General features: G+C 42.4%; 1 long non-coding RNA gene across 1 annotated transcript; it reads left to right on the top strand.

The window, feature by feature from the left end:
- Positions 1–22,409: 22,409 nt before the first annotated feature.
- LOC119843782 lies at positions 22,410–51,465 on the top strand. The gene is made up of 2 exons (XR_005289049.2): positions 22,410–22,709; positions 50,189–51,465. It is a non-coding gene; the product is annotated as an uncharacterized LOC119843782 (long non-coding RNA).
- Positions 51,466–72,089: the final 20,624 nt, after the last annotated feature.

Genomic DNA, 72,089 nt, shown 5'->3' with positions numbered 1-72,089 from the left:
AGCAGATTGAGGGACGTGATCATTTCCCTCTATTCGACATTGGTGAGGCCTCAACCGGAGGACTGTGTCCAGTTTTGGGCCCCACACTACAAGAAGGATGTGGAAAAATTGGAAAGCATCCAGCGGAGGGCAACAAAAATGATTAGGGACTGGAACACATGACTTATGAAGAGAGGCTGAGAGAACTGGGATTGTTTAGTCTGCAGAAGAGAAGAATGAGGGGGGATTTGATAGCTGCTTTCAACTACCTGAAGGGGAGTTCCAAAGAGGATGGATCTAGACTGTTCTCAGTGGTATCAGATGACAGAACAAGGAGTAACGGTCTCAAGTTGCAGTGGGGGTGGTTTAGGTTGGATATTAGGAAAAACATTTTCACTAGGAAGGTGGTGAAACACTGGAATGCGTTACTTAGGGAGGTGGTGGAATCTCCTTCCTTTGAGGTTTTTAAGTTCAGGCTTGACAAAACCCTGTCTGAGATGATTTAGTTGGGGATTGGTCCTGCTTTGAGCAGCAGGTTGGACTAGATGACCTCCTGAGGTCCCTTCCAACCCTGATATTCTATGAAGTCTAGAAGCAATTCAGAGATGCTCACATACTGCCATCCAGTGGCCATCTCTGGCGTTGCTGTTCTGTTTTCCCACACATATACCTTTTGAATGGTTCTGGCATCAACGCTACAAGCAAACTGTTAATTATTTCTTCTAATATAAACATTGTTTCAGCAGAAGTGTTTATTTTATAATAATTCATAATTAAAATAGAATGACATCCTCTCCTGCTAGGCTAGTGTGTATGTATTGCCTATATACACTGGACCTAGTTCTCCTTTTAATTATAGTAGAGGAAATCTGGAGTAACTTCACTGAAGTTATGGTGTGTCACTGGAGTGAGCAAGTCAGAAGGATCACATCAATAACAGATAGAAAACAAGAGAGTTAGTATGTGGATAATACACACTGGTACCCAGAATGTGTTTGTATTGGAAATAGTCCTGGAATACCACTATAACTTCTATCAGAGGGGTAGCTGTGTTAGCCTGTATCCACAAAAGTAATGAGAAGTCCGGTGGCACCTTAAAGACTAACAGATTTATTTGGGCATAAGCTTTCATGGGTAAAAGAAGTGGGTTTTTTACCCATGAAAGCTTATGCCCAAATAAATCTGTTAGTCTTTAAGGTGCCATTGGACTCCCCAATATAAATTCTGTCTCCTAACACCCCAACCCCAAGTCCTCACTCCTTCAGCCAAGCATTCAAAACTCATGAATCAGACCTCCAAAATCATGAGATTTTTTTTTAATGTGGGGTTCTTTATTTTCCTCTTCTGTGTTTTTTTGTTTTGAGTTTTTTTTTTTAGCCTTTAGGGTACTTTCTAGACAAATTTTCAACCTTTTCTCCATAACCATAATATTAATAAAAATATCTACCTCTTTTACAGTGCTTTTCATCAGTAGGCCTCAAAGTGAATTACAAAGTAGATCAGTATCATTATCCCCATTGTACAGATGGGGAAACTGAGGCACAGGTGGTGATTTGTCCAAAATCAGACAGCAGGCCAGTGGCAGAGGCAAGCACAGAACACAGGTCCCCTGAGTCCCAATCCAGTACTCTATCCATTAGACCTCAGCACACCCCCATGACAGTAACACATTTTTTAAAAAAATAAAACCTAAGATTTTCAATTACTTAACTACAGAAGCTGGGACTTTAAGACCACCACATATCACAAGACACAATAAAATTGTGAGAGTTGACAACATTCCCGTTATGAACTTTGGTGGGTTAGAAATCTGGGTCTGAATTTTATCAGTGGTCCTTGTCTGAATAATTAGTTAAGCCAAAGCCATGAATCCAAAACATAGAAACTTTTAGGCTGCTTTTGAAATCTTGGTCTGAATTTTGCTGCATGGGACCCCATCTGTAATACTATTATTTTTATTTTATTTTGTGGTTGCCCCTTTTGCCAATTTGTAGGTCAATTTCCCATCCTGAATAGTAATTTCCATCAGAGTCAGATATTTTCATAATGTCATATGTGTATTAACAAAATCTACACAGGACCTGTTTCCTTGAACAGAAGTCATAACAAATGGTATGCAGGAATTTGGAAACTAAATTTTGCAAAAACCTCAGGAATACACCATTGCTCAGTCCCCAGAAGCAGTTGTCTTGGCTCTTGGTCTCTCTCTCTCTTTCAACCTTCAGGAGGAGTCCATCCAGTATCCTTCTTTTTGTAGTCTTGGTAGGAAGGTCTCTGTGGGTTAGTATGTCGTTCAGAGGTGTGTTGGAAATATTCCTTGAGTCGGAGACGTTGAAAATAGGATGCTAGGTCACCACAGAACTGAATCATGTTCGTGGGAGTGGAGGGGCAGAAGGAGAGGCCCTGAGATAGCCCAGCAGAAGAATCTGTCCTAAGAGTATAGCTGGATAGATTAACAATATTGCTAGGTGGGTTAAGGGAACCACTGTTGTGGCCCCAACTAAAACCTCTCCAACACATCATCAAGGATCTACAACCTATCCTGAAGGACGACCCATCACTCTCACAGATCTTGGGAGACAGGCCAGTCCTTGCTTACAGACAGCCTCCCAATCTGAAGCAAATACTCACCAGCAACCACACACCACACAACAGAACCACTAACCCAGGAACCTATCCTTGCAACAAAGCCCGTTGCCAACTCTGTCCACATATCTATTCAGGGGATACCATCATAGGGCCTAATCACATCAGCCACACTATCAGAGGCTCGTTCACCTGCGCATCTACCAATGTGATATATGCCATCATGTGCCAGCAATGCCCCTCTGCCATGTACATTGGCCAAACTGGACAGTCTCTACGTAAAAGAATGAATGGGCACAAATCAGACGTCAAGAATTATAACATTCAAAAACCAGTTGGAGAACACTTCAATCTCTCTGGTCACTCGATCACAGACCTAAGAGTGGCTATACTTCAACAAAAAAGCTTCAAAAACAGACTCCAACGAGAGACTGCTGAATTGGAATTAATTTGCAAACTGGATACAATTAATTTAGGCTTGAATAGAGACTGGGCGTGGATGGGTCATTACACAAAGTAAAACTGTTTCCCCATGTTTATTCCACCCCCCACTGTTCCTCAGACGTTCTTGTCAACTGCTGGAAATGGCCCACCTTGATTATCACCACAAAAGGTTCTCTCCCCCCCACCCCCGCTCTCCTGCTGGTAATAGCTCACCTTAAGTGATCACTCTCATTACAGTGTGTATGGTAATACCCATTGTTTCATGTTTTCTATGTATATAAATCTCCCCACTGTATTTTCCACTGAATGCATCCGATGAAGTGAGCTGTAGCTCACGAAAGCGTATGCTGAAATAAATTTGTTAGTCTCTAAGGTGCCACAAGTACTCCTTTTCTTTTTGTGAATACAGAATAACATGGCTACTATTCTGAAAACTCATAATGACTTTCTGAGGGATGTTACTACATGGTACTTTTAACTCTTTCTATGGAGTGTTTCATCCTAAGTGCTTATATATATATCAACAACTCTCATTGTGCAAGACACTACCACCTTTCATTATTATTATTTGTATTACATTAGCACCTGGAGATCCCAGACAAGATCTGGCCCAACATGCTAGCAGCTGTATAAACACTACGGGCCAAATTTGTAAAAGAGCAAATTTATGCAAATTTGAATGCCTTGAGTTTGTTTGGCAGAAGATATTGGCAAATATGCTTAGCACTATTGCCAACCTCGAAAGAGCAAAAATCACAAGTTAGATCCCCAAAATCATGAGGTTGCCCTCCAAAATCTGAGTCCTTTAAAAATATTATATTGTGGGGTTTTTTGGTCTGTCTTTTGATTTTTGAACTCCCCCTGCCCACCCCCAGTGTGTGTGTGTTTGACAATTAGTATTGTTCGCTCTCTCTAGTCTATAGGGTAAGGGGATTCTGTCCCCTGCTGCAGCGAAGCTCACCCACCTCGGCTCATCCCTTGCCCAGCAATTAATTCTACCCTCCGACCTCCAAATCAGTTCAGCTCTCCACCCCTAGCATTTCAACCCCCCTCAGCCTCACCTCTGCTCTTCCTAGGTTTCTCTCCCCACTGTGTGGGGGCTGGGGCGAGGTTCCCCTTTCCCCATTCCAGGCAGAGGAGAGGGAGAGGTCTGGGAAACCGTCTTTGTTGCTCACAGGAAGAGAGGGCAGAGCCCCCTGGGCTCAGTGGTTCCCTCCTCCCAACCCCCTTCCTGCGAGGAAAGAGAGAGAGAGAAAGAGCACACCTGCACGTGAGCGGTCCGTGTAGCCGCTCTGATAGTTGCTCAGCCCCAGGTGGTGGGCAGGTGGGGCAGACGGCCAATCAGAGGGCTCAGATTCACTAGAGGACTGGCACGCCTGTTGGGGTCTAGACTGAGGCCGGCCAGCCCCGGCTAAAGCCCTGTCACTCACTGGGGAGGTGTGGCAAGAGTTGGCAGGGCCAGGGTAGGCCCCTTGCCAATGCAGGGGCTTTAGGGGAGCAGCTCGGAAGTGCAATAGGTGCCTGCCTGGCCGCTGTATGAGAGGCACACTCCGCCTGACTGGGCTGGGGGTCAGCCTGGCCCCACACCGCCCATGCTGGCTGGGCCAGGGGAGCTGAGGCTGGGAGACCAGGGAGGGAGCTGGCTGCAGGGGCAGCTTGGAGAAGCAGCCTCAGAGCTGCTCTGTGCTGTAGAAGGGGAGGCCGCCATTTTGACTCTCCCAGTCAGAGGGCCTCAGATCAAGAACTGGGACGCCCAGCTGCACGGTGAAAAGAGCAAGCCCCCAGGTTCTGCTGCTCCCCCTTGGACTGAAATGCAGCTGAACTTGGCGGGCATCCCCTGTGCCAGGAACTGGGGGATGACCAGGGCCTGAGGCCACCAGATCCTCCAACTAGCTGTAAGGAGAGCTCTTGGCCTCCCGCCAAGGGATACCTGCCCTTTCCACTGGGCTCCAGGTAAGGCTTGGGGGGAGGGCAGAGGGGGCCCATTCTCATTATATTGATTTAGCATGTGGAGCTTAGTACTTGTTGTTGGATTAGGTGGGGTCTCATTTACTTAATATCCTTGATATCTCAATCTGTTCCCTTCCTATTCTGTTTAATTTACCCCTTATGCCCTTTGGGGATAAAATGTTTATCTGTGTGTTGGTCCTTGATTTACTACATCTGTGAACTGTAATCTCCTAGAGGCCAGAGGGTTTGTTATAATAACTACCTCATTCCACCATTCAACTATTTCTAGCTCTCCATTTATTTCCCAGTAAACCCAGGGTGGAGAGTTGAGTGAGAAGTAAGTCACCTTACTTGGTGGGATGGAGGTCAATTAGTGAACTGATCCACTTTTGTTCCTGAGGTGGGCAACTCTGTCCTGACTGCCCTCTCCCCTGGATACTGAGGGAGGGGTAGGAGAATGGGTCCCTGTGGCTGGTACGCAGAAGAGGACTCCCTCACAACACCAGTTCTTCAGACTCCAGACCAGAGCGGGGCCGTCAGACAAGTGCAGGGACACAGTAGCAACAGGACTCTGACTCAGTGAAGCAGTAGGTTGATCTCTCTCAAGTCCTTCTTCTTGTGCTGGTGTTGCTGCTGGTGGTCAGAGAAAGGGGGGGTAATGTGCACTATGTATCCTGTGCACAGGGGTGAACTTTACCCTAAATGATGACAAGCCAGTGAAGGATTTCAAGAAGAAGGGGAAGAAACTGCCTTTCTAATAGAGTAGCTGGTTCTATATTCACCATACTTTCAGATGTCAGTGGTGCCTGCATGCTGTTCACTTGTATTTCTTTTTCGGTTATGAACTTGCAGCCAAGCATCCTATCTGTTAATATGCAGATTCCTTTTGGCTCATTCAGCTATTGCTGAATAACATAGGGCATTTCTTGGGAAAAGGCCTTATTGTTATGTTTCATGGAGGCTAAGGAGCATCTCTTAAATAAGGAACAAAGGGAGAAATGACCATTCATCTGACACTGGACAATAATGCAGGTGGTCAAATAATGTGGTCCTGGGCTAATTCACTGTCTCATGAGACTATAACTTCATCTGTCTCCATAGCAAACAATAGAGCCATTGGACATAACTTTGTTACAACTCCTTTATTGAAAGAAGGGAGGAGAGAAATGTTAATCAGCTCCTGATTAAAGTGTAAGGCTCAATCTCATTAATTTTGGGGAGGAAGTCAAACCACTGACCAATGGGGATGATCTAACTGAACTCCTGCACAAAGAATGTAATCTATTGTAAATTGCTAGGCTTGGTTTATGGACATGTGTGTATATATATAGATTTAATGGACACCCTCTCCAACTCCTTCCTGTGATGTGAGCACTTTGAAAGAGAGGGCTTGGGAACAGAGCTGGCATCCAGTGTTCAGGGTCTAAGGAGATGCACAATCTATATAATGTCCTCTTGACTTACCCCTGACAACCCAGCCACCGCATTCACTGCCCTTCTCTCTCTCTGCACTGAATAAAAGGATTAACACAAGTATTAGACATATCAGATAATCTTACTCCCCCTTCTGGTACTGTGCTTCTCTTAGACCTCCTCCCACAGTTAACCACTATTTGAAGGGCTGGTAAAGTTCCTCTCCTCTAGGACTTAGATCAGAGGAAGTAGGGAGCTATTCCAGATGTGAGGACAGGGACAAAGATTAGTGTGAGAGGAGGCAAAGGGAATGTGTATGGAGAAAGATTGGGCAGAATGTAAAGTGGGGCATAGAAAGAAAGATGATGTTCCTGGTGGCTGAGCATGTAAGCAATACATTTCGGAGACCCTGATTCTCATTGACACAAAGGCTCCTTTATATTGCTTTGGCAGAATAAAGGGGCCTTAAAGTGCATGAAACTATATATGCGTGAAACTTTAAAATCCCTTTATATTGTTAGAGCAGTTTAAAGGTGCCTTAGTGTAAATGAGAGCCAGGTCCTTTGTGTGTGTGTGTGCGTTTATGTAGAGAGAAATACATATAAATTATGTGTTTCGGAGAAGCAGCCATGTTAGTCTGTATCCGCAAAAAGAACAGGAGTATTAAGTGGGCTGTAGCCCATGAAAGCTTATGCTCAAATAAATTTGTTAGTCTCTAAGGCACCACAAATACTTCTGTTCTCTATATAAATTATGCCTACTCAATATGCCATCAATACTGCACCTTTTATGGCTAGTTAGAAACAAGCCACGAGAAGACTATCCTGTGGGGGCTTGGAAGTACAATGATGCCTCTTCCATGGAGTTCCCAGCGCTGTTACATTAGGGGGTAGGAGAGTATAGCAAGAACGGGTATCTCCCCAAATAACTATCTGAGGCAAAGGAGTGATGTGACCAGGCAGAGACCCAGGTCCTTATTTTTAATAATAGCCTCCACTGTTCTGAGCCCACAGGTGCAAACTTAGCATCGAAACATCTTGCAGTATGTCTCTAGCCACAGACCAAGGAGCAAGAAGTCTACATGAGAGCACGTGCCTGCAAAGTTGGAGCCTGGGTGCAGGCTCATCTAAAATGCAGAGCCACCAACATGTGAGAGGCAAACAGGATTATATTTCTGTTACAAATTTTATAGGATGGCTCAAAATCTGCCTCCCTCCCCAGGTTATCATTTTCTATTAAATTCTATATATCTTTTAGAGTAATTTCTTCAGAACCCTATTGGAGTTTTCTCTGTTAAATTTTATAAGACTTTTTCCATAAAGGATGCAATGTGTATATGTTTTAGGAGTGATATATAAACCACAGCCAACCATCAGATAAAGATGAGAAGAGATTTGTTTCTCTTGCATTTAGGCATCTTTCATTCCTGGTCATTTGTTCTGAAACATTGGTGCAAATCTGTCCAGATCGCCAAGAATTTTTGAAGATGAAAGCAGGGGTGCAGCAATGCATTTAACATCTAGTTGGGGGCAGGGGCGTACACAAGGGGCATGGGGAAAGCAGGGGCCCCTCAATCAGCAGGGGCACAGAACTCCACTGGGGCCAGGCAGAGAAAGTGAGCTCCTCTGGCCCTGGGCTGGGGCGAGAGATGACAGCTCCTCTGGCCCTGGGGCATTGGGAGGAGATCCAGCTCCTCTGGCTTCTCCAGCCCCCCACCAGCCCAGGGGTCACAGCTGGAAGAGGCAGCTCCTCCAGCCACAGGGGTGGGAGGCCACTCCTCCGGCCGCAGAGAGCACAGAAAGTGACCCGCCAAAAGTAGCCAAAAAATTGTTCCAGTGCATGCCCCTAGATGGGGGAGTTGGGTTGGAAAGAGAACTCGGGTCTGTGAACATTCAAAGTTATGTTTGGTGTTTGGCTAGAAGGATATTGCCGACCACTCTACCCTTGTGTTTGACTTGTGGAATGGTCTTCTCAGCAGGCTCAGGGATTGGGCCATCCTAATCGTAGGTGGACGGAATATTCCTGCTGAAAGACAAAAGGTGATGATGATGATGATGATCAGCGGTCAGCAGTAGCAAAAAGACCTGTGACTGGGGAATAAATCAAGAACAGATCAGAAAGCTTCAGAATAATGTGCTGATCATTCTCCATGCTCAAGTGCCCTTCACTCCCCCTAGCAGACTTGTATACACAACCTTTTATTAGGTAATAATTGGTGGATACATAATATTTATTCCATGGTGGTTCATCCCTGTTTGGGAGGACCTTGATTTTTCTGAACTCATGCAGTTCATCTTCAGAGAAAACACTCTTGAGATCCTTTAACCCACAGGATTTATATACTTTATACTGTTCACCTCACCACCTGGAATAACAAGTACCCAGATCTCTGCATAAACAAACTTTTATAACAAAAGCCATCACTCACAGATGTGGTGTATTGAAAATAGACATTGGGTTCAGGAAAAAGAGAATTTTATAGCATTTCTAGGCACACTAAAAGTATATTTTAATAACTTTTCATAATAAAAACATTCTGGTTTTGCATTTGAAGGAATCTCTCTTGAATTACATTTCAGGTCAGTTTACTGATATATATTTTAATAAAGATTCAATCAGTGTCCCCTTTTACTATTGCATCGGCAGGTCAGGAGGTATCTCTTCCTTAGCTGTATGAACATGAAGCTCCTTCAGAGTCTATTATGTAGATGCATAACAGCAGAACAAGCAGGCAGGTCATGACTTTTCCCAGCACATTTACTAGTAGACAGATGTGTCCATAAAAAGGAGATTTGCAGCAAATAAAGGTTTTCTTGGAGGGAAAAGGAAATTAAATGAGCTAGGACTTGCAGTTCTTCTTTCTGTTTGAGCAAATCATGCTTCTTGATGAGTGATAGGATTGCACTGTTGCCAGTTTTTGTGTCAGGGCCCCCGAATTCAAGTAATTGAATGTCCTGAGGACATAACAGTAGGTCAGAGCATCTCAGGTTGCTAAGGTCAGAGTCTATGCCACAACCACCTGAAGTCTCTTTGACTGTGTCTGCACTAGACTTTCTTTCTTAAAATCCCCTGGTGATGCTACTAGTGCATCTTCAATAGTGGCAGCCTGGGGGGAGTGCTAGTATAGACCAGCTGCAGCTTCTTAACCTAAACCACCAGTTCAGTGAAAAGAAAAGGAGTACTTGTGGCACCTTAGAGACTAACAAATTTATTAGAGCATAAGCTTTCATAGCATAAGCTACAGCTCACTTCATCGGATGCATTTGGTGGAAAAAACAGAGGGGAGATTGATATACACACACAGAGAACATGAAACAATGGGTTTATCATACACACTGTAAGGAGAGTGATCACTTAAGATAAGCCATCACCAGCAGCGGGGGGCGGGGGGAAGGAGGAAAACCTTTCATGGTGACAAGCAAGGTAGGCTATTTCCAGCAGTTAACAAGAATATCTGAGGAACAGTGGAGGGTGGGGTAGGGTGGGGGGGAGAAATAACATGGGGAAATAGTTTTACTTTGTGTAATGACTCATCCATTCCCAGTCTCTATTCAAGCCTAAATTAATTGTATCCAGTTTGCAAATTAATTCCAATTCAGCAGTCTCTCGTTGGAGTCTGTTTTTGAAGCTTTTTTGTTGAAGGATAGCCACTCTTAGGTCTGTAATCGAGTGACCAGAGAGATTGAAGTGTTCTCCAACTGGTTTTTGAATGTTATAATTCTTGACGTCTGATTTGTGTCCATTCATTCTTTTACGTAGAGACTGTCCAGTTTGGCCAATGTACATGGCAGAGGGGCATTGTTGGCATATGATGGCATATATCACATTGGTAGATGTGCAGGTGGACGAGCCTCTGATAGTGTGGCTGATGTGATTAGGCCCTATGATGGGATCCCCAGAATACTCCTTTTCTTTTTGTGAATACAGACTAACACAGCTGCTACTTTGAAACCTGTCATCTTGGCTGATATGGATTGAATTGATCTGTTCTTGGATAGTTTTATTCATTATGTCTTGCACACGTTTTGTGGTTAATATTGCTAAAATGTCTGTAATAACAGTTTTTTAAAAAGTTAAAAATCCCTGCTCAGCAAAATTGCACTAATTACAATTAGCTCAACAACAAAGCATCATGGTACTCTTGCTCCCAGCCAAGCCTTAAGTTCTCTCTTTTGCCTTCTTAAACTGCAAGGAATACAATGATTCTTTCCCTCTGTTGCTTTGAAACAGAAAACATTTTTGAGAGACAACGTAGCAATGAAAATGAAGAGTTATTCATGTCAGCTATGGCCTAATATGAAATATACTTTCTCCATGTGGAAATACGAGATTAAAATGACTTGAGTTGAGCATCAGGCTTTGTTTGGACTCTATATCTGTGAATGAGAAAGGGAGAGAAAAATTATACCATTACTGCTGGATGGATATGGTGGTCTTATGAATTGCTTTACACATTTCCTTTCCCATTTCCGTTCATTCAGCTCCAATAGCTTGAAGTGTGATGCAGATTATGGAGCTGAGTCAGAGCAAGCCCTCAGTTTGGAGCCAGATCTAGCCACATCCAGTTGAAGACACTATGAGTGAAATCTTGGACCTGTTGAAGTGAACTGCAAAATTTCCATTGACTTAATTTTGGCCAGGATTTCAGCTTGGGAATTTTTTTGTTTACTTTTATGAGCATTGTATTGAACCCTGGGTGATTTGTACTTGTTGGCTTAGTAGAAAATCATGAGGATATGTGCTCAGCCTAATCTAACATGTTTATTCATCATCACCAGTAAAATGTATAGCAATTCAGCTGCCATCTAGCGGGGGGGGGGGGGGGGAGGGAAACACTTGCATTCATTTCTTTCCCAAATAAATCCTATGTATTTATAAAATGCCTGGCTGAATTATTTGACTTGTTGGCTAGGTAAGAATTGAATTATAAGACAAGTTTCTGTTGCTTAGTATGGAGTTGATATAATTGACACTGCACTAATCATTACAATCAGTACTCAAAGTCTGGCATGTTAGCTCAGTGGAATGACTTTTTATCCAGGATTCAGTTTGGTAAGAAGCATTTAATAACTTATTCACATCCCACCAGCCTCCTGAGATGTCATTGCTCAGACTTCTGTCTGAAAATACAGCCTTCATTAAATAACATAGATGAAAGATAAATGAATAGGGAGTAATTTAGTGAGATTAAATTGGCAGGATTTTGGACACTTATCATAGCTTCTGCAATGCTTCATATCTGACCAAAGGAGAATTGCTAAATTCAGAAATGCCAGGGTCATTAATCAACTGTATGATATTGAAGTGATGTGAAATACTGTTCGTAGCTTGTAAAATTTAGAATTTTGTTTTGCTTGGATCTGTCACCCTATTTTATATGTGGTTGAGCTCCACCGTAAAATGTAGGGAATTAAAGTAACTGGAATCATTTCTCTATGAATATTATTTCTGAAATAACACAGTAGTTTAAAACAACATATAAGAAAGGTTACATCTAGTTTGGAGTGCTTTTTATGTAAATTACACATTTCATTTGTGTGTCTCCGCAACTGAAGTCTACAACTGACATAAGAATCCTAGGGCCCAACACAGTGTCTGCTGGAATCAATGGAAAGGCTCCTGTTGACTTCACTGGACACAGGATTGAGCCTTAAGGAACGATCAAGGGCTTGATCCTAGTCCTATTGAAGTCCCTTTGATTTCAGTGATATGCCTCAAGAGCATTTACTCTTGAAAGAGGATAGACCAATCCCATACTCTTCACGCTGACAAAACTTCCAGTGAAGGGAGGCAAGACAAGGATAGGGACTTAAATATTTTTTGAATACAATACTTAAAGCTAAAACACAGGTCCATGCAGCTCATACGTATGCACTTTTATAATGCAAGAGTGCAACAATGTACAGGTGGCCATCTGTGTATACCTGGCAATTTGAGCATGTAGCTTCTTAGTTTGTGAATGCATTCATGGTAGCTGTGCTTGCAAATTAAGCAAATTATAGTTGCATTATTCTATGTACATTGTACACAGATGTGTTAAAATCAGCCTTGTATAATTGGAGATGTGCACACTCTTTCAAATTCGTTTCAGTATGGGTTTGTACACAGAACTGGTCTATATTGCCTCACAGTCCCTGATGTTCAGAAGGGTTCTGCTTTGGACACTATGTGCAATATCATTGTATTGTGGGTTTGGTGAGTTTAGTCTGTATTGGTTCAGCGGTGGATTAGGGCGCCTCAATCTTTCGCTGCAGTCAAAAAAGCAAACAAGATGTAAGGGTGCTTGAGGAATCAAATGGAGAATATGGTAATGCCATGACATAACTCTGTGGTGCAGCTTCTTCTAGAATATTGTGTGCAGTGCTGGTCATCTCATAAAAAATATGCGGAAGTAGAGGGGCTTCGGAGGAAGGTGGTGAGAACGATAAAGAGCCTGGAAAAACTCTCATGTGAAGAGAGAGTGAAAAGATTGGGATTGTTCACTATAGAAAAAGGAGTTGAATAAGAAGCGACATGATAAAAGTACATAAAATAATGAATGGGATTGAAAAGGCAGATCAGGCATTTCTCTTCTCCCTGTTTCATAAGCAAAAAAGGGGACATCCAGTGAAATTAAAAGGTGGCAAATTCAAAGAGTCAAAATGAAATTCTTTTTTTCACCCAGTGTATAATTAGACTTGGGAGCTCATTGCCTGTGAAAGTTATTGAGGCCAAAAAGTTAGTAAGATTCAAACAGGGACTGAACATTTATATGAATATAAAGAATATGCAGAGTTATCATAATTAAGGACAACAGTAATTTCGGAAAGGATATTGAACCTCATGCTTCAGGGTTTAAGTCAGTGTCTAACTATTGGATATCAGCAAGAGACCTAAATGTGGGGGGCAGATTAATCCACATCTGCCTACTGTGGGATTCTTAAACCTTCCTCTGAAGCATCTGGTACTAGCCACTGTCAGAGACGGGATACTGGATAGATGGACGGTGAGTCTGATCCAATTTGGCATTTCCTATGTTATGTTCCTCTCTGATCAACAAGAGAACACTGATCTGAGGGAAAATCAGGGAATTTTTTTCCATGTAAAACTGGAATGTAATTATTATGAGTCAAAATATAAAATAATGAGACAGTTCCCACTAATTGGGGGACTTACAGAAAGTAATAATAATAATGCGCTAGGGTACTATCTCTTCCTGCACCCCATCCCCCACATACACACAAACACAAAGTAGGAGAAAATGTTTTCTAAATTGTGACTTTTCCAACTGTATCAAAATGAAACTAAATGGAATCTCCCTGTGAGAAACCAAGTGAAAATGTTTTTTTGATAAGCTGAGTTTCCTCCACCCCCCGATCTCATGGATGGACTTAGCCAATAAAGGAGGAACAGAAGTCCTTTGTGACTTCCATCATGTGCTCTCTGCCAGTTGGAACTAGCTGTAGTACTTTGATTGAAATAGCGGCAAAGAGGTCTTGTAGCACCTTATAGACTAACATGTATTGGAGCATAAGCTTTCATGGGTGAACACCCACTTCGTCAGATGCATGTAGTGGAAATATTCAGAGGCAAGTATAAATATGCAAGCAAGAATCAGGCTAGGGATAATGAGGTTAGTTCAGTCAGGGAGGATGAGGCCCTCTTCTAGCAGCTGAGGTGTGAACACCAAGGGAGGAGAAACTGCTTTTGTAGTTGGCTAGCCATTCACAGTCTTTGTTTAATCCTGAGCTGATGGTGTCAAATTTGTAAATGAACTGAAGCTCAGCAGTTTCTCTTTGAAGTCTGGTCCTGAAGTTTTTTTGCTGCAGGATGGCTACCTTTAAATCTGCTATTTTGTGTCCAGCGAGGTTGAAGTGTTCTCCTACAGGTTTTTGTATATTGCCATTCCTAATATCTGATTTGTGTCCATTTATCCTTTTACGTAGGGACTGTCCAATTTGGCCAATGTACATAGCAAAGGGGCATTGCTAGCACATGATGGCATATATTACATTGGTGGATGTGCAGGTGAATGAACCGGTGATGGTGTGGCTGATCTGGTTAGGTCCTGTGATGGTGTCGCTGGTGTAGATATGTGGGCAGAGCTGGCATCGAGGTTTGTTGCATGGATTGGTTCCTGAGTTTATACCTGCCTCTGGAAATTTCCACTACATGCATCCGACGAAGTGGGTATTCACCCACAAAAGCTTATGCTCCAATACATCTGTTAGTCTATAAGGTGCCACAGGACTCTTTGCCACTTTTACAGATCCAGATTAACCCCTCTAATGCTTGACACCATGCAAGGCGCTGCATTTATCCAGGTGGAGTGGAAATCCTCATGAAGAAACTTGCACAAGTACAGACAGATATCATCTTCCTTTCCAAATGCAAGCGGATGGACATCATACCAAATGGACTGAAGGTGAAAAATCCATTGCTATCTACGTACTACACAGACCACAGTGAGAGATTATGCCATACACTATCAAAGAAACTGAGGAACCACCTGATCAGCATCCTATATAGCAAACAGGAAAACGTCAAAAAAGAGCTCTCCAACCTGGAGACACTTATAAATAACCAACCTTCCATACAAACGGACTTTACTAAAATAAGACAGGAGATCTACATTACACACTTCTCCTCTCTACAAAGGAAAAAGTACTGTAAGTTGTCTAAAATCCTACCTGCCACATGGGGCCACAACAGTGGTACCCCTAAGTCACCCAATAATATTGTCAATCTATCCAGCTATACACTCAGCCCAGCAGAAGAGTTTGTCCTATCTCGGGGACTCTTTCTGCCCTGCCACCCCCCACAAACGTGCTACAGTTCTGCGGTGATCTGGAAGCCTACTTTCACCATCTCCGACTCAAAGAATACTTTCAAGATAACACTGAACAGCACACTGATACACAGATACCCTCCCACCAACAGCACAAGAAGAACTCCACATGGACTCCTCCTGAGGGTCGAAATGACAGTCTGGACCTATACATAGAATGCTTCCACCGATGTGCACAGGCAGAAATTGTGGAAAAACAACATTGCTTACCTCATAACCTAAGTCATGCAGAACGCAATGCCATCCACAGCCTCAGAAACAACCCTGACATTATAATCAAAGAGGCTGATAAAGGAGGGTATTGTTGTCATCATGAACAAGTCTGACTACCAAAAGGAGGCTGCCAGACAACTCTCCAATACCAAATTCTACAGGCCACTTTCCTCAGATCCCACTGAGCAATACACTAAGAAACTGTACAAGCTACTCAGGATACTCCCTATACTAACACAGGAACAAATCAACATACCGTTAGAGCCCCGATCAGGGTTATTCTATCTACTACCCAAGTTCCACAAACTTGAAAACCCTGGATGCCCCATCATCTTGGGCATTGGCACTCTCACTGAAGGACTGTCCAGATATGTGGACTCTCTACTCGGGCCCTACACTACTAGCACTCCCAGCTATCTCCGTGACACCACTGATTTCCTGAGAAAACTACAAGGCATTGGTGATCTTCCAGAAAACACCAGCCTAACCACCATAGATGTAGAGGCTGTCTACACAAACATCCCACACACAGATGGAATACAAGCTGTCAGGAACAGTATCCCTGATGATGCCACAGCAAATGCGGTTGCTGAGCTCTGTAACTTTTTATCCTCACGCCCAATTATTTCAAATTTGATAACAATATATACCTCCAGAAAAGTTGCTCCGCTGTGGGCACCCGCAGGGCCCCACAATTTGCCAACATTTTTATGGCTGACCTGGAACAATGCTTCCTCAGCTCTCATCCACTCATGCCCCTTCTCTACCTACGTTACATTGATGACATCTTCATCATCTGGAGCCGTGGGAAGGAAACCCTTGAAGAATTCCACCACGATTTCAACAGTTTCCATCAACCTCAGCCTGGACCAATCTACATGAGAGGTCCACTTCCTAGACACCACGGTGCAAATAAGTGACGGTCACGTTAACACCACCCTATACCGAAAACCCACGGACTGCTATGCCTGCCTTCATGCCTCCAGCTTCCATCCCGGACACACCACACGATCCATTGTCTACAGCCAAGCACTGAGGTACAACCACATTTGCTCCAACCCCTCAGACAGAGACCAACACCTACAAGATCTTCACCAAGCATTCTCAAAACTACGATACCCACGCGAGGAAATAAGGAAACAGATCAATAGAGCCAGACGTGTACCCAGAAGCCTCCTGCTGCAAGACAACCCCAGAAAGAAACCAACAGAACTCCACTGGCCATCACGTACAGTCCTTAGCTAAAACCTCTCCAACGCATCATCAGTGATCTACAACCCATCCTGGACAACAATCCCTCACTTTCACAGGCCTTGGGAGGAAGGCCAGTCCTCGCCCACAGACAACCTGCCAACCTGAAACATATTCTCACCAGCAACTACACACCACACCGTAGTAACTCTAACTCAGGAACCAATCCATGCAACAAACCTCGATGCCAACTCTGCCCACATATCTACACCAGCGACACCATCACAGGACCTAACCAATCAGCCACACCATCACCGGTTCATTCACCTGCACATCCACCAATGTAATATATGCCATCATGTGCCAGAAATGCCCCTCTGCTATGTACATTGGCCAAATTGGACAGTCCCTACGTAAAAGGATAAATGGACACAAATCAGATATTAGGAATGGCAATATACAAAAACCTGTAGGAGAACACTTCAACCTCGCTGGACACAAAATAGCAGATTTAAAGGTAGCCATCCTGCAGCAAAAAAACTTCAGGACCAGACTTCAAAGAGAAACTGCTGAGCTTCAGTTCATTTACAAATTTGACACCATCAGCTCAGGATTAAACAAAGACTGTGACTGGCTCGCCAACTACAAAAGCAGTTTCTTCTCCCTTGATGTTCACACCTCAACTCCTAGAAGAGGGCCTTATCCTCCCTGATTGAACTAACCTCATTATCCCTAGCCTGATTCTTGCTTGCATATTTATACTTGCCTCTGGAAATTTCCACTACATGCATCTGACAAAGTGAGTATTCACCCACGAAAGCTTATGCTCCAATACGTCTGTTAGTCTATAAGGTGCCACAGGACTCTTTGCGGCTTTTACAGATCCAGACTAACACGGCTACCCCTCTGATGTTTGATTGAAGTGAAATTCCAACTAAAAATAAAGAAGTTCTACCAGAAATTATCTATATAATTTTTGAGGAATGTCACTCTGGCTACATCTATACTTGGAGCTGGGCCTGTGATTCTCAGCTCACGTAGATATACCCTCACTAGTTCTGCTCAGGCTAATGCCCGGAAAATAGCAGTGTAGGGATAGCATGGATGGTGGCTCGGGCTAGCCACCACCCAACTACATCTGCACAATCTGGAAACCACATGCCCAGATCCAAGTGTAGACATAGTCTCTTTATGTTACTCTGAAGCCTATTAAGTCTGTAAAGTCAGTGTGAAGTGATGGAAACCGCTACAGGCATGATTGAGGGCTCTTTTTGTTCAGAATATCACCAGGTTGAATTACATCTAGTGGCTAACTGGCATGAGTTTCAATAGATATAGCCCATCTTGCTTATACATGGGTTTCCTAAAATACATTTGGCTCTCAGTTGAACCTGTAAGTTCATTTATGCTCCCCAGCACTACAATCTGAAGAGCAGTGCAACTATAATTATTGCCAGGTAACAGAAGGCTTTATTTTTAAAACAGGAATTCCTTTGAGTCCTGATTCTTTGCTAGTATAGGACTCTGGTACACAATGCTAAAGGAGATTCCAGATTGCAAATGCTTCTTTGTTCTTAACTTTGTGTGTAATCCAAATACTTCATGAGGATCCCATTGCCAAATCTCTTCAGGTATCTGTGAGATATGCTCATTAAGAATATCCAAATCCATTCAAATGGCAGAACTGAAGACCAATAAAAGGTTGACCTTCCAGAAAAGCCCTGTAGAGATTGAACCAATTGGATTGTGCAGAAATTTAACAGGATGCTGTAGAAAGCATTAAACGCCCACAGCACTGAGTCATCTTGCGCTTCCAGGTACTGAGATCTGAATCCTGAAAAACTGGAGGTCCAGTTCAGAACAGCGTCCAAAATGGCCAATTTCAGGATTTTTTTCAGTCCCTCCGGGTCCTTACCCAAGCTTCCATAGGACTTCTTGTTCAATTAGGGACTTCTGAGTTTGGCTCTTTTAACCTTTATGGTTAGGGTTCACAAAATAACACTCTGCCTCTTATCAGACTTAATCACATCTCACAACTCCCTTTATTTGTAAAGGTTGGATAACTAGATTGCTGAGTCTCATTTAAGAGATCTACCTTGCTTGCTTCTACCTAGTGGATAAAATCATATAGAAAATGCCCCTTTCTAGAGGCTGATGAAGAATACAGGAAATCATGCCTTACTGCAAACGAAACATAAATCAGAGCTTCCTGGCATGCGCTGGCTGATATAGGGCTCATGTCTGATATGATTAAGTATTTTCCTCATCTGTATTTTATCATTTGTTATGTCAGTTTAATTTTTTCCCTCTCTGAAAGAGATCAATGGAATAGAAAAAATATAGAGAGTGATAAGATGCTCCCGTTAGCATTTAAACTCAGATGCTGTGTATAGAATGTCTCAGCTGGCTGGCTGAGCATTTGCCATTTCTGACATCTTGAACATTAAAATGAATAGTTCCAAACAACCTGGCCCCATAAGGGACCAGATGCAGGTTTCCTTCAAAGATCCCACTTCTAGATTTTCCTAGAATACATCTGCCAAGCTTCAGCTTTAGGATTCTCCTGCTGAGCAATGGAAAGGGTTTTCAGACCCCTGCAATCCTCGAATTGTGAAGGCCCTAATGCTTTCATTGCTATTCCCAGCCCCATGGTAGTATGGCTTACAGCAGTGCTCTAAGTATGCATTGTCTTGCAGCCAAATGAGACATGGCCTCTTATATTTGCACCAAAGTTTGTCTGTACATAGAGTTACAGGAATAGCTACTTCACTTTAAATGCACATCCTATCTTAATCTGAAGTAACTTTAAAGTTTAAACCAGACCTTTGGATTATGCTTCCAACTGAGGTTGGGGCACCATTATGCTAGGCACTGTATATACACAGAGAGAGAGAATTACAGTTGGAGACAAAGGCTCCAACTGCAACTGTTAACCATTGTGTTAAGCGCTGTACAAATTCACTATGTGAGTTCCTCTCTCAAAGAGCTTGAAGGTTACCTAGACAAGAAAGACAAGGGATGGGAAAGAAAACAGAGGCACAGAGAGGTGAAGTAATTTGATCCCATGGCAGCTCAATAGCAGAGCCAGGAAGAAAACTGGGGTCTCCTGATCGCCAGTATAGTGCCCTCGGCATTGGACCACTGTCTCTGCCCGCAAGCAGTGGTGAGCTGGAGCCCGTTCTCACCGGTTTGCGCAAACTGGTTGTTAAATTTTGAACCAGTTTTAGAGCCGGTTGTTAACCTGCTTCCCTGCAGGGGGTGCTGAGGCTTTGATGGGCTCCGGCCGGGAAGTGATGTAATTCCACCTCCGGCCGCCGGGGGCGCTGCGCTGCGGGAGCCCTGTGGGCTGCCGCCTGGCCCTGGGTATGAGCCCTGGTGTTGCTGCTCCCCTGGCCCTGGGGCTCCCCAATGCTGCCTGGTGGGTCCCCGGCTGCTCTGCTGGGCCTGGGCTGCGTCCTGCTGCTCTCCCCATGAGCACCCACCCCCTGCCCGCAGCCAGCCCCGCCTCCAGCCACCCCCGCACCCCCTGCCCGCAGCCAGCCACCCCTGCACCCCCTGCCCGCCGCACCCCCTGCCCGCAGCCAGCCCCGCCTCCAGCCATCCCCGCACCCCCTGCCCGCAGCCAGCCCCGCCTCCAGCCATCCCCGCAGCCAGCCACCCCTGCACCCCCTGCCCGCCGCACCCCCTGCCCGCAGCCAGCCCCGCCTCCAGCCATCCCCGCAGCCAGCCACCCCTGCACCCCCTGCCCGCCGCACCCCCTGCCCGCAGCTAGCCCCGCCTCCAGCCATCCCCGCACCCCCTGCCCGCAGCCAGCCACCTCTGCACCCCCTGCCCGCCGCACCCCCTGCCCGCAGCCAGCCCCTGCCTCCAGCCATCCCCGCACCCCCTGCCCGCAGCCAGCCACCTCTGCACCCTCTGCCCGCCGCACCCACTGCCCGCAGCCAGCCCCGCCTCCAGCCATCCCCGCACCCCCTGCCCGCAGCCAGCCACCTCTGCACCCCCTGCCTGCCGCACCCCCTGCCCGCAGCCAGCCCCTGCCTCCAGCCATCCCCGCACCCCCTGCCCGCAGCCAGCCACCTCTGCACCCTCTGCCCGCCGCACCCACTGCCCGCAGCCAGCCCCGCCTCCAGCCATCCCCGCACCCCCTGCCCGCAGCCAGCCACCTCTGCACCCCCTGCCTGCCGCACCCCCTGCCCGCAGCCAGCCCCTGCCTCCAGCCATCCCCGCACCCCCTGCCCGCAGCCAGCCACCCCTGCACCCCCTGCCCGCTGCACCCCCTGCCCGCAGCCAGCCCCGCCTCCAGCCATCCCCGCACCCCCTGCCCGCAGCCAGCCACCTCTGCACCCCCTGCCCGCCGCACCCCCTACCCGCAGCCAGCCCCTGCCTCCAGCCATCCCCGCACCCCCTGCCCGCAGCCAGCCACCTCTGCACCCTCTGCCCGCCGCACCCCCTGCCCGCAGCTAGCCCCGCCTCCAGCCATCCCCGCACCCCCTGCCCGCAGCCAGCCACCCCTGCACCCCCTGCCCGCAGCCAGCCCCTGCCTCCAGTCACCCCCTGCCCTGCCCACAGCCAGCCCATCTCCAGCCACCCCCTGCCCTGCCTGCAGCGAGCCCCTGCCGCACGCATCCCCTGCCTGCCGCCAGCCTTTGCCGCACCCCCTGTCCTGTATCCAGCCAACCTCTGCCGCACGCACTTCCTGCCCTGCCCGCAGATTGCCCCTGTCTCCAGCCAGCCTTGCACCCCCTTGCCTCCAACTAATCCCGCACCCTCCTGTCTCCAGCCAGCTCCACACCCCCTGCCCTGCCCGCAGCCAGCCCTGCACCTCCTGCCTCCAGCTAGCCCTGCCCCATCCCCCTTTCTGCAGCTGGCCCCACGTCCACTGATGCCCTGCAGTTCCCAGGGCGGTAACCCTGCACACCTGCTTCAATGAGGGGGGCAGGGAGCAGCTAGGACCCACATATGTGCACACCCTAGGGTGACCAGACAACAAGTGTGAAAAATCAGGACAGGGGTTGGGGGGTAATAGGTGCCTCTATCAGAAAAAGACCCCAAAATCGGGACTGTCCCTATAAAATCAGGACATCTGGTCACCCTAGCACACCCCCAGGGAGTGGCGGGGACCCACACATGTGAAACGGAGCTCCTCTCTAGTTCAGGCCCATCTTTTTAAAAAAGAACTTTAGGCAAGGTTAGCATACATCCGTATTTTCCCGGACAGGTCAGGCTTTTTGGTTCTTAAATCGCCGTCCGGGAGGAATTTTAAAATTTCCTCCTGGGAAAATACGGACATATGGTAACCCTGTTGGTACAAAAAATACATACTGGGGCACATCTTTTAAATCAGAACTTTTTATAGGGAACCGGTTGTTAAGATTTTGGTAGCTCATCACTGCCCGCAAGTGCTTGCAGTCTAAGAGCCAGATTCTGTAACCCTCCCTTGCCCAAATAGTCCCAGTGTCTTAAGCGTTATTTGGTGTGAGGATTGCAGAATCTGCACCTAAATAAGGCATAGCCTGCTATGACAATTTTGGGAGTTTGTCTGGATAGAACTTATGAATTCTGTCTGAGTTTATGAACACTCTGTATAAATCAAGCTGCAAACTACATTTTTGACTGTCAGGCTGGTCCTTGTCTTCCTGCTGCCTCTTTATCTCCATCTTAGACTAAAATTTCAGAAAAATGGAAGATCATTGAACTTTGATTATTGGTTTAAGTGGAGTAACCTGGGACAAAGATGGCTGCTGCCCAGGGCAAACCACTTTTTCAAGTCTTGACTCTAGGGGGTTGGTAACTAATCAATAGATCATCTGGTAGGGGATTTGGATTACCTGAATCAACAAGGCAGATCAGGGAGTTACCTGACAAAGGAAACTGGAAGCTATAAAAGAAAGGGTCTCTTACTAACCGTTAGAGAGAGAGAGAGAGAGAGCGAGAGCGAGCGAGCGAGCGCGCGCGCGCTCCTGACCCAGACTCCAGGACATGGAGAGAAGCCATCTGCAGGAGGGCAACAGGAGAGGAAGGGTTCTGGATTCCTTAAAAGACTCTGACCTAAGCCTAAAGAGCGTTCAAGAGTGGTGAGGAAACTGAGGCAGGGAAATATGCACAGGTGTGTTTATTTTTGTCTAGATCTGTATATTTCTTGTGAAAGCTAAAGTAAAGAGTGGTTGGTTTTGGGGAACCATTATAAAGCCTGGCATGTCTGTTTGCTTCACTGTTGCATATCTCTGAAAAAAGTAAACTACACTGAGAGTGCCCAGGAGGTTGGAGCTCTGGGACACGGTGTGTTTGTCACTTGGGGAGTGTGTGTGTGTGTGTGTGTGTGTGTGTGTGTGTTTGTGTTGGGAGAGTGTCAGCATTGGTCTTGGGGCCTAGGGAATTTGGGCTGCATTGTCCCATTTCTGTGACAAGGTAGCAGACAAAGCCTGCGCTCAGGTAATGTGGCAGAGGAGCCAAGGGGAGGGAGACTATTGAAGCCTAGCTAGTCCAAGGGCAACTTAAAGCACGCGAGCCCAGTGTGTGAGGTCCAGCCACAGCATCCTGTTGAGTGTCTAACCAGGGGAACACCCCTGTGTGTGTGATACCTACCAGGTTGGAGAGCTGTATGCAATGCAATTCTGAGTTACAAACATAACTTATTGCCTCCCTCACTTGTGATGAGATGGTCCCATATTCAAGGTCTGCTAAACTCTGTTCCATGTAAAATGGAGACCATGACTGGGAGAAGTAAGTGCTTCTAAAAGGTCAGCCTCCTCAGAAAAATGCCAGACTTCTTGCTCTGTATCCATTGGTGCTGAGATTCAGATTGTATTCCAGGCACTTATCACCAGCTTCCCATGCTTAATAAAACACCATGCTGTGAAATATTTATACTGATACCACTTTTAATCTGCTCCTCTGAAGGGTATAAATTATTCCATTTTTGCAGAGTAATCTGTAATGAATAGGAGCAAAAACTTTCTTCTAGGGCTGCTGAAGGATGAGAAGAGAAGCACCATTAAAGGAACCTGTTAGTCTCCTGCCCTTCCCCTCCAATTCGTGTTGCTCTATTTAAAGAGAGATAGTTGTTAACAGGTGCATGCACACAAGCAATCTGCAGCACACAACATTGTCCTCCAACAATGCTGCATATTCAGGAGTGCCTTCTACTGACTTGTTTCAGAGTGGTAGCTATGTTAGTCTGTATCAGGAAAAACGATGAGGAATCCTTGTGGCACCTTAGAGACTAACGAATTTATTTGGGCATAAGCTTTTGTGAGATAAAACCCACTTCAGCAGATGCATGGAGTGAAAAATACAGTAAGCAGTATATATATTACAGCACATGAAAAGATGGGAGTTGCCTTACCAAGTGGGGGGTCAGTGCTAACGAGGCCAATTCAATCAAGGCCTATTCTCAACAGTTGACAAGAAGGGGTGAATATTGACAAGAAGAGGGAAAATTACTTTTTGTAGTGATCCAGCCACTCCCAGTCTTTATTCAGGCCTAATTTGATGGTGTCCAGTTTGCAGAACTGGAATTAATTTGCAGTCTGTTGAAGTCTGTTTTTGAAGTTTTTTTTGTTGTTGTTGAGTGTCTGGGGAGATTGAAGAGCTCTCCTACTGATTTTTGAATGGTACAATTCTTGATGTCTGATTTGTGTCCATTTATTCTTTTGCATAGAGACTGTCCGGTTTGGCCAATGTACACAGCAGAGAGGCATTGCTGGCACATGATGGCATATATCATATTGGTAGATGTGCAGGTGAATGAGCCCCTGATGGTGTGGCTGATGTGGTTAGATCCTGATGTCCCTGGATGATGATGTCCCTGGAATAGATATGCAGACAGAGTTAGCAACTGGATTTGTTGCAGGGATTGGTTCCTGGATTAGTGTTTTTGTTGTGTGGTGTGTAGTTGCTGGTGAGTACTTGCTTCAGGTTGGGTGGTGGTCTGTAAGCAAGGACTGGCCTGTCTCCCAAGATCTGTGAGAGTGAGGGATCGTCATTCAGGATAGGTTGTAGATCCTTCATGATGTGCTGGAGAGGTTTTAGTTGGGGGCCGGAGGTGACGGCTAGTGGTGTTCTATTACTTTCTGGTAGGTGACTTCTGGGTACCCTTCTGGCTCTGTCAATCTGTTTCTTCACTTCATCAGGTGAGTATTGTAGTTTTAAAAACACTTGATAGAGATCCTGTAGGTGTTTGCTCCAATCCCTCAGACAGAGACAAATGCGGTTGTATTTTAGAGCTTGGCTGTAGACAATGGATTGTGTGATGTGGTCTGGATGAAAGCTGGAGGCATGTAGGTAAGTACAGCAGTCAGTAGGTTTCCAATATCGGGTGGTGGTTATGTGACTGCCTACTGACACATTATCTATCTACTAACCTGTAACTTTTCTGTAGAACACTCTCATAACAGCTGTCAAGATAGTTGCCTTACATTTTTACCTGCACTTTTTTATCTTGTGTTTGCAAAATCTCTTCTTCAAAGGTTCCCCTCCATCCCCAAATTCATTCTTTCATGCTCATTTCTCTTTAGTAATAATAATAATAAAAAAAAAAAAAGCTAGCGGCCTGACATTCACAAACAATTCTGTAGTAACTGCACAATTACTGCTATAAAGCCTACTTAGATTTAACATTCTCTGTAAGGAAAAGATGGAAGAACATAGAACTGGCCAATATTGAGGGTGAGCAAGTGTTAATGAAAAGCTACAGGGCAGGATCAAGCCCTTATTTTCTGTAAAGATTGGAGCATATGCTTAACTTTGTGTGGTAGGTAGTCCTATTGAAGTGAGACAACTCAGTGTGTAAGAATATGAGTTGCCATACTCAGTCAGATCATGGTCCATCTTGCCCAGGATCCTGTCTCTGACAGTGTCCTATACCAGAGCTTCAGAGGGAATGTATGGAACAGGGAAATTATGAAGTGACCTCATCTCGTCTTCCACTCCTGGCTTCTGTTAGGGTCACCCCAAATATGGGGTTGAATCCCTGACCATCTTGATGGATCTATCCTCTATGAACTTAACCAGTTCTTTTTTAACTAGGTATATTTTTGGCCATCATAACATCCCATGGCAATGAGTTCCACAGATCAATTGTGCATTGTGTGAAAACAGTACTTCCTCTTGTTTGTATTAAGCCTGCTGCCTGGGTAACCCCTGGTTTTTATATTTGTGTGAAAGGGTAAATAACTCTTCTCTATTCACTCTTTTTCTGCACTATTCATGATTTTATATGCCTCTGTTATATCCCCCCTTAGTTTTCTATTTTCTGAGCTGAACAGCCCCTATCTCTCCTCTTATGGAAGCTGTTCCAAACCCTTGAACATTTGTGTGGACCTTCTCTGAACCTTTTCCAGTTCCCCTAAATCTTTTTTGAGATGTGGTGATGAGAACTGGACACAGTATTCGAGGTGAGGATGCACCATGGATTTATATAGTGGCATTATGATATTGCCTTTCTTATTATTTATCCCTTTCCTAATGTTTCCTAACATACTATTAGCCTTTTTCGCTGCTGCACATTGAGTGGAAGTTTTCAGAGAATATATCCATGATGACTCCAAGATCTCTTTCTTGGGTGATAATAGCTAATTTAGACCCCATCATTTTGTTTGTATAGTTGGGTTTATTTTTTCCAATGTGTATTATTTAGTTTAAGAGCCTTTTGATGAAGGATCTTGACTTAATAACCTTAAGCACATGCTTGTTGACTCCCTCAACGAATTCTAATGGAGTGGTGAAACATGACTTCCCTGTACAAAAGCCTTGTTATCTCTTCTGCAACAAATCATGTTTATCTATATTTCTGGTAATTCTGTCCTTTACTAAATTTTCTGTCAGTTTGCCCAGTACTAGGTTAGGCCCACAGGAGTGTGATTGCCAGGATCATTTTTTTTTTTTTTTAAATCAGCATTACATTAGCTACCTTCCAGTCATCTGGTACAGAGGCTGATTTCAGTGATGGGTTACATATTACAGTTAATAGCGCTGCAATGTCATGTTAGAGTGCCTTCAGAATTCCTGGGTTAATACCAGTTGGTCCTGGTGACTTATTACTGTTTATCAATTTGTTCTAAAACCTCTTTCACTGATCCATCAATTTGGGACAGTGCTTCAGATTTGCCACCCACATCACAGCTATTCTCTCTGGGCATCTTCCCGACATCCTCAGCAGTGAAGCTGATACAAAGAATTAATTTAGCTTCTCTGCAATGGCCTGGTCTTCCTTGAGTGCTCCTTTTAATACCTTTGTCTACTGGCCCCACTGCTTGTTTGGCAGGCTGCCTTCTTCTGATGTATTTAAAAAATTAATGTTTAGCAAGTTGCTTCTCAAATTCTTCCTTGGCCTGACTTATTTTACTTGCCTGAGTTTGTGCAACTTCCTATTTTCCTCATTAGGATTTGACTTCCAAATTTTAAAGGATGCCTTTTTGCCTCTAACAGCCACCATTATTCTACTGGTTAGCTACAGTGGTGTTCTTTTCGTTCGCTGACTGTCTCTTTTTTTGGGGGGGGGGGCGGGGAGGGTATTCATTTAGTCTGAATTAAGTGCAAAGTTAAGCCTGTGTGTAAATCTTTGCAGGATCAGGGCATAAATGATACAACTTTCCTGGAAGCACAGACAAAATAGATAACTTTCCTAGTAGCTAATTAAGACCATTAAGACAAGTAGCTCCAGACATTAAGATCATTCTACTGCCAATTGCAGCAGAAGGCACCATGGTAAGAGACAGCATTGTATGCAAGACTAAATTTTAGAATATAAAATGCTACCAAAAAAATACATGGGCTGGGTACTTCATATCCCTCATCACCAATCCCATAGCTTCTGGAGTCTTTCGCCTCTAGGTCATTGGTTTGATTTCAACCTAAGTCAGTAAAAATGGAAGTAGTTACTGTCAGATGGCTGTTTAGTTATCTTCATCCAGCTCCGTATGCCATTGCACACACCTTGTATTTTGCTGTGATGCTAGGAGGTCTTCAGGTCTGGAAAAGGAAGAGCTCTGTGCAGCTTGAAAGGTTGTCTCTCTTACCAGCAAAAGCTGGTCCAATAAAAGATTATATTTCACCCACCTTTTCTCTCTCATTGAACACAGTCATTTAATACCAGCTGAGAGTGCATGGATGAAATGAGCATGGGGACTGGATTATCTTTTCATCCCCTAATGGTAGTTTATGCCACATGCCCTCCATAGTAGGTTGGAGGCATGTTAATGGAAAAATGTGAGAGGAAGGATGGTATTGTGATTTAAGACATTAGACTGAAACTCATGAGGTCTGGGTTCAATTCCTGACTCTGCCACAGACTATGTGATCTTGGGCAAATTATTTACTAAATCTCTCTCTGCCTTGGTTCCCCATTTGTAAAAATGGGGATAATAATGCTTAGTTTGTCCTTTGATTGTAAACTCTTTGGAACAGGGATTATGTTTTACTATTTGTTTGTGTAGCACCTAACTCTTTACGGCTCTGATCTTGGTCAGGGGGCTTCCAGACACTTACTACAATAAAACTAATTCAGGAAATTTTGTTTTCTCTGTCCATTCTATGCAGAATCAATACATCTGTCTAGATGGTCCATGCAGGCATGGACAGCCTTTGGATGTATAGTAAATGTATGGACATGTAAACACTGTAAGACTACTGTACACAGTAAGCTTTTTAAAATGACCTCTAACTTCTCCCCTCCTACATAATTTAATCAGATTTCAGTTCCTCTTTAATACTGCACATAAACTCTACCAAATAAGAACTTCAGTTCTATAATACAACCCAGATTAGATGTCACCTCAGTCTGCTTCCTCTGTGGGGGAAAAACTAGGTATTAAGGGCCCAATCCTGCAAGGCATTAAGCACTATCTACTCAACTGAAGTCAACAGGAATAGAAGGAACTTGCACTTCACAAAATTGGACTCTTTCTGCCCAGGGTTAAACTTACTGTGCTGTGTGTGTAGTATTTCCCATGCATAGTATAGTGAATGTAGTGGTATAGATGGAATAGCACAATGCAGTAAAAGTGTTAGAAGTATGAAATTCCACTCTGATAGCTGAATCTTGAGCCCATCACCATAGTATCTGAGCATCCATTTATCCTCTTGTAAGATGGGGAACTGAGGCACACGGAGGCTATGTGACTTGCCCAAGAGTACACAGGAAACTTGAGGCAGATCTGGTAACTGAACCCATGTCTCTCACATCAGCCCAAGCTAGTACTTTAACCATGGGATCACCACCCCTTTGAGTGAATCTGTAAAGTAATTTATTTATCTGTTAATCTGTGTGCCTTCTGTTAACTACTTCTGTTTTAATATGAAAAGAACAAAACCCGAGTAATCACAAGAGTATCTATATACATGACATGCTGTAAAACAATGAATACTAAAAAGAAAGGGATGTCTTTCTGTGAAGCTGTCTGTAACCAAAAATGTTACCTTCTTCCTATAACTGGAATAGCTCTTCAGATCCTTATCCCCACTTATAATGTAACCAAATACTGCTACTGTAAGTGATGAACCAGCATGCACATTTGAATTGCCAGAGCACTGTGCAGAAGTTCAATGTGGAAATACAGCTGGAGAAAGCATGAATGTAATCTTACTGGGGAGGTTGTATCACCACTGATCAAAATAAGTCCAACTAAATGAGCCATCAGCTTGTCAAAAAGGGGGTTTCTTCTTTTGGTCAACCATACTGCAGTTCATACATCAGACCACACGGTAGGGCTACATACAATGATTAGAACAGCTGTCTGTTTTGAGATATGGGAACAAGTTTCAGGACTTGTTTTTTGTTCTGCATCAGAATGAAACAGAGACCATTTGAAACTTTTGTCCTGCCCCCCAAAAAAATATGAGCAAGAGAGATCCCAGACTAGCCAATAATCCAGTGGCTAGAGCACTCATCTGGGATATGGGAGACTCAGATTCCAGTCCCTGCTCTTAACCAGGGTATCCCATTGCCCAAGTGAAGCCCAGTGGTGATGGCATATTCCATTGTGAGTCTGTCTCTGATTTTAACCAGAAATTCCATCCTGGCTCTGAAAAACCTTCCTTTTGAAAAACAAAAGTTTAGTCAAAACAGATTCATTTCCACGTAAAGCTTTGGTTTTGATGAATCATCATTTCTGATGCAAAATTCCTGACCAGCTCTAATGTCAATAGCATCAAGGGTTCTGTTGCAGCTTCTATCTTTTTGTATGTTTCACATCTGCCATTTTGATCATCGTCCTTGCCTAAAGTTTCCCTGATGCTTCCTATGCAGCCATGTAAAGAAAGTACGGTTGATCTTCATAGCACCTTGATTCCTAAATGCCCTTTTGGTGAATGTTCTAAGGCTTATCTTGACTTCCTAACACCCATTTGCCAACTTGTACAATATTTATACAGGTTTCAGAGTAGCAGCCGTGTTAGTCTGTATTCGCAAAAAGAAAAGGAGTACTTGTGGCACCTTAGAGACTAACACATTTATTTGAGCATAAGCTTTCGTGAGCTACAGCTCACTTCATCCAAATGCATCCGATGAAGTGAGCTGTAGCTCACGAAAGCTTATGCTCTAATAAATTTGTTAGTCTCTAAGGTGCCACAAGTACTCCTTTTCTTTTTGTGAATATTTATACAGCAAGACAGCTCTGGATGTATTTCTATAGTATATGAAATGTCATGAATAATGTTCTACTCCCTTCAGTCTGTTAAAAGTACAGACTGGGTATCCCAATGATATACCACAAGACATCAGTATACTTTGACGGTGGGTTTATTATGGTATAATACACATCTGAGAAGCTTCTTATCAGGAGACGAATGTCCTGACTTCTTCAGAGCAACTAAGCACCTACAACTTATTTGTGGTTGTACCCACAATGTACTATGCAGTCCTAGGCAAGAAGTCATGGCTGTTACTCCAAGAAGCTGGTGATCTTTGGGAAGTGAGGGTGCACAGCACTTCTAAAAATCAGGCCCATGAATGCTGCCAGCACCGCGATGGTAGAACAACTTGGAGTGCCCTAATGACCAGTTGTTTGACTATTTTAAAGGATGAAGGGAGGCTGAGTGTTGTTTGCTGCAAGGAGTTTAATGCTTTCTCCAAACTGGGATAATAAGTGCACACAACATGGACTTAGTGACACTGTCCATCAGCAATGCTCATATGTGACTTGAGTCCATGGGATCCACGTGCAAATTTTGGTGCTTAAAGGCCAGATGGCTTACCATGCTGAAGCAAATGTCAATGGAATTCATGGGTGTACAATGTATATTACTCTAGAGCCCTGCAGATGTTTGTATAATGAATAAATATAGACTATAGAAACTAGTCAGAAAAGGTACATAGGGCCTGATTTTCTTTCATTCATACTAAGGCCCCTTTATGTCACCCTGGTAGTGTAATGGGCAGATATGGGCCTTCATATAAATGAGTCTCTTGAGACCACATTTCAGAGTAGCAGCCAGGTTAGTCTGTATCCGCAAAAAGAAAAGGAGTACTTGAGGCACGTTAGAGGCTAACAAATGTATTTGAGCATAAGCTATCATGAGCTACAGCTCGCTTCATTGGATGCATGCAGTGGAAAATACAGTGGGGAGATTTTATATACACAGAGAACATGAATCAATGGGTGTTACCATACACACTGTAACGAGTGATTGGAATTAAATTTGCAAACTGGATACAATTAACTTAGGCTTGAATAAAGACTGGGAGTGGATGAGTCATTACACAAAGTAAAACTATTTCCCCATGTTTATTCCACCCCCCCCGCTGTTCCTCAGACATTCTTGTCAATTGCTGGAAATGGCCCACCTTGATTATCACTACAGAAGATTCTCCCCACCACCACGCCTGCTGGTAATAGCTCACCTTACCTGGTCACTCTTGTTACAGTGTGTATGGTAACACCCATTGTTTCATGTTCTCTGTGTATATAAAATCTCCCCACTGTATTTTCCACTGCATGCATCCAATGAAGTGAGCTGTAGCTCATGAAAGCTTATGCTCAAATACATTTTGAGCACATTCTCAGGATAAATCCCTTTGACATCTAAGGAGTCAATATGGGGATCAATATGAAAATTGAAAGGTGGATAAGGAATTGGTTAAAGGGGAGACTACAGTGGGTCATACTGAAAGGTGAACTGTCAGGCTGGAGGGAGGTTACCAGTGGAATTCCTCAAGGATCGGTTTTGGGACCAGCCTTATTTAATCGTTTTATTACTGACCTTGGCACAAAAAGTGGAAGTGTGCTAATAAAGTTTGCAGATGATACAAAGCTGGGAGGTATTGCCAATTCGGAGAAGGATCGGGATATTATACAGGAAGATCTGGATGACCTGGTAAACTGGACTAATAGTAATAGGATGAAATTTAGTAGTGAGGAAGTGTAAGGTCATGCATTTAGGGATTAATAAAAAGAATTTTAGTTATAAGCTGGGGACGTATCAATTAGAAGTAACAGAGGAGGAGAAGGAACTTGGAGTATTGGTTGACCACAGGATGACTATGAGCCGCCAATGTGATCTGGCCGTGAAAAAAGCTAATGTGGTCTTGGGATGCATCAGGCGAGGTATTTCCAGTAGAGATAAGGAGGTGTTAGTACCATTATTCAAGGCACTGGTGAGACCTCATCTGGAATACTGTGTGCAGTTCTGGTCTCCCATGTTTAAGAAGGATGAATTCAAACTGGAACAGGTACAGAGAAGGGCTACTAGGATGATCCGAAGAATGGAAAACCTGTCTTATGAAAGGAGACTCAAGAAGCTTGGCTTGTTTAACCTAACCAAAAGAGGGCTCAGGGGAGATATGATTGCTCTCTATAAATATATCTGAGGGATAAATATAGGAGAGGGAGAGGAATTATTTAAGCTCAGTACCATTGTGGACACAAGAACAAAGGGATATAAACTGGCTTGAAATTAGACTTGAAGGTTTCTAACCATCAGAGGAGTGAAGTTCTGGAACAACCTTCAAGAGAAGCAGTGGGGGCAAAAGACCTATCTGGTTTCAAGATTAAACTCGTTAAGTTTATGGAGGAGATGGTATGGTGGGATAACATGATTTTGGCAATTAATTGATCTTTAACTATTCATAGTAAATAGGTCCAATGGCTTGTGATGGGATGTTAGATGGGGTGGGATCTGAGTTACCACAGAGAATTCTTTCTTGGGTGTCTGGCTGGTGAGTCTTGCCCACATGCTCAGGGTTCAGCTGATCGCCATATTTGGGGTTGGGAAGGAATTTTCCTCCAGGGCAGACTGCAAGAGGTCCTGGGGGTTTTTCGCCTTCCTCTGTAGCATGGGGCACAGGTCACTTGCTGGAGGATTCTCTGCATCTTGAAGTCTTTAAACCATGATTTGAGGACTTCAATAGCTCAGACATAGGTGAGAGGTTTATTGCAGGAGTGGGTGGGTGAGACTCTGTGGCCTGCATTGTGCAGGAGGTCAGACTAGATGATCATAATGGTCCCTTCTTGCCTTAATATCTGAATCTATGAATCTAAGTACTCTTTTCTTCTTGAGACCACAGTCCTTCATAGTCCATTCCCTCCCCTTCTTCCCTCTCCCTCACATACACTAATGAACTCTGAAGTGAAAGTATTGGACTATGTTGCTGTTAGCTGCTAGCCCAGGGATTGGCAACCTGGCGGGTGACAGGCCAAAGGGTAAGCCCCCTGGCGGGCCAGGCCGGTTTGTTTATCTGCCGTGTCCGCAGGTTCAGCCAATTGCGGCTCCCATTGGCTGCGGTTTGCCACTCCAGGCCAATGGGGGCTGCGGAAGCAGTGGCCAGCACATCCCTTGGCCTGTGCCACTTCCCACAGCCCCCATTGGCCTGGAGCGGCAAACCACGGCCAGTGGGAGCGGCTGGTAAACAAACTGGCTCAGCCCACCAGGGGGCTTACCCTGACAGGCCGCATGCCAAAGGTTGCCAGTCCTTGGGCTAGCCCTTTTGTTCCTCTGCTCAGGGTATTAAAATGTGTCCATTATATATTACTCAAGGTAAGGAGGAAGGTAGGGTTTGTATATTGAAAGTATCCTGCCTCTAGATTTCTTATGCTATTAAAATGTGTTGAATGGAATAAGCCATTCTGTGAAAATAGGGGTCATGTGGATCAGAGAGAAATACTTTAGGTACCTATCAATTCTCCGTTATAAAGTCGGGTCCCAAGCAAACAAGTTCACTTTATGCTCATGACATTATTTTTGCACACAGGAAGGTCTGATATTTTTGTTGCATGTGTCCTAATCACTCCTCGTTTCAATAGCTTATTAAAGCTAATCTTAAAATTGTATAATCACAGGTTAAGGAAAGAGTGTCTGTACATCTGGATATAGCACTTAAATTATCCAAAAGTACGAAGTTTGGTTTAAAAGTCATAAAATATGTATAATACATAATCTGCAATAATTCAAATTTATGTTAATAAATTTAATGATACAGTTTAGAGATTAGCATCCAAATATTTGGGTACATCACTCATAAGTTTATACTAAGAGCTGGCTATGAAAATCAAATATAGTAATGAGTACAAATTGTCTCTCAGTAATTGAGCATTTAGGATACGTTGTCCCTCAGTAGATACCATCCATCACAGAAATATTCCAGTTACTATAAAGACTTCACTTCTCAACATCACTCCAGCTCATCTCTCCTGGTATTGCTGATGTCTGGTGATGTGTTCTAAATAATGTCCCTCAACCTGATGGCACCCGATACCATGAGTTGCTGCATTAGCCAAGAGTAGAGCTGACTGATTCCACGTTCCCGCAACACTAGCTCATTACTGGGGTTTCATTCGCCCAGGGCTCCAACTACCAACGTGTGTGTTTGACCCTCATAATCCCTAGCTCTCAAGGTGTCGCCCAGAGGGGCGTATTTCTCCACCTTTCGAAATCAGGTGTTGCAGAAGGCCAGTATCCTGTTTTCAAAGGGAACTGTGATGTCCACCATGACTATCTTCTTCTGTTAGTCTTTGGTGATGACTATGTCTTGTCATGGTTGGATGTCTTTTCCAAGGATGGTGGAGTTCATGGCCACCTTCCTCACAGGTGGCGGGATGGTGCTGACAAGGCTATTTTGGATGTCATTGTGGCGCAGCTGACAGGCTCTGGAATGGGGCTTGCAGCTACACAAGACATGGGGTAGCATCTCATTGTTCCGCCTTTTATTTAGCAATGACACTCTGAGTTTCCCAAACCAGAAGAAGAGCTCTATGTGAGCTTGAAAGCTTGTCTCTTTCTCTCCAACAGAAGTTGTTCCAATAAAAGATATTTCCTCACCCACTTTTTTTTTCTCTGTAGAGAAGCATGATTTTCCCAAGTTGTTTCAGTTCCTGACAGTATGCAAATTGTAGTTCTTCTTACAGTGAACACTGGCTTACAAGGAAGCTTTCTGAGATGTGGGGATGGAGGACAGAAATTTATAACTTTCTTGGGGTAGAGGGGAATAATACACCTCTCTCCCAACGTACCATGGGTGTAGAGGGCCTCAAGTTCATCAGGACAGATGTAGTAGTTTCACTCTGTGGTCACTGTGCTATTTGGGGAGCTAGTGCAGCAGGAATAAAATGCCTGCATTGAGTGTCAATGGATGGGGAACCCTTTTGCCCAAACATGCAGGAGAGGATTTTGGGTGGATCAGCAACTATGCTCAGATGCCATAGTGGTGAGCACGATAAAAACACCTGGATCTCCTTTCCTTTTCCACCCAGGGGTGGAAGAGGAGAAGTGCTGTGGCCCTAAGGCTATATTAGCAGGTGCTCAGCTGCTGTGTGGTCTGGGGGGCGGGGGCAGATGATTGATTCCCATAGACCCCCTGCAGATTGCCCCAGGGCAAAGCTCAGCTACATGGCCAATGCACTGTGTATATGATTTGGTCTTTTAGTACCAGCACTGACACTCTGCCTGTTAATAATCTATAGCTAGCTTTAATTCAGCATTTGGATGATGATTAAGAAAGTTTGGATTCAAAGCCATATCCAGGCTGGATTCAACACCACCACTATCTTGTGAGGCTTCAGCCCCAAATGGCCGAATTCTTGCACAGCGGCTGATCAGGGAATATTCCTCCCACCTTGCACAGACATCTCACAAGCCCCTAAAATAGAACCAGAGGATAGGACTCTTCTGGGTATTTAGGATCTGAACTAGAGTAGGGGGAGATGGATCAGATGTTCCCACCAGGAAGTGGGAACACTTCAGGGATCTCAAGAAACAAATACAAAAATGGGGACAAATATGGCTGAAGTAAACTCATTTAAAAATGTGAACTAATATTCCTAGAAAACATAGTGTATTCTTTCTTGAATTTCCATGTGCTGTTCTTTCTATAAAGCTCTAACATGAGCTGGTATACATGCAAACTGCATTGAAGATTCCATTCACGCCTTTAGTTCAAAGAATAACAGCTTGCTTATTTTATTATTGGTAGCACCACATGAATGGCTGGAGTATATAGTCCACAACTGGCGGAAATGTGAATCACGCACGGCACATGGTGCCAGAATGTCCTAGTTCATCCTTTGAAGATGCCACCCATCTCTTTTCATCCCTCCATTGGTTCACTTTTCTGCATCGGACATAGGCTACTTACCCTTCACTACCTATCTCTTCCTTCCCTATGTATCATCTGTCATTCACTAAGGAGATACTGACTTCTGCTTCCAATCAGCCAACTTTCATTGCCCATTTGTTATATTTTCAAACAAGCACCTTCATGCTTTTTCCCATGCCTCCCCTCACGCTCGGTACCCATAAATATCTGCAATGCCACCTCATTATTCCCTTAAAATGCTCTCTTCTATGGCGCCTATAAAAAAAAACTTGTCAACCGGGCAAGCAGCTGGTCTGCTGAAACTGAAGGCTATCATGCTGACCAATATTCTCATTACGGGTTTCAGAGTAGCAGCCATGTTAGTCTGTATCCGCAAAAAGAAAAGGAGTACTTGTGGCACCTTAGAGACTAACAAATTATTAGAGCATGCGCTTTTCATGAGCTACAGCATCCGATGCATCTGATGAAGTGAGCTGTAGCTCACGAAAGCTTATGCTTTAATATTCTCATTGTTTCCTTGTACTCTCCCATCTGCCTGCATGTATCCAGCTGTTGACTTTTGTCTTGCATTTAGATTATAAGATCTTTGATTCCTAGTTGTTCTGTGTTTGTCCAGCAGCTAGCACTGTGAGGTCTTGGCCAATGACTGGAGCTGCTAGGTGCTACTGCCATATAAATAGTAAATGTCAATACCAAGTTCAATCAGCTAGAGAAATATGTTAAAGTATATAGGCATTTTCAACTGTAGGCTCCTGCATGTCCTCACCAGTTCAGATGGAGAGCGCCTCACACCACAACTTGATATCCAGCTCCTTATGGGTTTGTCAGTGATACCCATGAGCATACACAGTGCAAGAAGTTCAAGGGCCTTTATAGTGTCACATCTCTCCCATATCCCAAGCATTTGCTTGCCTTAAACTTGGTGGATTTTTGTCTAATCTTTCCCTTGCCCCCCACCCCTCAACTCCCATTAGTGGTAATCCTTTTTACTCCTATCTGACACACACAAGTCCCCTTTATCAAAGGATTTTCACACCTGAGACCTCAAGTCACATACTTGCAGTAAAACAACTCCTTAGAAGTAAATCCTTTTAAATCCTAAGGCCAAACACCATAACAAACATATCTGCTCAAGGGATCAGTTTTCCAAACGTGCTTTGAATCTAGGTCCAGCATACATTTGGCTTTCAGAGTGATACCGTTTTAGTTTTTTATAAAAAAAAGTTCCCTTTCACATGTTATCTAAATTGGTATCTCTGGTGGATTTTGCCACTGAAGTGTAGAGTACCAGGGTGATGCTGAGAGGGGCACAAGGGCAACACTTCAGGACAAACAGAGGGATTGAGATAAAATCTTCTTAGAAAGTGTCAGTTACGGTGAGAACATATCACTTTTGGGGGTGCATGGGGGAGAGTAACTCATGTTTTCAAATCAAACTCTCTGAGTATCTACTATATACTCACAGGTTTCAGAGTAGCAGCCATGTTAGTCTGTATTCGCAAAAAGAAAAGGAGGACTTGTTGCACCTTAGACTAACAAATTTATTGGAGCATAAGCTTTCGTGAGCTACAGCTCACTTCATCGGATGCAGTGAGCTGTAGCTCACGAAAGCTTATGCTCTAATAAATTTGTTAGTCTCTAAGGTGCCACAAGTACTCCTTTTCTTTTTACTCTATACTCATCTGTCAGGCTGTGACTGAATGAGGGAGCTTTCAAAAAAGTGAGAGATTTGTAACGTTTTCCTGAAACATCCTGCAAAATCCATCGTCCTATACTACTTCTAAAATTTACCCAAAGCACAGAAGGGTTTTCCTCAGCTAGTGAGTGATATATCGTAATATCCAAATCCTACAGGTCACTTTCAAACTGGGCTCTGTAAAATATGTTCTGTGCCCCCACAACCAGTTATTTTCATGCCCAGAACATGTCCTTGGCATGAAAATGATTAATTGCACATGCAGATGAAAACTTAAAAATGCAAGGACCTGCTTGGACGCACAATTTGCATATGCAAGTGGTTGATAGCACTTGTATATTTTGTGATTGTTGCTATTTGGGAAATTTAGCTCCAGATGAGCTCAGTGGTGGAATAGAGATATAATGACACATTCACTTCTATTCAACCAGATTCTATTGGCATAACAAACTAGATGAGTGTTGCCAAAGTGTAAAAAGAAGAGACCCTCTCTGGTAGGTACAGTCCTTCTAGGATAAAGCTACACATTGTGTCTTGGTTTGATCCTTGTGTTCCATTTGTCAGCAGTGTCCATTCCTGATCCAGTGGCAGGCTGTTGTGTGGTATGATGCCATCACTGCCCTCATTTCTTTCCATTCTCCAAGGGTTAGGCACAGTTCTGCTAGGTCATGAGAATCACTGTTTTATTTCCCTCCTACTGGGAGGGTAACCTTGATGTCCTTAAATAAGTTAGTGGTTAGCAGCTCTCTCCTCTCTGCCTACCTGTCTGTTTGGGTTGGGGAGAGTTTCTTACAAACCACCGTCTCACTGCCAGCCCTAAAAACTTTATTGCCCTAGGAGAACATCATATGTGCCCCCACACTCGTTCTTCTGGGGTGTGTCTCCTACTGCTTTTTTTTTTTTTTTTTCCTTTTCAGGTGCTTCTCTCATTGTGAGACAGGAATTAACAAGGCAGGTAGTCTTTCTTTCCTCCCCACCCTCAAAATCCCTTTAATTCTCCTCTGCTCAGTTGGGAGGAGAAGGCTGGCTGTAGTCAGTGGGGGCAGAAGGTAAGGGGCTCAGTAGTGGCCTAAGACTCTCCCAGCTGCCACCTGCATCTGACTTCCCACCTAACCTAGCACCCCCAGACACCCTCCAGTCCCTAGCCACAGCTGCCAGATGCCCCATCCCTATCACTGCTTGAGGCAGCGCGTGGTTCGGGGTGAATATCAGTGACTCTCTCGTCCACGAGACACATCACACGGAGCTGCACAAAACTTGGCAGCTACAAAACAGCCCTTAACTTGGCTATGGCACACTGCTTTGCAAGTATAAAGTGCTATAAAAATACTAAGAAGTTTTCTTCTACTCGTAAAAGAATCACTTGAGGCTAAATAGTCTACTAAGTGTGTGAGTCAGTCCTGTCTAAATTTTTGCCATATTGAAGTTTCCCTAAATGAGGCATGCAAATAAAAATAACATTTTCTTCCCTGGTAAAAGGGAGACCGTAATTCAATCCTTTTTATTAAGAATAAGAACCCCAAAGGCAACCAAATGGAGCCTAAAGCAACAGAATCATAATAATATTAATAGCAATATGCTCCATTTCAACTAAGTACCCAAAGGCAACATTGTAATCCTCCCTGATTCTGAAAGTTGCATAGAAGCTTATAGATATTTAAAACTAATATAAATTGAATCTGGAGCAGATTGAAAGCACATCCTTTGGGCACATCAGCAGAGGGGATGGTGATCTGTGGGATATTGAAATGTAAATGAGTTGCAAAACAAGGTCTATTGTGTTTGATAGAGTTCAGACATGTATGTTGGGGTACATATTCCCCCTTTCATCTCCTTCTACCTAGCCTTCATTATACTGAGACTATAATGAATGTAATTGTATGCAGTCCCTCTTTCATTAAAATATGCAGGGAAATATCCATTGACGAATACAGGCCTGCCCCAATTAGAAGGTTTCAACTCCTGTCTGCACTACAGTTCCAAACCATGGTTAAAACATAATCTGTGGCCCAATCCCTGATGCAGAATAGCTCAATTTTGTTTGCAGAGGTAGGAATAAGTGGTTTTATAGAAACAGCACTACATCCCTGCTTGCTGTTAGGATCAGCATAGCTCTAACTCTCATGTCAAAGGGACCGTAGTCGCAGATGGGATTTCTGTTTCCATTAATCCTGTTGAGCCCACTGGAGTGGAGCAGGAGAGAGTGACTGATGGATATACCATGTTATGTTCCAGAATGATACTTGATTGCAGTCTTGGGGCAAGGACTATTGTCTTGGGTGGACTGTGCCTTACTGTTGGCAATCAAATTTTCATCATGTAGTAATGTGGAATGGTTGTAATACAAGTGAATGAAAAGATAATGCCTTGGACTATGGGGAAAAAGATACTGTCCAGGGTGTCTGTTCTTGCTATATGCAGAAAGTGTTTATGTTAAGGTGTCTAGTGAATTTACCAAAAACATTTTTCTGAGGTCAGAAGTTCTCAAACTCTTTGGACCAACAACTTCTTAGAGAGCATTTTTTTTTCTTGGGCACTTCCTCTACCATTTATAAATGCATAATATTCCTTTGACCACTATGACAACTGCTTATGTAACCCACTGTTCAGACAGTGCATGACTCATGTCCTCTGAATCTGCTACCACTGCCAAAGAAGGGTTCTAGCTCAAATTGTAGAGACTCATGTTCTTGGGTCTGGTTATCTCAAGTTTAGTCCTTGATGATCCTGATGATGATGATGATGATGATGATTATAGAAAGCACCTTGAGGCAGGGTCAATCCTTCTGTTTTGTTTGTATAGCATCTACTACAATGGGTCTTGGTCCATCACGAGGGCTCCTAGATGCTATGGTAATAAGGACATAGAAAAATATTGGAAAAGATTTTAATGTATTTAATGGCTGGGAATAGGTAAGAAAACAAATACCATGTGTCGATCAATGCTCCACAGACCTCAGAAATCTAGGTGGGGTCACTCTGGAATTACAAAATTTAGTTTTGCACAACTCCGTAATATTTAAATGAATTGCCACATAGCATTATAAAGAGTTATTTTATATATCCATGACTTTCGTTTTTACACAGTTTACATTGCCACAGATGTTTATGCAACTTGCTATTGAGTAACACTATTTTATTGGCATGTATGAAACCACTTTCTATATACCTTTTGTAATTAACCATTTCTTCCCCTTTTCTCCTCCCTCCTGGCAAACTCTCTGTTCCTCACTAAGGACTAACAAAATGGAAGGACTCACAGATGGAAGCAGGGCTGGGGAATTTTGAGGAGAGACTGGATGAGGAAAGTGGTCAGTGGAAACATGTGACTCAAAGAACCAGGCAGAGAAAAAGACGGGCTAGTGAAGGAGAAATAGAGCTTAGGAACAGGTTTGCAGAGTTGGAAAATGAAGGGGCTCAGCAGGTACTTGTTGAAGGTGGAAGGATAAGGAAGAAGAGAAGAGAGGCTAGCCCTATAGAAAAAGGGGAAGAGTCAAGGGAGACTACACCAAATATGAGCCCCAGGAGGATACAGGATGGGTTGAAGAGGATTGTAAGGGAAAATAGGAATGGAAAGAACTTGCAGCCAGAGGGAACAGGGGAGAGACTGGAGAATAGCACTGTCACCAGGAAGAGGCAGGTCTATGTGATCGGGGACTCTTTATTGAGAAGAATAGACAGGCCTGTAACTAGAGCTGATCCTAAGAATAGAAGGGTGTGCTGTCTTCCGGGTGCTAAGATACGGGATGTAGACCTGAGGTTGAAAAGGATCCTAAAGGGAGCAGGAAACAAACAACAAATGATACAGCCAGATTCTCGCTGGAAAGTATCAAGGGAGACTATGCTAGGCTGGGGAAGACACTTAAGGAAATTGAGGCTCAGGTGATCTTTAGCAGGATCCTTTCTCTTCCTAGAGAAGGGCAACAAAGGTCTGATAAGATTATGACTGTCAACAGATGGCTTAGGCAGTGGTGCTATAAGGAGGGCTTTGGGATGTATGGCCACTGGGAGGCATTCACGGACAGAGGTCAGTTCTCTCGGGATGGACTTCATCTGAGTAGGGAAGGAAATAGACTTCTAGGATCAAGGCTGGCACAACTGATAAAGAGAGCTTTAAACTAGGAATTGGGGGGAGATGGATGGGAGATGTCCAGAAAATCTCCACGCCAGATTTTAGCATTGAGAGGGAAGAAGATGAAGTAAGAATGGATACAGCCGTGGGCAGGAGAATGTATATAAGGAGCAAGGGCAGTGTGGATACTAGTCTAATAGGTTATACTGGCTGTAGAATGACTGTGCCTAATAGGGTACAAAATGTGAGCGAGGCCAAACAGCAAAAATTAAAATGTTTGTACACCAATGCGAGGAGTCTAGGTAACAAAATGGAGGAACTAGAGCTACTGGTGCAGGAAGTGAAACCAGATATTATAGGGATAACAGAAACATGGTGGAATAGTAGTCATGACTGGACTACAGGTATTGAAGGGTATGTACTGTTTAGGAAAGACAGAAACAAAGGTAAAGGGGGTGGAGTAGCATTGTATATCAATGATGAGGTAGAATGTAAAGAAATAAGAAGCGATGCAATGGATAAGACAGAGTCCGTCTGGGCAAAAATTACATTGGGGAAGAAAACTAGTAAAGCCTCTCCTACGATAGTGCTTGGGGTGTGCTATAGACCTCCGGGATCTAATTTGGATATGGATAGAGCCCTTTTTAATGTCTTTAATCAAGTAAACACTAATGGAAACTGCGTGATCATGGGAGACTTTAACTTCCCAGATATAGACTGGAGGACCAGTGCTAGTAATAATAATAGGGCTCAGATTTTCCTAGATGCGATAGCTGATGGATTCCTTCATCAAGTAGTTGCTGAACCGACTAGAGGGGATGCCATTTTAGATTTAATTTTGGTGAGTAGCGAGGACCTCATAGAAGAAATGGTTGTAGGGGACAATCTTGGCTCAAGTGATCATGAGCTAATTCAGTTCAAACTAAATGGAAGGATTAACAAAAATAAATCTGCAACTAGGGTTTTTGATTTCAAAAGGGCTGACTTTCAAAAATTAAGGAAATTAGTTAGGGAAGTGGATTGGACTGAAGAACTTATGGATCTAAAGGCAGTTGAGGCCTGGGATTACTTTAAATCAAAACTGCAGAAGCTATCGGAAGCCTGTATCCCAAGAAAGGGGAAAAAATTCATAGGAAGGAGTTGTAGACCAAGCTGGATGAGCAAGCATCTTAGAGAGGTGATTAAGAAGAAGCAGAAAGCATACAGGGAGTGGAAGATGGGAGGGATCAGCAAGGAAAGCTACCTAATTGAGGTCAGAACATGTAGGGATCAAGTGAGACAGGCTAAAAGTCGAGTAGAGTTGGACCTTGCAAAGGGAATCAAAACCAATAGTAAAAGGTTCTATAGCCATATAAATAAGAAGAAAACTAAGAAGGAAGAAGTGGGGCCGCTTAACACTGAGGATGGAGCGGAGGTTAAAGATAATCTAGGCATGGCCCAATATCTAAACAAATACTTTGCCTCAGTCTTTAATAAGGCTAAAGAGGATCTTGGGGATAATTGTAGCATGACAAATGGGAAGGAGGATATAGAGGTAGATATTACCATATCAGAGGTAGAAGCGAAACTGAAACAGCTTAATGGGACTAAATCGGGGGGCCCAGATAATCTTCATCCAAGAATATTAAAGGAATTGGCACCTGAAATTGCAAGCCCATTAGCAAGAATTTTTAATGAATCTGTAAACTCAGGAATAGTACCGAATGATTGGAGAATTGCTAATGTAGTTCCTATTTTTAAGAAAGGAAAAAAAAGTGATCCGGGTAACTACAGGCCAGTTAGTTTGACATCTGTAGTATGCAAGGTCCTGGAAAAAATTTTGAAGGAGAAATTAGTTAAGGACATTGAAGTCAATGGTAAATGGGACAAAATACAACATGGTTTTACAAAAGGTAGATCGTGCCAAACCAACCTAATCTCCTTTTTTGAAAAGGTAACAGATTTTTTAGATAAAGGAAATGCAGTGGATCTAATTTACCTAGATTTCAGTAAGGCATTTGATACCGTGCCACATGGGGAAATATTAGTTAAATTGGAGAAGATGGGGATCAATATGAACATCAAAAGGTGGATAAGGAATTGGTTAAAGGGGAGACTGCAACGGGTCCTACTGAAAGGCGAACTGTCAGGTTGGAGGGAGGTTACCAGTGGAGTTCCTCAGGGATCGGTTTTGGGACCAATCTTATTTCATCTTTTTATTACTGACCTTGGCACAAAAAGTGGGAGTGTGCTAATAAAGTTTGCAGATGATACAAAGCTGGGAGGTATTGCCAATTCGGAGAAGGATCGGGATATTATACAGGAGGATCTGGATGACCTTGTAAACTGGAGTAATAGTAATAGGATGAAATTTAATAGTGAGAAGTGTAAGGTTATGTATTTAGGGATTAATAACAAGAATTTTAGTTGTAAGTTGGGGACGCATCAATTAGAAGTAACGGAAGAGGAGAAGGACCTTGGAGTATTGGTTGATCATAGGATGACTATGAGCTGCCAATGTGATATGGCTGTGAAAAAAGCTAATGCGGTTTTGGGATGCATCAGGAGAGGCATTTCCAGTAGGGATAAGGTGGTTTTAGTACCGTTATACAAGGCACTGGTGAGACCTCACCTAGAATACTGTGTGCAGTTCTGGTCTCCCATGTTTAAAAAGGATGAATTCAAACTGGAGCAGGTACAGAGAAGGGCTACTAGGATGATCCGAGGAATGGAAAACTGGTCTTATGAAAGGAGACTTAAGGAGCTGGGCTTGTTTAGCCTAACTAAAAGAAGGTTGAGGGGAGATATGGTTGCTCTCTATAAATATATCAGAGGGATAAATATAGGAGAGGGAGAAGAATTATTTAAGCTCAGCACCAATGTGGACACAAGAACAAATGGGCATAAACTGGCCACCAGGAAGTTTAGACTTGAAATCAGACGAAGGTTTTTAACCATCAGAGGAGTGAAGTTTTGGAATAGCCTTCCAAGGGAAGCAGTGGGGGCAAAAGATCTATCTGGTTTTAAGATTCTACTCGATAAGTTTATGGAGGAGATGGTATGATGGGATAATGGGATTTTGGTAAGTAATTGATCTTTAAATATTCAGGGTAAATAGGCCAAATCCCCTGAGATGGGATATTAGATGGATGGGATCTGAGTTACTATAGAAAATTCTTTCCTGGGTATCTGGCTGGTGAATCTTGCCCATATGCTCAGGGTTTAGCTGATTGCCATATTTGGGGTCGGGAAGGAATTTTCCTCCAGGGCAGATTGGAGAGGCCCTGGAGGTTTTTCGCCTTCCTCTGTAGCATGGGGCATGGTTGACTTGAGGGAGGGTTCTCTGCTCCTTGAAGTCTTTGAACCATGATTTAAGGACTTCAGTAGCTCAGATATGGGTGAGGTTTTTCATAGGAGTGGGTGGGTGAGATTCTGTGGCCTGCGCTGTGCAGGAGATCAGACTAGATGATCAGAATGGTCCCTTCTGACCTTAGTATCTATGAAAATAAGTTTGACATTTTCAGCCAATTTCTTAATTATTCAGGAACATAAAATGGACTTTTTTTTTTTCTTTATAACTGAGGCACAAAACAATCATCTTCCATCTGAAATTCAGCAGGGAAAGTTTCAGCCTAAACAGGAATCTTTCAAAAATTTAAAAATTCAAAAATCTTTCAAAAAACAAATGTAAACCAAGTTAGAACAAAAATCATCTTGCAAACTTAGCTGCAGTACAATGGGTCAGAACCCCAGCTAGTGTAAATCAGTAGAGCTCCATTGAAGTCACCTAATTATACCTATTTATATCGCATAAGGATGTGGCCTTTTATTACTATTACAAATGCTCAGTTTAGATAGTGTGGATCAAATCCTGCCCTCATTACAGCAGGTGATTTGGCTTGGTGATTACACTGAATTTACAGTGTTCGTATAGCACTAGCTCCTCAGAGGACCCAGTCAGGCATCAGGATCCCATTGTGCTAGTCACTGAACAAACAATCCAAATACATGTATCTGCCCCAAAGAGCTTGCCTACAGGACGGGGTAATGTGTTTTATGCGGGAGTGATTTCTAATGCATGTTGTGCATTAATTGCTCTGTGTGGATCCTGCTGGTGCACCCTAGAAGTTCACTACTACGTTAATGCGCATTAGGGAACCTTTAGTGTGCATCAGCAGCATCTATATGGAACAATTAATGTGTGACATGTTAGTGCGCTTTAGAAATCACTCCCCTATGGTGCTCATTGCTGCACTGTATAGACATACCTAAAGTAACTACTGTAACTGAGAATAAAATTTTGGCACGGTGCATACATACCGGTAACATTATTTTTTAGGCCCTTTCAGCTCTTTGAGAGTTCTGGTCTTAGGTATACCAGAAATGGGTGCATTAAAAATTGATGGGCTCTTTTGTTTTAACTGATCATAAATTGGGTTGTTGGTTGATAGCAGTTAACTCACGTGATTAACTCAAAAAAATTAATCGCTATTAATCACAGTTTTAATCACTCTGTTAAACAATAGAATACCAATTGAAATTTATTAAATATTTTAATGTTTTTACATTTTCAAATATATCTATTTCAATTACAACACAGAATATAAAGTGCACAGTGCTCACTTTATATTTTTATTATAAATATTTCCACTGTAAAAATGATAAACAAAAGAAACAGTATTTTTCAGTTCACCTCCTACAAGTACTGTAGTGCAATCTCTTTATCATGAAAGTTCAACTTACAAATGTAGATTTTCTTTGTTACATAACTGCACTCAAAAAGATAACAATGTAAAACTTTAGAGCCTATAAGTCCACTCAGTCCTACTTCTTGTTCAGCCAATTGCTAAGAGAAACAAGTTTGTTTACATTTATGGGAGATAATGCTGCCCTCTTCTTAATTACAATGTCACCTGAAAGTGAGAACAGTCATTTGTATGGCACTTTTGTAGCCAGCATCGCAAGATATTTATATGCCAGGTGCAGTAAAGATTCATATGCCTCTTCATGCTTCATCCACCGTTCCAGAGGACATGCTTCCATGTTGATGACGCTTGTTAAAACAATAATGCATTAATTTGATTTGTGACTGAACTCTTTGAGAGAGAATTGAATGTCCCCTACTCTGTGTTACCCACATTCTGCCATATATTTTGTGTTATAGCAGTTTCAGGTGATGACCCAGCACATATTCATTTTAAGGACACTTTCACTGCAAATTTGACAAAATGCAAAGAAGGTACCAATGTGAAATTTCTAAAGATAGTTACAGCACTCTACCCAAGGTTTAAGAATCTGAAGTGCCTTCCAAAATCTGAGAGGGATGAGGCGTGGAGCATGCTTTCAGAAGTCTTAAAAGAGCAACACTGTTGCGGAAACTACAGAACCCAAACCACCTTCTGCTGGTGGCATCTGACTCAGATGATGAAAATGAACATGCGCCAGTCTGCACTACTTTGGATTGTTATCAAGCAGAACCCATCATCAGCATGGATGCATGTACTCTGGAATGGTGGTTGAAGCATGAAGGGACATACGAATCTTAAGAGCATCTGGCACGTAAATATCTTGTGACACCAGCTACAACAGTGCCTGCAAATGCCTGTTCTTACTTTCAGGTGACATTGTGAACAAGAATTATTTGCAGCATTATCTTCTGCAAATGTAAACAAATTTGTTTGTCTGAGTGATTGGTTGAACAAGAAGTAGGACTGAGTGGACTTGTAGGCTCTAAAGTTTTATATTTTTGAATGCAGTTTTTTGTACATAATTCTACATTTGTAAATTCAACTTTCGTGATAGAGAGATGTATGAGGTGAATTGAAAAATACTATTTTGTTTTTTACAGTGCAAATATTTGTAATAAAAATGAATTTTGGTATTCTGAGTTGCAATTGAATTCAATATTTTGAAAATGTAGAAAACACCTAAAAATATTTAAATAAATGGTGTTCTATTGCTTAACAGCATGACTAATCATGATTAATTTTTTAAATCGCTTGACAGCCCTAATTATAAATGTGATGTCATTCTTACAATGCAAGTTTGCATCAAACCATGGTGGAAGGAAAAAGTCTTCAAACTTACCGTGCACAGATTTAATTTAGTATCAGATGAATGGGGAGAGAAATTTGCTGAAGATCAAATACGTTTAGAGAAACTCACCAAGGAAATGCATGAAAGAGGAGGGAGAAACTTTAGAAATACATGCTGAACTTTCAGGAAAATTAGATCTCCCACCTTTTAGTTACTGAACAGTGTTATGGTGTCAGTGCTTGCAATAAGTTGTATTATATCTGTAGATGGATTAAGAACTTTTTTTGCCTTTTCATTTTACCATTTATTATATACTGTCTGTTTATATGTCAGTCCTAGGTTACCTTGATTGGAATCAGAAGGTGCCTTGTGAGCAGTATAGATATCTGGCTATAGAAATATGCTCAGCTTTATGTCACTTCTATGCTGGTGTCTGCATTCCTCAAGGAACCCTCTAATTCAAAAAGCGAATCTGTGTGTCATCTAAACTTGGCAGAAAGCATTTTGGTTTCTTTGTAAAAGGAAATATTTTACCCTGAGTATAGAAAATAAACCCAGTTTTAAAAATTCACATTTCTCTTCACTGTTACAGGCACAATCCCATTGCATAAAATGCTTGGTATGTAGAATGAGATGGTTAGGCATATTGTCCACTTCAACTATTTGATTTGCTGAACATTCCTTAGTGCTTTACAGTAGCAAATAACGGGCTAAGTCATAGGAGCTCCACTGTGGATGTTCTAGACAGGAAATGTGTGCAAAGAGTCTATAGTAAAGAGTCACTTGGTAACCACAGCAAAAGACTGTTGGTCAGGATACTATGCTCTTGTCCTCAGCTCTGCCACTGCATTGTTTTGTTGGGCAAGTTGCTTAAACCACTTGAGTCTCCATTTACTTACTATTCTGTAAAATAGATATAACACCTACATTACAAGAGTGTTGTGAAGCTTAATTAATCCTTGCTTGTAAATTACACTGAGATTCTCTGAGAGGCACTATAGAAGTAAAAAATATTAATATCACTGAAATTACTTGATTAAGGTCACTGAAGTTTAGTTTCCTTTTTTATGTTGTCCACTTCCTAACATCTTCCTGGCAGGTGCCATGTAGATTAAAGGCATCACTGGTATAGGAACACCAGGCCTGACATTATAGGAGTTAACATTATTATTTCTTAATATGGTCTTTTTCTGATAGTTGCTTTTATAACTATTCTCTGTTTTGGCTGAATATTTGTACTCGCTTCAGTAACACGAGTGATCCACGGGGGCTACCGTCAATGTCCTTAGATCCAAATTGTCTGAAACTAAAGCAGAATTCTAATTGAAATCTCCTTATACTTTGAAATAAAATTCTGAATTTTAATATGGACAGAGTTCCCGGTGGGGTGAAGGTGACTGATGTGCATAGGGTGAGTACATTTAAGAGCACTGAGGGCTCTAAGTGAGAACTGAGTGGTGCATAGGCTTTGTGCTGGGCCTCTGAACAGGAGGAATTTCAGCCATATGACTTTTCAAAATGTTGTACTCCATATAATGGAGGCAGTATTCTTGTAGGATGACATTTCACCTTTAACTTGTTATGGGGGAGGAAAATGCTGTTCATAAAGGCATTTTTATTGCCTTGGTTGGTTCAGTAGTTATCAAATGCCATCCCAGTTTTCAGCAGTAAGATAAAGGAACAATATCTATGCTGGTAAGAGTTTCAGAAAGCGAGGGATGGGGAGGGTTCTTCTTTTAGAAGAAAATATTGGAAGAACTTTCTTTAGTGTTAGATGAAGCAGTAAGGATAGTGAACTTAATAAAATCACAGTCCTTAAAATAGCGCCTTTTCTCTCCATTGTGTGAGGAAATGGGAGCAGAACACCAGAGTTTACTTTTGCACACAGAAATACTCTGGTTTTTCCATAGAAAAGTTCTCACATGTTTATATGAGCTGAAAGAGGTGTTAAAAATGCTCTTAATTTTGAGGAACCTGCATGCACTGAGTTAATCGCTGGTGTGGCCTAGTGTGCAAAACTTGCCTATCTGGCTGATCTATTCCACCACTTCAGTGACCTGAACAGGAAAATGCAAGGTAGAACTGAGAATCCTCTCTTCTGTATGGATTTAGATGTAGCCCTCTGATGTGGGGAGGGGGAGTAGCAAAAGGCACAGTAGAAATGTTCCCCCTGGAAAACATGATCCTACTGGCAGTATTTTTGGTTAAGGTTGTTTCTGAGCATTTCGAAAGTCTGAAAGAAAAATTTAGCTCATATTTTTCCTTCATCCTATATAGGAAATTTCAACTGGGTCTGGAATCCTTGGATTGCCTCTGCAATGGAAAGTGCTGAGAATCTTGCAATAATGACTCAAGAGCAACTTGCCGAATTAAGGATGGGACACTCTCTTTTAAAATTAAGTTTGGTGACATGCTTTTGGACTCATTCTGGTTGACAGTGGCATACACAGCATTCTCAGACTATGCTATTTGTATCTCTATTTTGTTGTCACTTTCAACAATGTACCTGTGCAAGTTAAGTTTTTTTTTTCAAGCCCAACTTGCATCCAAAACAAACAAGGAGAGCATCTGAGATCAGTGGAACAAGAGCTCTGAGTTGCACTGTTGACACTTCCTGCCAGGATTAAACAACTCTGCATATCAAAGAGAGTTCAAATTTCTATTAAAAGTAAGTTTTGTTATAATTATTTTAGCCTGGGTCAGGGGCATGCTGCACAAATCTGTTATTGAAGTAAGTGTTGGAAAAGATTGGGAAATGCATGTTGCTCCTGCAGTAACTCTGATTTGGTTACATTTTAAACCTGCTTTGCACAGGTGTAAAGGATTTAGCATGGTGCAAGGTAGTGGAGAATCTGTCCCTCATTAACTGTCCCACAGCTGGGAATTTGAAGAGAGTACAAAAAAAGGATGAGTATTCAGAGGAAGGGACTGATCCTGAGGGCTCCCTTGAGAGCTGGACTAGTGGGGCAACGTGAGGAAGCTCATGTTGCTGCAGTTCTGTGGCTAAACAGAGGAGTTCAGTTTTAAGTGCAATCAATCTGGCACTTTTCCTAAGAGTTAAATTCACTTTAAAGAAAAATAAGCCAACAATGGAAAAGAAACATGAACCTTCTAATGGACTCTACTATGAGGCAGTACTCTCTGGGAGTGAATCCTGAATAGCTGGCCCAGTTGCTAAAGGCTCTGAGTGATGACTGATTAGACATCTCTGGCTATTTCTGACCCCCATCCTTAGTGTGTGGAATGGTTAGATATCTGCTTTCAGTATTTCCATCATTTTGAAATCTGACGTCTCTCTTTTTAAAGCGGGGGAGGGAGCTTAAGAAGTCTTGCTGTTACAATGCCTGGGGGAGCCATATAACAGAATGGAAAGCAGGAAAGGAAATATATTTCCCACCAACTTGGCTTTGGCTGGGGGTTAGCCATTTTGCAGGAAGAAATGTTTTAAAATGTTAATGTCATGGGGTTATATTTATTTCCAACCTTCCTGCAAAATACAGAGCTTTTTCTCTAAAGTGTACACAAATAAAAAGTTTGTCAATGATTTTCTTAAATCTTTGCCTGCTGAATTGGAGTATTGAGCACACACTTGACCTTTTAACATTTGTACCTGGATTTGGTTTCAGTCTACCCAGCCTGCTGTTTGCACTGAATCCAATTGTTCTAAACAGAGGTTGTTTCTTTCTTTCTTTCTCTCAAGTTCCCCAAATGGAGAGTGTAATGATGCTTACCTGCCTCACATGGGTGTTGTTGAGCAGAATTCATTATCTGTAAAGCCTTGAATGAATGGCACTACTATAGAAGGGCAAATTACAATGATGAGTAGATAGTGTGAATACAGCAGTGGACTAGAAGTCAGAAAATCTGGGTTCTGCTACTGACTTGCTGGGTGAGCTTAAGCAAATCTCTTCATCTCTGTGTCTCTATTTCTCTTTCAAACCTTTGTGTACAATATTGTCTATTGTTTACATTTATGGTAACAATGACTGAGAGGCCTTAACTGAGATTGGGGGCCACACTGTGTTAGACAATGCAGAAAGGCATAATAAGAGTCTTTTTGCCTCAGATAACTTGCAATCAAAGTAGACAAGATGCACAAACTATGAGAAGGAAAACAGAGGCACAAAGATGTAAAATGAGTTGTTCCAGGTCACGCAGCAAGCCAGTGTCAGAATTAGTCTGAGATATTGTTTTTAGTCAGGTGCCCTGTCCATGACTTATGGGATAGGTACTGTCTCTTATTTAATGTGTTGGACATAAACTACTGTGATTGCCTCAGTCTCACTGGGCCTTGCAGACCACTGTAATACTAATAAAATCATCATCTGTTTAAAACGTATTTATTATGTTTACTTCGGGCTTGTCTACACTGGCAATTTACATCACTGCAAGTTTCTTGCTTGGGGTGTGAAAAAACACCCCCCCCCCCGAGTGAAGCAAGTTGCAGCACTGTAAAGCACAGATGTAACAGTGCACCAGCACTGGTAGCTACACCCCTCGTGGAAGTGGGTTTTTTCAGAGCACAGGGAGAGCTCTCTCCCAGCGTTCTGCGGTGACTACACACTTTAGCGTTGCCAGTGTAGACTAGCCCTTACATTTTAGCCCAGGGTTCCAAGTGTTCCTTACTCGCTAATTGTTTAAAATGTAGGTTTACTAAATCTCTTCAAAGCTTTGCACTGCTACCATTGCACTTTGATCTAAAAGTATCAAAAGACTTGACATTGATTTAAACTTCATATCACCCCAGTGAGGCAGCTATTAATTATCCCCACTTTACAGTTGGGAAAACAAAGGCATAGAGAAGGTGAATTTTTATTTTACCTTTTGGGCAAGTGAGTTTATGCAATAGCTGGGAATAGAACTCTGAACTCCTGATTGATTTGAGCCTTAGACCACTCCCTCCTTTTGGTAAGAGCAGAAGCCAGGTTACAGAGATGCAGTAATGTTTTTATAATATGCTGAGGATGTTGGCATTTCAGAGGCCAAGAAGCCAGATGTTTGGAATCCAATAAGGCTGATTGCAGAATTGCATACTGTTACAGTTTAATTTAAAGAAACAGGGCTGATTCAGGAAGACACTTATAGCCTATTGGCATACAAATATTGCAGGTAAGAAATAAGCTTCCACTACAAGCTTAATAATATGTCAGACTTAATGCTTTTTTTAAAACAACTTCTGATCTAGTTTTAAGCTGGTTTTTCATAAGTGCACACACACAGACTCCACACTCACATGCTTTCTGGGGATCTGTGTGATCAGAGAGAACCCAGTGTAAGATGGATTAGGCTGTACTATGTAATTATTCTTTTTGTGTAATATCTTTTCTGGTAGACTAGTCAGGGACTGCCACATACCCAATGTCTTCAGGGATGGAAACCACCTGCTTTGAGTAATGCACTAATGTCACAAATTACGTATGTAAGGATATACTGTTGCTAAATATGGAATTTTTACTGTGAGGGTTTTTCATCTTCCATTCATTTGAGTAGGAAAAAATGCTAACTTTAATAAAAGTAAGATTCCTAAAGAAATTTCTAGAGGGCAGAGAGACTGGCTGTGTTTGAATTGTACATCCTGAATTGTCTCTGGCTGTCTTCACTGTTTAAAAAAAAAAAAAAAAAAGTGGATTTTTTATTTATTTTATTTATTTATTTTACAATGGGATAACTAACTGCTCTAACCATCCTGTTTGTAAAATCCTACTGGATACAAGGCACCTGTAATTTTTACCACAGTGTAGCTAGGCAAGGTTGCCATGCATGGTTGATCTCGCTTAGTTTACCTTACAGTAAAACTACAGAGCTTCGTTTCCACTAGGATTTTACATCAGGATACCTAATGCACATTAGTTATCTCACAGTAAAAGCATATTTTTTATGACAAAGCCTTAGGGAACATGAGATATATTCCTAGCCCCAAAATCTCCTGAAGGAAGGACAAAGGGGACAACGTTTTAAAAAATAACTTTTCGATACTTCCAGCAGTGCAAATGCTGATGTAGGTGATCTGCTGGCATATTAACCAATTTGTGAAGTTTTGATACATTGCACCAATTCAGTTGTTATACAAGTCACTAAATTTTTAGGGCTAGATGTGCAGAGATGGGCACCTCTCTCCCCGCCCACAACTGCTGCTGTTACTTACGATTTGGTAGCCTTCACAGAATACAGAGGAATATTTACTATCTTGCATGGGCACATAACAGGGTGACCAGCTGGGCCTTTAATATGCATTTCTATAGCAGTAATTAGTTTTAGTTTCTGACAGCCTGCAGGTTGGTACAGTACTGGGTATACAAGTACTGAGTATACAAGTACTGTTAGTATATAGCACCTAACACAGCTGGGGACTTGTCCATGACTTGGGTTCCTAGTGCTACTGTAATACAAGCAATAAGTAATGTAATCTCAACCACAGAAAAAGCAATTGGAGAAGATACAATTCCCTTTTCAATAAAATGGATGTAAGGTGTTTTACCCAAAGGTGGATGGATCGCTTTTATGACTGATATACCTAAAGCCACAAGCTGCTGCTTCGCTGCCAATCAGATTTCAAGTTTCAGTTTAGCATACTGCTTAGTGAAGTGGGTTTGGTGACACTTTATTCACAACTGAAGAATCAATTGAGAGGACTACAGAAGTATAACATAATCCTAAAATTTACATTGCATGGAAAATTTCACTTTCCACTCTGGGCCTAATGCTACCTGCATTAGATTGAATAGTCCTGTTGGCTTCAGTGGGAATAATCTTACTCTTTGAGTTGTTCTGTTGAAAGGAGTGGAATTTCTCCTGGAGTAAGGCATTACTTGATGTAAGGAATGTGGAATCAGGCCCATATTTGGTCATCTTCCCCTGGGTACAGGGTATAGTTAACATCTCTTCTAGGTTTTCTGGAAGCTAACAGCATTCATACTCCCTTTCATTATTTGCCTTGTATTAAACTAAGGGTTAGGTGACCTGACATTCATCTGGCAGTGCTTCAATGTTGCACTGATAAAGGGGCCAAAATGTTTTTAGAAGGATAGTTCTCCCCACATTTCAAGTGGCTCTTGGTTTATTTGTTGCCCCTTCTGGTGAATAAAAGACAAGTTAAAAAAGTGAGTAAGAGGAGACAGAGGGCTCTCAAAACAATCTACTTGGGATTCTTGGAATTCCATTGGAATGGAAATGCATGCATGTCCCACTGCCAAAGTGAGGGGGTCAAATCCTGCTCAGAGGTAAACCCATGCAAAGCTTATTGACATTTGTGTGTTCATCTAGAAGCAGGATTTGGCCCATAGGGTGGAATGAGATTCTGTATTTGGTCACAGCTACAAGTCCTTTCAAAAGTGGCACAGTATAACTTCAATGCAAAACAAGTAGATTTTCTCTATCTATATGACAAGCTTAGTGCTGACTAATCACATGGGATGAATTAATACTGCCTGCCTCTAAAATAGTCCTTTGGCTGCTACCAGCCGGGGGTGCTTTACCAGACTGGGAATGTGGACGTATTGAGCTGCTTAAATAATGGGACAAGGACCAGCTGCAAGTAGAAGACCTTCTGGAACTCCATGCAGTTCCAAAGTTGTGCTTGGTTTTTAAAAAAAAAAAAAAAAAAAAAAAAAAACAAGCAGTGAAAGGTTTTTAACTGTCCCTTCCTGCTTCAGTGTTGTGTGTGAGCTGTGGAAATCCCTCAGTAGCTTAGCCACAGCCACCAGGAAGCTGCACAAGTGGGTTCTCTGGCTGGAAGCAGGACAGCAATTGAATGTTTGCTGAGTTGGCTGCAGCAAGATTACACCCAAACGGAAGCTGTTAGTTGGATCCACTTGTTTTCCAAGCTAGAAGTGAGTTATTACACAACATGACTAAAAGGCCCTGGTAAATCAAGTTTTTGCAACAGGCATGAAAGCCATCACTTTTGTATTTTTGCGTTTTTGTGTATAGTAAGCCCATGGAAACTGGCCATTATTCTGCCTTTCTGCTGACTGAGAACCACATTTTGAGAATGAAATGGCAGTTCTGTGATGTGCAGTTGCCTAGGAAGTATCACTGAAGCTAACAGCCCTGGAGGGGTCAGCTTTCCATTATCTGAAAGCATGTGCTCCCTAATTTGTACGGGGGGTGAAAGATACAGCTCCTCATGCAGCCAACTGGTCATAGCTCAGGAACGCCTGATGATGGGAGATAGGATGAAGAAAACTCAGCCAGATAAAATGCCTCTGTTTAAATGTACCTGAATATTGATGCTAATATGATACTCAATGTAAAAATAAATTGGTTGAGGCGACAGTGCACTTGGTAAAATTAATGCAGATTGTCATCCTGGCTATATTTCATTGTGTCCCTCAGTTAACACATTGCATGGGGATATTGACATTTGTATCCTAATAGCTCCCACAGTAAGCTGGGCACTACCCAGACATGCAGGGAGACACAGTTCCTTTCCCCAGAATTCACTATCTCTTCCATTGTGTATGCTTAATGCATGTGTGGGAAAACTTCTAGGCTGAGATTTTTATCATTACAATTAAAAGGGATCAAGCATCCAAATCCCCTAGTCTGCTTTGAAAATTTCCTCCTAAATGTGTCTTGCTATACACACTATCAAATCCTGCACACTTTATTCCTGAAAGTAATCCTATTCACTTAATGGGCGTATTCATCAAAGTAAGAAAACCAGGATACGGTCCTTTCTTAGATTGAATGATGTGTAGCAAACTATTTGCTCTCTTCATGCAGCCACCATGAGATGCTTGTCTGTGATTATTCACCAGCAGCCTAAAATACTATTGTTCTGATCTGCTTTCATATTGACAAGCTAGACTGTGCCTCTAAGCATAGTCCTAAACTGCACCACTCCAGGAGACATGGTGACTCAGGACACACACACCCTACAACACAATTCCCTCCTTACTTCCCCCTGGCTCTTGGGAGGTAACAATTTTAGTGATTACCTATATAAGCAACAAATTACATACCTACTGCACTGGCTCAGAAATACTGGATTCAGGAAGGAAAGGCAAAGGAAGAACCAAGACTTCTATTTCCCACCTCCCAGCCTATCCTGGGGTCAGAGTAAGCAGGCAAGTAACATACTTAAATGCCCAGACCAAAGATCTAGGTAGCCTGAGTAAAAGTGCAGGTGTATAGAACCAAATTTCAATCTAGCTCTAAATGGCTGAAATGCACACACTGTAATCATTAGTCTGGAAAAACAATATATTGCTTGTGACAATTTGCTTCAAATCACGTATTGCATATCTATAATCACCCAGGGCCCAGTCCTTCAAATCTTTTCCACAGATAATCCTTACTCACGTGACTAATCCCACTGTGGATTATTTACAAGGTCAGATCCCTTATTAATTCTGTGGCTTGACCTTATATTCCTTGTACAGCCCAGCCTCCTATTTCAGTCTATTCCTAGTCAGTGGGTGTTTGAGGTCCCCAAAGAATGAAGTGCACTGCCTGTTTAAAAAGGATTTATGCTTATATGGGCAAATCCTTCACTCCCTGTGCAGGGTGCAATCTTGCAAGCCCTATGTGCATGACACTCTTGTCACGTATGTGTCTCTCTAACCAACAGATATTGATCCAATAAAAGATATTACCTCACCCACCTTGTTACTCCCATTGGTATCACTGTTTCCTAATGAATCCCATTGACTTCAATGTGAACATGGCAGGCTGGACTTTTGGTCACTACTCTGGGAAACTCCCCATAACTAATTCCCATTTATTTCAAGTCAATCAGGTGGTGTTGTAAATCATGAACTTTCCATACAAGCCCTTTGCTATCACTAATTATACCAAGAACAGCAATTTGGTCTTCTTTGTTAATCATTTAACTTTGACACATCTCCTTAACTTCAATCACTTGTGAAGAATAAATAATCTCAACAAAGTTGCATCCCCTTACTGAGGAGCACACCTTTTAAAAAGAGAAGGTTAGGAGAGACTCAGATTCCGTGCAAATTCAAATGAGAGAGATTTCAGTCCAGTACTCTCCTGTTCCCACATTGATGTCCTCAAGGTTAGACAAATTATGCGGCAACATGAGCCTAAGAGGGGCCTGTTTCAAACAAGAGAAGATAAAAATATCTTCCATTTTACTTCCTATTTCCTGTAACAAAAAGATCTTGGAAAATTATTCAAGGCTAAATCCCCAATTACATAGGTACTGTATATTCAAACCAATAACTCCAATTACTCTCCTCCTCTTTCCATTTCCATCTCCCTTCGCCCCCAGGAGCATCCATCTTCCAGCAGTCTGACATTGTGTAAAAAGGCAGGGTCATCTAGATGTCACTTTTTCACTGTGTTACTTAGCTCCTTTGCATACTCCTTGGGGTTGCTAGGGTTTGGTATTTGAATTTCACCAATGTGCTAATTACAGAGGAATTTGAGTATCTACCACAGTCTGCTTTCCGACAGGTTTCATTGCTGGAGCTGTGATATACTATCATTACAAGATTTACCCTACTTCATAGTCTATCCCTTTATCAGTCTGAATGCCAGACAGCAGAGTACCTTGAAAAGTGGCTTTAAATAAATATATGTATCATCAGGGCAAGGAATAAAATTTGTCTCTAGAAAATGGAGATCTCTTCAGAATAACTCTGACACCAAACAATGCCTTGTAGAAGCAAAATTTGATGGAGTCTGAAATAGCTGGTACAGGTTCCAGCAAGCTAAAGAAAAATTCAGCCCCACAGCCATGCACCTAAGATTCAGAAGAGAAGGAAGGGCTTTTTATTTATTTTTTAAAGTGGTGTGGAGTGGGTGGTTGTTTTTAATATATTTTGACTACTCCTGTTAAGGTAATTTGGTAAGGAACACAGAAGTCTAAGATCTGTTTTAAGTTCTGTACATTGGGAATCACACTTGTGTAACTAAGAATTTTTAGCTTAAATGTGTTTCTTTCCCATAGATTTTAAATTGGCACTTCTTTCTCTCTTCTCCATATTCCTCCCCTGGTCATAAGTTTTTGTGAAAGGCGCTAAGTAGAATAGTCATAACAAACCTCAAATGCACATGATCATAGTTTCATGGACCTGTTTAATACACCATGGTTGCCAATATCTGGTCAATGTCACCCATGACTCTCCCCTTTCTCCCCCCGCCCCAGCGAATCTCTATTCCCCTCCCCAACCTGAAAAATGGAGGTCTTATTGTGGTAATAAGTGAGATGAAAAGGGTCTGGCTGACTGATGCTCATCAAACTTTTAAGCTGCAAGCAAACTTTCAGCACAATTTGGTTCATGAATCCCTTGCATTCCCCATGCAAGATCTGCACTCCCCTCACTGAGTTATTTTTTCAAGATGTCAATTTTTTTCCACTTGGTGAAATGTAGCTTTCTTAGGGTCACTGACAGAGACATGTATGACAGGTGGAAGTTACTGTAGACTGGGACTGGATGTACCCTCCCAATGGGAATGGATGCCACAAAACCCTGATGGGGAGGAGAGAACATCCCTATCCTCCAAGGAGTTTGCATGCAGATGAACTGATTTATCATAGAATATCAGGGTTGGAAGAGTCCTCAGGAGGTCATCTAGTCCAACCCCCTGCCCAAAGCAGGACCAATCCCCAATTTTTGCCCCAGATCCCTAAATGGCCCCCTCAAGGATTGAACTCACAACCCTGGGTTTAGCAGGCCAATGCTCAAACCACTAACTTAGCTATACCTGACAAACCATCTTCTTTCCACTCTTTAAAAAGATTTGATGAGTTCCCATTATCTCTCACGTTCATCCCTCATTCTAAAAGATGTATAAGGTAAGAGTTGTCAGATGAATGCACTAAGCATATGGCCTCAGGACTGACAATTTTGGGGTCATTAAACTTAAATTTTGGTTTCATCATACCAACCAACCATCACATGACCCTGTGATTGTAGGGTAACATCCACCCTTTGGTTTATAGTAGATGCGTTCAAAAAAGTGCTGGTAATAAAATTCTTTATTGTAAGCAGGATGGAAAACATTTAAATATTGTGACAGGGCAAGGCCAGATGGCTATAGAAAAGTAGTGGGAGATAGCTATATTAGCTCCAGGCTAAACAAATCCCTGGTACCAGGATAAGTGAAATGGCAGCTGCTCCAGGTCAATTAAGACACCTGGGGCCAATTAAGAACTTTCCAGAAGGCAGGGAGAAGGCTAGGTTGATTGGGACACTTGAAGCCAGTCAGGGGCTGGCTGAAACTAATTAAAAGCCTCCCAGTTAGTCAGGTGGGTGTGCATGTCAGGAGCTGTGGGAGGAAGTTGTGCTGTTGGAGAGGCTGAGTAGTACACACCATTATCAGGCACGAGGAAGGAGGCCCTGAGGTAAGGGTGAAGTGGAGCTTAAGGAAGTGAGGGCTGCTGTGGGGGAAGTAGCCCAGGGAATTGTACGTGTCATGTTTCTAAAAGATCAGCTACCATAGCTGATACTATTAAGGTCCCTGGGCTGGAGCCCGGAGTTGAGGGTGGGCCCGGGCTCACCCCCCTCCCCCCTCCCCCGCACCTTTGTCCCCTGATTAATCACTGAGCCTGGGAGACAACAGAGACTGTGCAAGGAAGGATAACTTCTCCTCACCTCCCTCGCTGGTTTATGATGAAAATGGCTCGATAGACTGTGACCCTTATCCCTAGAGAAAGAAGGGTTACATGGAGAGTCACTGTGAGCCTCTAAGGCTAGCGAAATCCGCCAGGAAACGCGGGACCCATGGAGGCAAGGACAGAGCTTTGTCACAATATGCTCCATCAAATTTTTTTTTTACAGAATTGAATATTGCAGTTTTTAAAGATAATGTGCATGTTTGGGCCCCAATCCTGCAAAGAAGTACATACACACATGCTTAATATTACTTATGTGGGTAGTCCTGTTGATTTCAATAGGACTATTAATGTGAGTAAAGTTCAGTGCATTCAGGTTACACAGTCCTGTAATCTGAAATGGTTTTCAAACATCGGTCTTGAATGTTGTATCTGGAAGTTTTTTGCAGTGAATTTCCCAATCAGACCTAACTGAAATCATTGGCAAAGCTCCTACTGATTTCAAAAGTCCCTGTTTGCCATAGTATCCAAGTACCAAATGCAGTAGCTTCAGGATCAGGCCTTATTTCACCAGGAGGAAATGCTAATCTGCTATGGATAGTATCAACAGCAGACTGTTCACAAATGTACATGTAAAGACTAAATTTGTCTTGGCAAGTTAAGTAGCCCAGGGGTTAAAACCATGGATTCATTGCACATCTGCAAACTAGTGCTATTCAAGTTTCATCAAGTTGCAATGGGGGAGGTTTAGATTGGATATTAGGAAAAACTTTTTCACTAAGAGGGTGGTGAAACACTGGAATGCGTTACCTAGGGAGGTGGTAGAATCTCCTTCCTTAGAGGTTTTTAAGGTCAGGCTTGACAAAGCCCTGGCTAGGATGATTTAACTGGGACTTGGTCCTGCTTTGAGCAGGGGGTTGGACTAGATGACCTTCTGGGGTCCCTTCCAACCCTGATATTCTATGATTCTATGATTCTATGATTCATGTTCTCTTCAGGAATAAGCCACAAAGTAAAGACTTTTTATTTTGCCATCAGCGTTTTATATCTAGAATCTTTCAGAGTAGGGAACGTGTCTGTTTTGTTGTCTGCTTCTGGGGGATTGTTTTTTCTTTAAGGGGGATTGCAAATTAAAATCCTGTGATACCTCCTTGAAATTGACAACTGACATCCAGTAAATCAAAAATTGTAAATTTGACCCAAGGAAATCAAGATTAGTTTTAATGTTTAAAATCCTAATGCAAATCAGATTTCTCTTCCTGAGTTCAGAGCTAAGACTATGGAGGTATTACTTAAGTGTGTGCTGATGTCATATAAATGGGGACAAGACAAACAAGGTTTTGACTAACTAGAGAACTCTTATTTAATGCTTGTCAGATAATACATATTGCAAAGCTACAATGTGTCATCAGTTTCATTTCCCTTCAGTTTCACTAAATGGAACTACTGAGATTTATATTTTCACAACAAAACACATACTTATGCTAGAAGCACAATCCCCTTTTTATGGATGCATCTTGTAAATTCTTTCTTTAGGTAGTGGCTTTGTTTAGCTACTGGCTTCCTAACTTCTTGCATTTTAAACTTAGTGTGAAGCAGGATGTTAAGACACTGATATTATAAACCTGTTTACAAGATGGGGGATGTTCTTATGGAAAAGTGGGTTCTATTCCTAGCTCTGCCACAGACTTGCTCTGTGGCCTACTTATCTGCCAATGGTAAGTAAGCAAAATGACAGGTAAGGTCCCATGAAAAAAAATCTAAAGGATATAGGAGTTCAAGAGACCTGGCAGTTTATCAATAAGACAATATTTGCACAACTGCAAACTATCCCGATGTGAAGGATAGGAAGAATAGTAATAGGCCAATATGGCTCCATCGGAAGCTCTTTAATGACCTGAAAACCAAAAAGAAATCCTACAAAAAGTGAAAACATGGACCAATTGCTAAGGAGGGGTACAAAGGAAAAGCCTAACCATGTAGGGACAAAATCAGAAAGGCTAAGGCACAAAATGAGTTCCAATTAGCAAAGGATATAAAAGGTAATAATAAGAGGGTCTTTTAAATACATTTAGGAGCAAGAGAAGGGGCAGGGTTAGGTCCTCTGTTTAGCAAGGAAGGAGAGTTAATAACTGATGACATCAAAACTACTTAGATGTTGAATGCCTATTTTGCTTCAGGCTTCACTGGAAAGTTTAATAGTGACCAGATACTCAACACAATTAATATTAACAAGGGGGAAGGAACACAAGCCAAAATAGGGCAAGGACAGGTCAAAGAATATTTAGATAAGTTAGATGTATTCAAGTCTTCGGGGCCTGATGAAATTTAATCCTAGGGTTCTAAGGAACTAGCTGAAGCAATCTTGGAACTATTAGCAATTATCTTGGAGAACTCATGGAAGACAGGTGAAGTCCCAGAGGATGGAGAAAGGCAAAATGGTATTTTTCTTTTAAAAAGGGGAACAAAGAGGACCTGGAAAATAACTTCAGTGCCACAATCTGCTATAAAAAAGTATAATGAGAAACACTTTAATTTGTTTTTGCACAAAGCATGTAAATACCATGTCAGTTATTTCTGAGTAGCATTGAGAGGTGGAACGGGGCATGGTAACACCATAATATTGAGTATTGTGGGTCTCAATAGACCACTTAGTGCTCCAAATCTGAAAATATTGTAGAAAATATGCCTAAAAAGGTAGGGCATTAAAAAAAGCCACTTCATTGGAAAAAGTGTTACTCAGGTAGCCAACCTCCTTTAGTAATAGGTGGTGTAATCTTACTACTGCATCACAGCCATAAACTCATTATTGGAGTTGGGAGTGAGAATGTCAAAAAGATGATTTGATTGAATCCCATCCATGCTGCCATGAATGGAGACAAAAACAGCTCCCAGCTATAAAGACAGAGCAGTATATTGCTGATGCACAGTAATGTGTATCCTGACATGGAGCAATGTAATAGTCTTAGACATGTACTAAACGCTGTGTTATCAGTGAAGGCTCCTGGTATATGTCTACATTGCAATGTAAGTTCAGGGTTAGTAGAACTCAAGCTGGCAGACTCTGGGTTTGTTAACCTAGGGCTTTAGCATCTACGCCCATTTATAACCCCAGGTTAGGGATTCCTGAACCTTGCGTACTAATCTGGGATTCCAGAATCTACACTGCATTATGCAGGCCCGAGTCCAACCCCCTATATTCCAGACAACTAGTACCCTCCCAAAATGTGGTGGCTCTAGCCCTTTGTTCATGGTGCAGTGTGGGAAAACTAGACTGTCCAGAGGACAAAGCAGGTGGACCTGTGGGACACTTTTGTGGGACTCCCAGAGCACAAATGCAGTGGGACACAGTGCAATGCAATAGGGCTTGAATTCTGGGTCCTGGCTTGACTCAGGCGCTGACCCTCCATCCCTACAAGGTCTTGGCACCCTGGGTTAGCACGATTTATGTGTAGATGGAGGATGGGGCTAGGCTGGAGCCCGAGTTTGGAGCCTGAGCTTACATTGCTGTGTAGACATACGCCTCAGGGCAGTCAGACTTGGCTTTGTGTTGAATCAGATACGTTATAATCTTCTTTTTCCAATCTTATCTATAGGCAAGGTGGGCAGAGGTGGTCAACACCCAAACGCCTCTGAATCACAGGTTTCAGTGTAGCAGCCGTGTTAGTCTTTATTCGCAAAAAGAAAAGGAGTACTTGTGGCACCTTAGAGACTCACATTTATTTGAGCATAAGCTTTCGTGCGCTACAGCTCACTTCATCGGATGTTTTTCCACTGAATGCATCTGATGAAGTGAGCTATAGCTCATGGAAGCTTATGCTCAAATAAATTTGTTAGTCTCTAAGGTGCCACAAATGCTCCTTTTCTCTGAATCACAGTGGGTCAGTTTATGTTTTGCTTGACTGTTGAGGGGGAAGCAGGTATTTTATCCAAACCTATTCACTGGAACCTATTGCAATTTTAATCAAGCTTTTTTCCATCACTAGCTGGGTAAAAAAAAAAAAATCATATACTTCTAGTGCCACCCATCACCATAATATCTGATTGAATTAAGTGTAAAATCAATAGCAATAGTCAAGAACCTAGTGGATATGGAGTCTGGCACTTCTTCCTTTATTGGATCATAGATTCATAGATACTAAGGTCAGAAGGGACCATTCTGATCATCTAGTCTGACCTCCTGCACAGCACAGGCCACAGAATCTCACCCACCCACTCCTACGAAAAACCTCACCTATGTCTGAGCTATTGAAGTCCTCAAATCATGGTTTAAAGAGCAGAACAGGAGGAGGGGCAGAGAAGGAGCAGAGAAGCCTCCCTCAAGTCACCCATGCCCCATGCTACAGAGGAAGGTGAAAAACCTCCAGGGCCTCTCCAATCTGCCCTGGAGGAAAATTCCTTCCCGACCCCAAATATGGCGATCAGCTAAACCCTGAGCATATGGGCAAGATTCACCAGCCAGATACTACAGAAAATTCTTTCCTGGGTAACTCAGATCCCATCCATCTAATATCCCATCTCAGGGGATTTGGCCTATTTACCCTGAATATTTAAAGATCAATTACTTACCAAAATCCCATTATCCCATCATACCATCTCCTCCATAAACTTATTGAGTAGAATCTTAAAACCAGATAGATCTTTTGCCCCCAGATCAAAAGTGCACTTGGGGTAGGATGGGGGGGTAATCTTTCAGATTTTATTAAGCAAGGTATTTTTAGATTGATATGATTCTGAATTAAATTAGTGGCTAATCATCACACCACACCTTACATAACCCCCAAACATCTTTAATTACATATTTCCCAATTGACTTCTATTAATCCACATTGAGAGACAAACAAAAACATGTATTGTCACCAGTCAGCCTTTTGCTCTCCTAGTAGGCTTTTAATTCAGCTTGGTTTGGATTTCTGTTTTAAACACGTAGCTTATCCACTTAATGAGCATTTGGTACTCCCCACGCTTGCAAATGTTCTGCCTCCTTCATAGTCATCCAAGGTCTTAAACTACCAGGCAGAATTTAAAACAAAGCAGAGAGGGAGGGAAGCCAAGGTCACAGAACAATGTTTAGACATATTTTAATGAAACAATCAGAATGCTGGAATGGAAGTTTAAAGAAAAAGTAGTAAGCAATACTTTGTTCATCCTTTCTCCTTTCCTCTCCTCCACATGCTATGGAACTAGTCATGCTTCACTGAAGGTAAATGGATTGACTGTATGTACAAGGCAGCAGACAGATCTGTACAAAATTCATTATTGTAATTGAGCTTTGAGGTACTGAATGTGTCAATCATCCCCTTTCCTCCATCCTCCTCCCCCATCCCATATCAATAGCACCTTTACATTCTTCCAGTTTTCAGAAACAATGTCTCACTTTATGCAGGAGAAGCATCAGCCACACTCTTGTCCCAGTCTTTCTGAAGGGACAAAGATAACAAGGGAGAAATGCTAACTTTTCAAAATGCTTATATTTAAGAGTGTGTATGTACTTAAGAGGTTGAAACTCTCAGGTCATTGGAACTACTAAATTATATGAGTGATGCTGAAAGACATTTCAGGAACTGGTAAGGGATAAATAATATTTTGCACTTACAGCTCCTCTTATTGGGGATTGCAAAGCATATTAATTATGCTTCTTAGTCTGTTTGATGGAGTTAATTATACCCATTTTACAAATGGACAAACAGAGGCAGGTAAGAATAGTATCTAGTTCTTACACAGCGCTTTTCAGTAGATCTCAAAGTGCTTTACAAAGGAGGTCAGTATCATCATGCCCAGTCACCCAGCAGGCAGACATAAAGTGATTTGTCTAAAGTCACACAGCACAATAGTAGCAGAGCCTCTGAGGGTATGTCTACACTTCAATAAAACACCCAGAGCTGACTCATGTCAGCTGACTTGGACTCGTGGGACTTAGTCTACGGAGCTATAAAACTGCAGTGTGGATGGGACCATCCTCCCTCATGGACTCCAAGACCCCAGGCTCCAGCCTGAGCCTGAACCTCTGCACTGCAATTTTAGAGCCCCACGGGCCCAAGTCAGCAGACACAGGCTAGCTGCGGATGTTTTACTGCAGTGTAGACATACGCTACAGGATGTTCTGCCCTGTTTTAACTATTAGCTGTGGTCTCTGTTCATAAAGAATAATATAGAGCTTTTTATCAAGTTCTCAATGTAGTCTAATATCCTGAACTAAATGTTGTTTCTGTCCCTCAGTGCAACAGATATATTCCACAGCAAAGCAGACAAGTAAGCCATCATCTACTTTCATATGTTCCTATTGTTGCTTGGACTAGGGACAAGTGGAGATGAAACAATTGCAATGTAGAAACAATGCAGTGTCTGTGAATAAAAAGAAATTAGTTGCGCTACAGTGAGCAGACAGTAGAAAAGTCTGCAGAATGAGACAGTGCCATATGTTGATATGGTAACGGAATAGCAACCATCCGACAGTTGTAGCCTAGCGTCCAATGGCATTAATAATCAGATTTTGGTCTGTGGGACATAACACATTTTATCTATTACAAATTTTATCCATCTCCAAGTTGTTAAGTTCTGCTTTACCTTCCACAGTGACAGGATTATTAATTGGGATCATTATTGTGTCTCAGATCATTCTGATGTTTGTGGGAAAACAAAATTAAAAAATTAAGAAAAAAGCAAACAGTTTCACATAGTATGTGGATTTCTTTTAGAGTTTTTTTGTTTGTTTAGCTCACCAGGCATTGTTTCCTTGAAACTGTCTCTTATGTGGATGGGCAGTTTTCCGGGTTATAGCTGTTCCTTTCCTTATTATTCTTTATGTAGAACCTTTCTTTGCCATGGGTAGTGAAATAACTACTCTTCTGTACTCATTGGGTCCCATTTGCTGCCACCCAAATCAAAAGCAAGTGGTTTGGCACCTCTCTGTTTGAGAAAGTTTAAAAAAAACGGACAGAGGGAAAACTTCCAAGGACATAACTAGTCACAGCACCATTCCAGGGAACCAGGCTGTCTTTCAAAGCCCCTTTGCTTTTTTTTTTTTTTTTTTATGTGCTGCTTCCTGTTCTTTTCACATTTTCCTCTTTGTCTTTTAAGCCTGAACTGCAGAGATTCTCAGGGACAGATTATAACTTTCCTCCCAGGTGAGATCAAAGAGGGTATGTTAGAGGCCTGGTTGCCTCTTTCTCACTAAAAAAGCAAACTTTCCAACATCTGTTGCAGCCAGCCCAGCTGTACATAGATAGCAGCTTGAGATAACTTTCCAGAGCTGTTTTCAACACCTATCCCGTCCTTGATAGTTAAGCTTTAAGGGATCTGAATGCAGAGCCAGGGTCTTGTACCACAATCAGCGTAATTGATGGGGTGGGATCTTGCATTTTCTTATTGCCAGGTGTAGTATTGCTATTAAGGTATATGCACTTACAATACATGAGCAGAGTAACTTGATTAATCATAGGATAGCACTGTATTTTTATGCAGCATAACATGACTGCCAAATCTTGGAAAGTCCATTGCTGAATTCAGAACAACAATTGAGAATCCTAGAGCCCTAGGAGTCTGATATGGGAAATACCTGTTAAGTCATCCAAGTCCTTTCCCTGCAAATTCAGGATTGGTCCCTAAAGTTCCAAGTGCTTTGTCCACCCTACTCCTAAATGTCCCAAGCACTGGGATTCCCACCGCTTTTCTTTTGGAGACCATTTCAGGCTATTGAATAGAACTGATCAAAGGGAATCTTTTTTCCCCACAGTTCTATGAAAAATGTATTTCCTCCTTCTTTTTTATCGAAATACTTTAACATTTGAAATGTTTTGACTAGCTATACTGTCTAGCATGGGTGGTGATCTGGGATCTGCTGGTTGTCACAAAAGATTGGGGTTGATTTTCTTTTAATGCAAAATTGATACATTTTTTTCGTTCTTTATCATTTCTTAGCTCTTTTTTCTTTCTCTCACCCTTTTCTTCCCTCCTATTCTCTCAGTACTCGGGTTTTGCGTCATTTCATTTATTTTGGATACATATTGCAATAGCTTCCTCCTAGCCAACCAGCTTGACCCACAGCCACAAAAAGCTACACACAATTTGGCTGAGTCACCAATAATCTATTCCCCCATGGAGTAACCAGAAACATATGTTTGCTTATGATCAAGTGAACCTCTGCTCGCTGGTAATGAATTAGGAAGGTAATTCCCCCTTCTACTCACCCCACTGATCCCGTTGGGGCTGCACAGTTGTGGCTGACGCCTGAATGTGGGCTATTGTAATAGTGTGATCTCTGTATTCAAATTTATACTACAACAAAGAATAGAACACCTATTTCATGCTCTGGCCATCCTTTTCAAACTTCTAAAAATACCTATAAGCTAAATTAAGCTCCAGCAATTTCTCACAGATAATGCTACCATACAGCAACACTGTAAATTGAATAAACCCAACTAGGAGCATGGCCAACAGAGTTCCCTCTCCTTCCACAACCACTACCCAGCCTCACCCATGTCATTGCACAATGGGTAAATATGCTGAACCAATAATAATCCCTACCCTGTAAGTCTTGCACTCTAACACTACACAAGTGAGTACAGTACAGAACTATGCAAAAGGAGGGTGGGGTAGTCATTACAGCTGGACAGCTCTGCAGAACAGGTAGGTCTACAGGATGTTTTTCTGAGGGAAGTGAAGAAAGGTCCTTAGCAAACACTGACTGGGAGGCTGTTCTAAGCATAAGAGATGCCATGAGAGAAGGCGCAGAGCTGGGAATGGGAGGAGATGAAGGGAACCACCAGGACAGAATGTAAGGTGGGAGAAGGGAAATAGGGGGAGATGAAGGAAGAGGCGTATGAGAGGGCTGAATTACACAGAACTTGAACAAGTGGTTTGAACGTAATGCCAGAGGAGAGTGGAAGCCAGTGAAAGGATTAGAGAAAAGGATCAAGAAAAGACTTGATCCGAACAGCAGGAGCTGAAGATAGCTGCAGATTGTTGGGAGGCAGTTGAGAAGCAAGCAGGCCAAAGAAGATGGTTATGGTGATAGATTAATTCCACTCCCTATCATTAGAAACTGTGTGTGCATGCAGACTTCTTGTCTTTCCTGTCTTAAGGTTGTATACATCCATCTCTATAGTATATGAGCATCTTCAACATGAGATCAATAGCAATAATGAAGTCCCTAATGGATTTCAGTCTCTGGCAAGTCTGACTTTGAGTCTAAGCTCTGCTTGAGGTAGGGGGGTTGTTTTAGAGTTTTTAATTTCTTCTGTTCTTCAGGAGTGTTGAGGTAGAAGGGAGTTTCGCTGTCGTTCTCATGAAAGAAAGGCTTTTTCTCCTATATAATCTTTTTCACCTGAAAGACAGGTTTTTAGGTTCCTCTGGCATTCTACCTGTCTGACCTCATCCATCAGCCCAAGATCTGGATGGGACTAGGACTAAAGCAATTCTTCTGAGGCTGGAGGAGGTGGTGCATACGAAGAAATCTAAGAAATACAGTACAGGTGTTTGGTGATGGCAACTGTGCAGGCAAATAGACCCTTGAGACAGTCAAGGTAGCTTTATTGCTAATCTGAGCACAGAACTGGCAAATCACTTTGAGCTTCTTGCTGTATTGCTGTGGCCTATCTCCATAGTAGCAAACAACATAGCCATAGTTCACCCCCCAGTGCAGATCCACCAGTGGTGGCAATGGTGGAAATTTGTAGGGTAGATGGAGCACAGACATTTTTCCCATCATGTGATCTAGCCCTAGTAAAAGCAGAAAAGCAAATTAAAGCAATGAAGCTTGTAAGCGTAGGACTCTTAAGTCTTTTACTGTTCCTCATCTGAGCACATTGTTCCTCAAAACTGCATCAACATCATAAGTCACTTACTTCAAAGTCCTCTTTTGTGCACCACACTTTCTGTCCTGCAGCCAAATGCAAAACTTTCTCCAGCTGAGACCAGTCTAATTCCCATTCATCTGATCCTCTTGAATCTTCTTTTGAGTTTCCAACCAATTGAAAATTGTGCACTTGCATAAATGGGGATAAGGGGAAAGGTGAGGTGATGCAAAGGGGGTATGAGTCATTTTGTTGATGATAAAAAATAGTGTCAGGGGACTACAGGAAAATTACTTTTACTCTGTTCATGTTTAGCTACATATCAACATAGGTCTGGTCCTATGGAGGAAAAAGTTGTGCCAGGCATTATGGCCATTCTCATTATCAGCATCTAAGTAATTGACCAAATTGCCTTGTGATCTAGCTTTGGATGGTTTTCCCTCTCTGTTAGCAGCACCACGGTTGATTACTAATTTATACACGTGAAACTCCATTATCAGGACTCCTTATAAAAAAGGTAACAAAATCACATTCCCTAAATAGTGATTAAATATGTGTGATTGGTTTGCAGTTTTTTGTTTTTCTTTGTTTGTTTTTTAGTTGTGGTTATGTGATTTGATTCTGAAATCTGAATGGTTATATAAACAAATTTTTGTAGTTTGTTAGCCAAATCGTAGCCCGATACTGTTTTTGTCAACTCTGAAGTCCTTTTCTTTGTAAGCCAACTGAAATTAAAAGAACCCTAGGAAAGGAGGTATGAGTAATCAGTTAATCAGTTGCTTAATTAAGGTTTGTTTTACACCCTATTTTTTCTTGCAATCCCAGCCTACCTTGATGTACCCCTAAGTTTCCTCATAGTATACCTGCTGCTGTTTAAATGTGTCTCTTGCTAAATCCACAGGTGAGCTGGGCAATTGGACATAATCATAAAGATTCTGGGAGAGAATCTGGAAAAGACTGTTTAAGTTGGAGTCTGTGAAATGCAAAAAAAGATACTGATGGCCAAATTCTGCTCTTGTTCAGTGAAATTACTCTGGATTTCCAGTCATGTGAAGTCAATGAAATTCTTCTGTATTAATCTCTTGTCTCACTGAACAGAACTTTGCTGTGTAATTTTCAATGCATAACCATGGCTCGTTCCCCCCAACAAGGTCCGAGCATGGAAGATCTCTCCACTAGACTTCCAGGTGGATGGCTGTCTCTGGAATTCAGGGGAGGATGACAACATGAAAGGTCATGGCGCTGTCACTGTTGTAGAGTCCAGGATTTCTGAGTGGAGGCTGTACACTCCTAGATAGCCTTATCATCAGAGGTGGGCAAAACATTTTGTACAAATAGTTTATTGGCAAAAAAAAATGCCATTTTGGTTAACCCAAAACCATCTGTGAATTTGGCATGAATTTGCCAAATAGTTTCATCTAAAACTTTTCTTTTCGGAGACTGGGATGTCATTCATAAAACAGCCCAAGTAGGTGGTGGTGATGCCATCCTCCTTAAACTTTTAGCCCAGTGATCAGGGTACTTACCTGGGAGGTGGAAGACCGAGGTTCAATTCCTCTCCTCTGCCTGATTTGGAGAAGGGATTTGAACTTGGGTTCCCCATGTTGCAGGAGTGCCCTTACCACCTGGACTATGGGCTATTCTTGTGTGAGTCTCTATGTCTCCTCTTGGAGCAGTTCTACTTCATTTAATAAATAGTCAGTGGAGCACAAACTTGAACTTTAGGTCTCCCGTATCTCCCACCTCCTAGCTGCCTTAACCATCGGGTTCAAGAGTCACCCATGCTTTTCCTGGCCCAGAGACTATTCATTATCATTCCTAATCAGTCTAATCCCTTTCCCTGAATACATGAATTTTTGTG

This window comes from Dermochelys coriacea, chromosome 15, assembly GCF_009764565.3.
Source record: "Dermochelys coriacea isolate rDerCor1 chromosome 15, rDerCor1.pri.v4, whole genome shotgun sequence".
Classification (NCBI taxonomy): domain Eukaryota; kingdom Metazoa; phylum Chordata; order Testudines; family Dermochelyidae; genus Dermochelys; species Dermochelys coriacea.
The sequence above is the reverse complement of the archived record's forward strand: the minus strand, read 5'-3'. Positions and strand labels throughout refer to the sequence as shown.